The sequence below is a fragment of the Oryctolagus cuniculus genome, chromosome 16 (assembly GCF_051225735.1).
Source record: "Oryctolagus cuniculus isolate XC-2025 breed Fujian yellow rabbit chromosome 16, ASM5122573v1, whole genome shotgun sequence".
NCBI classification, from domain to species: domain Eukaryota; kingdom Metazoa; phylum Chordata; class Mammalia; order Lagomorpha; family Leporidae; genus Oryctolagus; species Oryctolagus cuniculus.
Window position 1 is genome coordinate 27,065,303 of NC_142882.1, and position 72,089 is coordinate 27,137,391.

The window sequence follows — 72,089 nt, forward strand, 5'->3', positions numbered from 1 at the left end:
TACTTATATTTTGCAAGAACTCTCAGTCAAGTCTCAAGCTATATGCATGCCTCTATTTGTTTTAAGAAAATATTATTTGTTGGGTCATTTTAGGAAAGACCAGCAGAATATTGGCCACATTGGGCCCTTTATTCACAAGTTCTTACATCATTACTAGCACCAATTCAGATTTAAGAGGAGGGCAATTGCTAACCTTGAATGTGAATCTTGGGGAAGGGGCTAAGGGGATGTAGTATTTCCTATCTCTTTGCTCATTTTCTAGCTTGCAAACCTCCCTTCCCCTTCTCTAGTAGCCCCAGGTAAGAAATCAGCCTGCTTCACTTGCTCACAGTCCTTCTTGAAAATCCCATGGCCCACTCTCCCTCTGTCAGACCCTCATTCATATCAGGCATGTAGGTGAACGCAGGGGACAGCACCCAACGTTGCACATACGGTTGTCATTATGACCCACAACCTGCATACATTAACCAGAATTTCATCTGGTGGTCTCTCAGCATCACCCACCCAGGTTGTTGCACTCGACTCAGGCTCATCTAAGTTCAGAGGAGCATTAGGGGAAGAACATGTAGTTAGGAGACCACCCTGCCTTGCAGGGCTAACCCTGCCACATCATCCCCTGAAAATATTGTTGCTATGGCAACTTTCCAACCTTGAGGCCAGTGCTTCATACTTCCTCTGACTGTAGGTCTACACACATCCCTTGGCCTCATCAGGCACTCCAGGAACAGATTCGCTTCATGCATACTGCAGTGCTGGTTAAGCTGAGACAGGATTAGTTCAAACCACTGCCACCAGTCATCCCTGATGTGTCAACAACTGCAGGCAGTACCACAAAGCCACAACTCACAAAACGTCTTCAGGCCTTCTGTGATCATCCTACTCTGTGGGCAGATGTGTGATGCAGCAAGCCTCTGAGTCTTCTGCTGTATCCTTTGACCAATGGGCTCTAGTGGGGCAGGGCTTTTCCTCCCCAAATGCTTTCTACACTGTCAAGATAGTGCCTGTCCAATTCTGGTCTTCAGGGATTTGTCATTGTTCCAGGAGCATGTACTCAGGAGGTGGGTGGCTGGGCACTTCTGAAGTGTGCATAGGATTTTCTTTTTCCATCCCTCCCTTCCTGCCTCCCTCCCTTCCTGCCTTCCTTCCTCCCTCCCTCCCTCCCTAGCTCTCTCTCTCTCTTTCTCTCTCTCTCTTTCTTTCTTTCTCATCTTTCTTTCTTTCTTTCTTTCTTTCTCTCTTTCTCCTCTTTCTCTCTTTCTCTTTCTTTCTTTCTTTCTTTCTTTCTTGCTTGCTTGCTTTGTAAGGAGGACTCTGTGGTTGAGCCTGACCAATGTCCCCTGCTTCAGTTTTCTCACCTTCAAGTATACCTATAAGCTGAGAATAGATTCATGAGTCTTCCATTTACATGATACCTCAAGATTCTGTTCATTCAGCCATTCGTTATCATGTGCCCTGTGATGTGGGTCTATGGGAGGTCTGGTGGCATGAGAGGTTTATGCTAAAAAGACAATGCCAGAAAAGTCTTCCTATGAAAGAGGGAATCTCAGGGTTAAAAAGATTCTGGCTTTAAATGTGGGGTGCTCCCATAGTCCTCTCAGCCAAAGCCAGAGATGATTTTCTCTTTCTTGGTTATGCCTCTCTGCCAAGGCATGGGCACTAGGACAGATGTTGGGAGATCCCAGCCTTGTCCAGGTTGATGAGTGGTTTGACAGCCTCCCAGTCAAGATCCATGTTCTGATCCCAGCTTCAGTTACCAAGCTTCTACCTACCATCTGTCTGTTTTCATTTCATACAATGCTGTCATTTCTACGCTCTGATTCCTCTGAGATCTGACTCTTTTTTAAAAAAGATTTATTTATTTATTTGAAATTCAGAATTACACAGAGATAGAAGGAGGGGCAGAGAGAGAAAGAGGTCTTCCATACCCTGTTTCACTCCCCCGTTGGCCACAAAGGCAGGAGCTGCCCTGCTCAGAAGCCAGGAGCCAGGAGATTCCTCCAGGTCCAGGTCTTCCCATGAGAGTTCAGGGGCCCAAGGACTTGTGCCATCTGTTTTCCCAGGCCATAGCAGAGAGCTGGATCAGGAGTGGAGCAGCTGGGAATTGAACTGGTGCCCATATGGGATGCTCACACTGCTGGGGGTGGCTTTGCCCTCCACACCACAATGCCAGCCCTGAAATCTGACCTTAACCTGATGGTTCCTGCCTGATAGGCATGGCATCCAAAAATGATGTAGGAGATTGTATTGTGCACCTACAACTTTTGTCACATTGTTTTTAATTATCTATGTCCTTGTCATCTGTCCACCAGGACTCAAATTGCCTTGAGAGTAATCATGATACTCACATTATTCATGTTGCATCAATTATACCCAGGAGAGTACCAGGCATAATGCATATAAGTCATCCTGTCTGCATTCACCCTCTGCTCCTCATTCCCACAGTGCTAGGGGCTCTTGCTCTTCTCCTCCTCCTCCACCCCTCCCTCTGCACAGCTACCACCACCATGAGACCCACACACCATGCTCCTCTACTCCCTCTGACCCAATACACTCTCCAGTTCCAGTGGATCCTAACAGAATGGCATATCAAGTGTGTGAGGTTTAGTTGTACTCATGAAACAAAGCTACAGTACTCCACTATTACTAAGTGAATTGTGGATGTTGGACTTGAAAGCTCTGATTTTTGTGCTCAGTTCTATGGTCCTAGAACAACTCAGAGCATGGCAGAAATTAAGGAGATGCCTGCCTGCATATTACATTCATTTAGGAGCCACAGAGCTCTACAGCATTGTTGTTGGAGCCCTTTCCATTTATTCACTGCTCAAACCTATTGCTTTCTTTTCTGCCTTATGGCCATCCACTCATATCAGAGTAGCCAAGGCAGAGTGAGTTTTTTATGAGTCATGAAGGTGACCCAGTGGCTAGACACCTTACTTGGACTTTATAATGTACATTTTGGTTATTACAGGAAATTTTTTTAGAGATTTACTTATTTATTTGAAATAGTTCCACAGAGAGCGAAGGAGAGGAAGAAAGAAAGGGAAAGGCCCTCCATCTATTGGTTCATTCCCAACTGGCTGCAATGGCTGGAGCTGTGTCAATCTGAAGTCAGGAGCCATGACCCAGGAGCCAGGAGCCTCTTCTGGGTCTCCCATGTGGGTGCAGGGGACCAAGGCCTTAAACCATCTTCTACTGTTTTCCCAGGTAATAGCAGAGAGCTGTAGCAGAAGTGGAGAAGCTGGGACTCGAACCGATGCTCATATGGGATGCTGGCACTGCAGGTGGCAGCTGTACCCACTGCACCATAGTGCCACCCCCTACCACGGGGAAATTTTTTTTCACTTCTTTCCTGCTTGATTGTGCTTTAGTTATCTAAGGTTGGTGAATATATAAATTGTGAATTACTGAGGTATTCCAAATTTAGCTTTGAATTATATGATTTTGAGGTGTTTTTAATTTAACTTTTTTATAAATATTGACCATTACTATACTTTTAAAAAATATTTATTTATTTATTTATTTGAAAACCAGAGTTACACAGAGAGAGGAGAGGCACGTCGTGTTCTACTACTGGCCAGGGAACCAGATTCTTTCTCGGTTGCCCCTCTTCCAGGCCAGCTCTCAGTTGTGGACTGGGAGTGCAGTGGAGGATGGCCCAAGTCCTTGGGCCCTGCAGCCACGTGGGAGACCAGGAGAAGCACCTGGCTCCTGGCTTCGGATCAGTGCGATGTGCTGGCCACAGCGCACCGGCTGCAGTGGCCATTGGAGGGTGAACCAATGGTAAAGGAAGACCTTTCTCTCTGTCTCTTTCTCACTGTCCACTCTGTCAAAAAAAAAAGTGGAGCATCCAGGTCTCAAACAGGTGCCTGTATGGGATGCCAGCACTTCAGGCCAGGGTGTTAACTTGCTGTGCCACAGCGCTAGCCCCTGAATTTTACTTTTTTATTTAGATTGTTCTTATAGACCCTGACTATATCTTCTAGTTTCTAAGTAACTGCATCATAACAAGGACCATTGTATATTGTAGCAGTTAAAAATATTTGGCATGATGATCAACATAAGGCTTATAGATTGTAGCTACCCATGAGACTGTGTCCTGGATTTAGGGGCAGTTTATAAGTCGGTTGGAGGTAGCCTTTTATTACTGATGAACATTAATGTACTGAGAACTCCTTGCCTATTAAATAATAAAATCTAAATGAAGACTTACACATGAGTTCCCTCCTGCCTTCATCTACCATTAAAATCCTGTTGTTTCTGCATTTTAGATCTCCCTGTAATCTGTTGCTTCTTCTTCATTCCCACTACCACCATACCTTGGTTCAGATCCTACTAAATTACCTTTGATATACTTTGTAATTGACCTCTCTGCTTTTTGTTTTTCTTACCTTTGTGTAAATCCTCTTAGTTCATCCAAACCTTTTTCTGATTGCTCAGGTTCTCTTACTCCAATAACTAGGGAAATCATGTGGCTGGTAGTTCTTTCAACACACCACACAAAAGAATCCTCAGTAAATGCTTACTAAATAATGAATGGAATGCCTTACAAAGCTAGGGTGAACATTTAACCTGCTTGGCCATGGATGGTTTCTGTTTATACATTTCAACCCTGTGTCATTATTAATATGTCTCTTTTATGATCAAATTTATCTCTGAGCAACAAATTGTACAGTCATCTAATTGTGGCAGTTATCAAATAGATATCTATTTCATTGTCTCTTCAACTAGGTAGTTCTTGGGATCAGAAATTGTATTTGTTTAATTTTTATAGCCTCATTTATTCATTCAACTAAAAGAATGACTCTATCAAGATGCTGAATTTTAATGTCAAAGCAAACATGTTTCTTGCCCTCCTGAATTTTCAATCTGGCAAGAAAAAGCAGTCTACACAAATAATATTGCCTGACATGATAAACATTAGTGTGAAATGAATGGATACATTTAAGCATTCCTAATCCAGCAATTCTAATCCCATGAATTATAATTGCCAAAAGTAATCAGAAACAGAACTCCATGTCATCCTGCTTCCATTTACATTCCTACTTAAATCTTAAAAATCAGACACCACACATATACCTAAGAATGCATAATATTTATATGCTATCTTGATGCTAAACATGAGAAAATTAACCATACAGCAATAGCAACTTTGAATCTCCTTTCTTTTTTAGATAAGTTATAATCCTATGTGTTTCTCTATAGTGAAGATTAGCATTGTAGATACTCTTCCTCTCCTTCACTTTTTATTTTAGAGATGAGAAATCTGGGGTTTAGAAACTGAGCCCCAAATTAAAAGAAATATTTCCTTTTAAAGATTTATTTTTTTATTTGAAAGGCAGAGTTACAGAGAGGCAGAGGTAGAGAGAGAGAGAAGTCTTCCATCCACTGGTTCACTCCCCCAAATGGCTGCAATGGCCATAGGTAAGCTGATCCAAAGTCAGGAGCCAGGAAGTGCTGGGTCTCCAGTGTGGATGCAGAGTCCCAAGCATTTGGGCCATCTTCTACTGCTTTCCCAGGCTAGACCAGAAAGCTGGATTGGAAGTGGAGCAGCAGGGACTTGAACCTGCACCCATATAGAATGTCAGTGCTGAAGGCAGAGGCTTAGCCCACCATGCCACAGTGCTGGTCCCAAAATATTTCTTTTTTTTAAATTTTATTTAATAAATATAAGTTTCCAAAGTACAGTTTTTGGATGTTAATAGTTCCCCCCCAATAACTTTCCTCTCACCCGCAACCCTCCCATCTCCCACTCCCTCTCCCATTCCATTCGCATCAAAATTCATTTTCAATTATCTTTATATACAGAAGATTAACTTAGTATATAATAAGTAAATATTTCAACAGTTTGCACCCACACCGAAACACAAAGTGAAAAATACTGTTTGAGTACTAGTTATAGCATTAATTCACCTTGTACAACACATTAAGGATAGAGATCCTACATGAGGAGTAAGTGCACAGTGACTCCTGTTGTTGACTTAACAAATTGACACTCTTGTTCATGGCATCAGAAATCTCCCTAGGCTCTAGTCATGAGTTGCCAAGGCTATGGAAGCCTTTTGAGTTTGCTGACTTCAATCTTATTTAGATAAGGTCATAGTCAAAGTGGACATTCTCTCCTCCCTTCACAGAAAGGTACCCTTCTTTGATGGCCCATTCTTTCCACTGGGATCTCACTCACAGAGATCTTTCATTTAGTTTTTTTTTTTTTTGAGAGTGTCTTGACTTTCCATGCCTAAAATAATTTCATGGGCTCTTCAGCCAGATCGGAATGCCTATAGTTAACTTTGGTTGGCCTTTAACCTAGACTTTTTAACCATATTTCCGTGGGCAAATTCAATTCTGAACTCTTTCCACCTCGGCTTTCTCTTTGTAAATTGATAATGCTGTCTCCAGAATTGACCTAATGTATAAATGATACAAAGTAAGGCATTTACTCTGTTAATCTGGCCCCTAGAAGATACTTGGCAATGTTAGTCCTGTATCCAGCTCTCCTCTTTTTTTTTTTTTTTTTTTTGTACTTGGTGAATTTGAGGGTGGTGTGAAATGCTTTGAAAAGAACAACAAACATCAACAAGACACAAATAAAAATTGTATTCTCACATCTATATGTTAAACTATGCCGTCTACACCTGTGCTAAGAGTTACATTGAAATAATTGCCATTTATTACTTGAGAGAAGCTGCCCAGGAATAAAGCAGCAGGGGGATTTTTCTGAGGGAAACAGCGTGTGTGAGGGAACTGGCATTTGGGACTCAGCTGCAGTGGCTGTCAGTTCTTAAGATTTTGTTCAAGAAAGGAAGAACAGCACCTGACCCTTGAGATTTGGGGTGGGAAGGAAGGGAAGGAGGGATGTAAACAAAAGCAAATGCCCTCTGGTTCCCAGCCTGTCTCCACCTACCCCACACTGAAGCCCTAGGAGAGGGCCAGTAAGTCTATCTAGGAATGCCCTGGCCTGGACTCCATTTCCCAGAGTCACCCGGTGCTCTAACGTTTTCCTCTCTGAATGCCTGTGCGCGTGAATGTGGGAGAACGTGCGCATGCACATGCCTTTCCCTGTGGCTCAGGGTTGGGAACAGATGAAGTTCATTTACTGATCAGAGTGTTCCCTGAGAGGCTGCTTTGCTCTTTCTCCCACATTCACTGGAGCGTCTTGCTCTGCAAGTGCAATTGCAGGCATTTGGGGAGCACACACCCCAGACCTACCACCCGCTGCTTCTGTGCTTCTGCATCTGCCACCCGTGGGTCCCAAATTCCAGTGACTTCTCCTGTCCCACACTCTCCACTTTGCCCTCCAGGTGTCCTGAAGAAAGGGGACGTGCTCCTAAGATTTTCCACGGCAAGTATGGAGAATAGGAAGGGGCATCTATGCATGCGTGGGAGAGGGGTGGGTGTGATGGTGGATGTCGGCTCCCAGACATTGATCACTAGCTTCTCAGTGATTCTGGGAGCTTCTCCGGCAGAGTCAAGGCTGGGGCCCAGGTGTTGTGTCTCCCACCGCCGCTTCCCAGTCTCCCAATGCTCGGCCAGTCCCACAGGTTGCCTCACTCAAATTCTCCTTAAAGTACACAGGACGAGTAACGGCACAAGCAGGGCAGTTGAGAGTAAGGTGAAGGAAGGGGTCCCATTCCCTATATTTAAATAAGCCCAGTTCTCACTTTGGGTGGGTCAAAGAATGTTTTCTGGCTGGGCCTCCTGTTATATCCCATGGTAGTTCCAGCTGGGCGGGCTTGGTGGCCTTCAGCTGGGAGCCTGAGGCAGCAGAGAGGTGGAGATAGAAGATCAGAGTAGGATCTGGCTCATGGCCCCCATGCTGGACCCCGTGGACACATCTGACAGCTGGGGCACCTTGTGTTTGGATGTATTTCCCAGCGGCAATGTGAAGCTTGTGCAGTAGCTTTGTGCATTGATCTCTCCTGTGTGTTTAATTAACAGACCCTTTTTCAATCTGGAGCTTGAGGCCATGGAAACACAGCTGATTTATTTTCCTGCTATTCAATTTCTGTCTTCACCCCTTCTTTCTTATGTTATTCGGGATGTCAACTATTACTACCTGCTGCTAATCTCTTTGCAAAGTGAGAAGTGAACTTTTTTTTTTTTTGCAGGCAGAGTGGACAATGAGAGAGAGAGAGAGAGAGAGACAGAGAGAAATGTCTTTCTTTTCCATTGGTTCACCCTCCAATGGCCGCCGTGGCTGGCGTGCTGAGGCCAGTGCACCGTGCTGATCCAAAGGCAGGAGCCAGGTGCTTATCCTTGTCTCCCATGGGGTGCAGGGCCCAAGCACTTGGGCCATCTTCCACTGCACTCCCTGGCCACAGCAGTGAGCTGGCCTGGAAGACGGGCAACTGGGACAGAATCTGGTGTACCAGTGCAGTGCCGCTAGGTGGAGGATTAACCTATTGAGCCGCAGCACTGGCGTGAACTGAAATTAATGCAAGTCTACCATGTGTGTTAATAATGAGCTACTTTAATATGGATTTTAATAAAGTGGAGAGCTATGAAAACATAAATACAGAAAAGTGCAATTTTTCTCTTCTGGTTCTTTACAGTCACTCAATGCTCCACCAAGCTGGTTATCTTACAGTCCATACAGTTTTAATTAAGAGGGCCAATTACTTTTTAAAAAGAAAACATTTATTTATTTGAAAGGCAGAGTTACAGAAAGGAAAGGCACACAGAGAGAGAGAGAGAGGTCTCCCATCTGCTGGTTCACTCCCCAGATCTTCACAATGGCCAGAACTGCATGGATCTGAAATCAGGAGCCAGGAACTTCTTCCAGGTCTCCTACACAGATGCAGGGGACCAAGCACTTGGGTCATCTTCCACTGTTTTCCTAGGCCATAGGAGAGAGCTGGATCAGATTGGAGCAGCCAGGTCTCGAACTAGCACCCTTATGGTTTTACCCGCTCAGCCAGAACCCCAGCTTCCAATTACTTTTCTTATTCTGGGTTCTGTGTTTAACCCCATGACATTTTCAACATGGGAGGATATTAGTGATAGATTTTCATAATGACTGTGGTCTGTGTAAGCCTTTGTACAAGGTGTTAATGTGAGGAGGAGTAAAGAAGAAAAGAGAAAATATGCCCCTTCCCCCCAAGAGATGCACACACAGTACAGTAAAAGATGTGGCTTTGGGCTGGCACTGTGATTCAGCAGGTTAATCCTCTGCCTGTGGTACCAGCATCCTATATGGGCACTGGTCAAGTACCAGCTGCTCCTCTTCTGATCCAGCTCTCTGCTGTGGCCTGGGAAGGCAGTATAAGATGGCCCAAGGGCTTTGGCCTCTGCACCCATGTGGGAGACACAGAAGAAGCTCCTGGCTCCTGGCTTTAGATCAGTGCAGTTCTTCTGGCCATTTTAGCCAACTGGGGAGTGAACTAGCAGAAGGAAGACCTTTCTCTCTCTCTATCTGTCTCACTATCTGTAATTCTACCTCTCAAATAAATAAATAAATCATCTTTACAAAAAGAGAGATGTGGCCCTAAAAACTATTGCTATAGACTTTCAGTATAATGAAGTTTTCACTTGATTAACTGAGTGATTCATAGATTCTGTTAGAGTCCTGTTGTCACAAGATTAATAATCTGTGAAACTCATTTAGCATAGTAAAAAATAGGAAGTATAAATAGAAAGGGAATCCTGGATAGAGGTTGTTAGGGTAACAGCATTCTTCTTGTCTAACCTAGTGTGTTTTGACCTTTTCCCCCATGTACTCCCTATCACAGTGCTTGTGAGTGGACAAGCAGTCATGTATTTCTGCTGAAAAGAGTTGCTTCACACCCAGGAAACAACTGTAAGACACTTTCTCAGCAACTATGTTGTGCGTACATTAATACAAACTTGAAAACAGCCAAGAACAGGATTCCTAGACTACTCAGGCTGACTGTTCTTAGCACATCATTCCCTGCTCTGCTCTAAGTTTCTGGCAAGTTTTTAAAATTTTAAGGAGAGATATGTTTCACATGAGAGACATCTGTTAATGTAGTAGTGATGTCTTTAAGAAAATGTGCCATGTGAGGAAGCAGTCTGATGGTATCCATTCATCTTCCCATTTTTTTTGACAGGCAGAGTTAGACAGCAAGAGAGAGAGACAGAAAGGTCTTCCTTCCATTGGTTCACCCCTCAAATGGTCGCCACAGCTGGAGTGCTGCACTGATCTGAAGCCAGGAGCCAGGTGCTTCCTCCTGGTCTCCCATGGGGTGCAGGGCCCAAGCACTTGGGCCATCCTCCATTGCCTTCCTGGGCTACAGCAGAGAGCTGGACTGGAAGAGGAGCAACTAGGACAGGACTGGTGGCCCAACTGGGATTAGAACCCAGAGTACCAGTGCTGCAGGTGGAGGATTAGCCTAGGGAGCTATGGCACTGGCCCATTCATCTTCCCATTAATAACTTTCATTGATGTCTACCACAGGGTGGCAGAAGGCAATCATCCTTCTGAATTGCATCAAACCAGGAGAATTCATCTACAGTTTATCCGAGCTTTCTTTGTATGAGGGAATAACCAAAATACTACATTGTGTACAGTGTATTTTTTTAGATTCATTTTATTTACTTGAAAGGCAGATTTACAGAGAGATTGAAAGAGAGGTCTTCCATCTGTTGGTTCACTCCTCAGATGGCCACAATGACTTGGGCTGGGCCAGGTGAACCCAGGAGCTAGGAGCTTCTTCTGGTTCTCACACTTGATTTCAGGGGCCCAAACACTTGGGCCATCACCTTCTGCTTTCCTAGGTGAATTAGTAGGGAGCTATATTGGAAATGGAGCAGCCAGGTCTTGAACTAGTGCCCATGTGGGGTGCTGGCACTGCCAGGGTCTGCTTAACCTACAACACCAGCCCCATGTGCATTTTTTCAAAGTGTGGGAGGGGTTAATTTTTTTCTAATATGACTCAAAGATTATAATTTGTAGTAGATTATTTTGGTTATATTTTGAGTTTCATTAAATTTCTATATTTTTGGAGTTAATGAGTACTAGTAGTTATTTTCTAAAGATTTATTTATTTTACTTGAAAGTCAGAGTTACACACAGAGAGAAGGAGAGGTAGAGAGAGAGAAGTCTTCCATCTGCTGGTTCACTCCCCAATTGGCTACAGTGGTCGGAGCTGTGCCGATCCAAAACCAGGAGCCAGGAGCTTCTTCTGTGTGGTATTATCTTGTTATCCTTGCTTTGGATAAACAAACTCTCTCCCATCCCTCATTTAAAATGCTTTTTAAAATAGGTTTATTTTGAGGGCTGGCACTGTGGCATGGCAGGTGAGGCTGCCACCTATAGTGCTGGCATCCCATATGGGTGCTCTTTTGAGATCCAGCTTTCTGCTGTGGCCTGGAAAAGCAGTGGAAGATGGCTCAAGTTCTTGGGTTCTGCACCTGCATGGGATATCTGACAGAAAATTCTGGCTCCTGGCTTCAGATAGATCCAGCTCTGGCTATTGCAGCCATTTTCAGAATGAATCAGTGCATGGAAGACCACTCTCTGTGCCTCTGCCTCTCTGTAATTCTGCCTTTTAAATAAACAAATAAAATTTTACATGCTGCACCACTGCACTGGACCCAAGACCTAACAGGTTTTCTGGGTGCTTATCCTGGGGTTCACTTTGAGCACTAAGCACAGTTATTCTATGTGCCTGAATATTTCATGTTCCTTCATATGGAAAAGTTTTTCTCATGTTCTGAGTGATTGGGCTACATGTGCCCATAGTGGAAACTAAAACTTAATTTGGCATTTGAACACCCAGAGTGCTGATTCCTGTAATCTTCTGAATTTAATCAGAAAATGGGTTTTGAAACATTTGGTCTATGGATAGGCAGGGCAGTTTTCCTGGATCCCTGTGAGAATTGATGAACTGATGGTGTTTTTCTACTCCACATTATATTCTGAAATTGACTTCATTTTATTTTCTTAAAATAACTATATTTGAAATTTGCTCCCCCCTTCTGAAATGCTTGTGCTTCTGTCCTCCTTATAACCATGCACATGAGTAGCTCTTTTCATTCTCTTTATGATGCTACAAGAGCAATGAGACAATGCAGCTCTCTCCCCTGGCAGCACATCTTCCTCAGTATGTCTCTTTGATTTAGACCCTGGGTTAACTTGGATGCACAAAAGGCTTATATCTAAACCCAGTGTACCTATTGAATGAAAGTTATCATAAAACAAATATGCTTTGTTAACTCTCATCTGTTGTTTTGAAATGTCTTGTGAATGTGTCTTTTATGTCAGTGTCTGTAAGCTGGAGACATCCCACTTAAGGCAGAAGGCTGCTGAGGGACAGCACAACTGTAGCTTTGCTCTATTACTTTACTATGGCTACTCTTTCACCCTTTCCCTTTATTTTATTAAGATTTAAAAATTTTAGTTTAAAGGCAGAGTTACAGAGAAAGAGGCAGAGACAGAAGGATGGGGATCTTGCATCTACTGGTTCATTCAAGAGACTGAAATGAATAATGCTGGCCCAGCCTGGAAGTCCAACCAAGTGTTGCATGTTGGTGCAAGGACCCAAGTACTTGTGCCATCTGTTTCTGCTTCCCCAGTTGCATTAGCAGGGAGCTGGACCAGAAGTGGAACAGCTGTGACTCAAACTGGCACTCATGAGGCTGACATTGTGGCACAATGGGGAAAGCCACCATCTGCAATGCCAGCTTCCCAGATGAGCAGCAGTTCATGTCCCAGTTGCTCCACTTCTAACCTAGCTCCCTTCTGATGGCCTGAGAAAAGCAGCAAAGGATGACTTAAGTGTTTGGGCCATTGTAAGCCATGTGAGAGACCCAGATGAAGTGCCTGGCTCCTGGTTTCTGTGTGGTTCAGCCCTGGCCATGGCAGCCATCTAAGATGGAAGATCTCTCTCTCTCTTTTAGCATTTATTTGCAAGGCAAAGATAGAGAAAGAGAGAGAATGAGAAAGAGATTTTCCATCTGCTGGTCTACTTCCTAGATGGCTGCAATGGCCAGAACTGGGCCAGGCCCAAGCCAGGTGCCAAGAGCTTCATTCAGGTCTCCCACTTGGGTGTCAAGAACCCAGGTATTGGACCATCTTCTACTTTTCCAGGGCCACTAGCAGAGAAGTGGATCAGAAGTGGAGCAGCCAGGACACGAACTGCTGCCTATATGGGATGCCAGCATTGCAGGCAGCAGCTTTACCTGCTAATCCACAATGCCATCCCATCTGACTCTCCCTCCTCTCCATAACTCTGACTATTTTTAAGATTGATTTTATTTATTTGACAGAGTTACCGATAGAGATAGAGACAGATAGAGAGGTCTTCATTCTGCTGGTTCACTCCCCAAATGGCCTCAGTGGCCAGATCTGAGCTAATCTGAAGCCAGGAGCCAGTAGCTTCTTCTGGATCTCCCATGTGGATATAGGGGGCCAAGGACTTGGGACATGCTGTGCCACTTTCCCAAGCACATTAGCAGGCAACTGGATTGTAAGTGGAGCAGCCAAGACCCAAACCGGTGACCATATGGGATGCCAGCCAGGACCTCAACCAGCTGTGCCACAGCACCAGCTCCCACAACTCTGACTTTCAAATAAATCAATCTTTTTTAAAGGGTGGACACACATATTATTTTATTTGGTGGTGGCTTAATCCACTGTGCCACAAAGCCAGCCCCACCCTTTATCCTTCTGATGACTTGTATGTCAAGATCTTGGTAATATCTGCTGAACAAATGTTGGTATTATGTTAGACTGTTCTGTTTTATTTTGGTTCTCATTTGTTGAGTTTATTTTGGCTGTCCCTTTTGGGTAGCAAGCTGTGATGTCAGCAGTGGCTAAAGCTGCCATGTGTTAGGCTGGCACTGATTCTACCTTTCCATTTCTTCAAATGGAAGTGGAATATGAAATCCTCTCAAAACTAACATGCTACAAAGTAACAACTGGAAATCAAGCTTCCTTCCTTCTCACCTAACAGACTCAACTGGTCTCTGTGTTTCTCATTTTAGCCCAAATCTGTATCAGATTTCTAGAGCAGAAGGAAGCTTATTTTTTTAAGGCAGAATTCATAGATGTGGTTGTCCACTCACCTCTGAGAATTAAAGCCATAACTCTGCTTTTTGACTGGTTTTCAGTTTGTGGTGGTGCCATCTCTCACAGGAAGACAGATTCCTCACAGAAGAATACTCCTAGGTGGAGAAAAATTTATGGAGTGGGTTTTCCAAAGTGAAATGGAATTCTGGCCTGGACATCTTTGAGATCATGATCAGCAGAGTGGGGAAATTCTTAGCTATGTCCATTCACACCTTTTCCTTTTGTGTTCAATGTATTCCTCCCTTACATAGTGCTCTGTGCTCTCCTTCTGTTGCACACACACACAAGGCGTGTCTGTGATTGAGGCTGTTTGTGTACCACTGCAGTATCTGGAGTTGCCTTTGTCTCCCTCTCTAATCAGAAACTCAGATGCAAAGTGGGGAAGGGACTGTCACCCTGCCACACAGGGTTTGGGCCCCTTGCTCCTTTACTTTTCCTCAGTGCAGGAGCAGCCTTAAACAGAGCTGTACTGGGTAGTATTATTTCTTTTGGATTTGAATGCTTGGATAGCAAAATAAATAAATATTTTTTTCTTATAGAATGGATTGAGGAGACACTACATAAAGTCAGCAGCAACTTTCTTGGCTCCTGTTACATGTCAAGATGAGTCAGAATATTTAGTGCCATTTGTTAAACTTTTTAAAAAATTAAAAATATTTATTTATTTGAAAGGCAGAGTTACAAAGAGAGAGAGAGAGAGAGAGAGAGAGAGAGAGAGAGAGAGATGTAAATCATTTATCCACTATTTCACACCCCTAATGGCCACAACAGCTGGGGTTGGAGCTGGATTAAAGTCAGGAGCCAGTATCTTCTTCCACATTTCCCATGTGGGAGTAGGAGCACAAGCACCATCCTTTGCAGTTTTCCTAGGCACATGAAGGAGCTGGATCAGAAATAGAGCAACTGGGACATGAACTCATGCACAATATGGAATACCAGCATCACAGGCAATGGCTTTCCCACTATGCTCTACTGTCTGTTTTTAAAATTATTTTTATTTATTATTATTATTATTTATTTTGTTTTGTTTTCTTTGAGTTAGAGAGATGCAGAGGCAGAGAGAGAGGGAGAAAGGTCTTCCATCTTCTGGTTTACTCCCCAGATGGCTGCAATGGCTGGAGCTACCCCAAACTGAAGCCAAGAACTGGGAGCCTCTTCCAGTTATCCCACATGGGTTCAGGGGCCCACGGAATTGGGTCATCTTCTACTGCTTCCCCAGACCTTAGAAGAGAGCTGGATCAGAAATGGAGCAGCCGAGACTCAAAGCAGCACCCATAAGGGATGCCAGCAATGCAGGCAGCAGCTTTTCCTTCCAGGACACAGTACCAGCCCCTCTATTGCCTGTTTTATGGAAATATATATTTAAGGGATATTAGAAGGCCATTCAGGCCCTTCCTACAAAACATTTTGCAATAATGATTGACAGTCTACAAGACTGGTTTGAAAGGGAGAGAACTGCAGGGACAGAGAGGCAGTGATATTGAAAGGGTATGAGGAACAAGGGAAGGCAGGAAGGCCAGAAAATCTTGAAAAGTACTCCAATGAATAAAGTAATAGGACACAGGTCATTTGTGCAGATTGCCAAAATGAACCATTTCTATTTTAGGGTTTTCCTTTTTTTTAAATTAGAGATAATTTCTAACATAATTTGTGATATACTTGACTCACTTTTCAGTTTTCTTCTTACAGATAAGATGTGTTTATAAGATGTAGAGGGGATGGTACTGTGGCACTGGCACCCCATATGGGCACCAGTTCTAGCCCCAGCTGCTCCTCTTCTGATCAAGCTCTCAGCTATGGACTGGGAAAAGATGGCTCAAGTACTTAGGCCCCTTTAACCAAGAGGGGACAAAGAAGAAGCTCCTGGCTCCTGGTTTCAGACCAGTGCAGCTCCATCTGTGAGAGCCATTTGGGGAGTGAACCAGCAGATGGAAGACTTTTATCTCTGTCTCTTCCTCTCACTGTCTATAATTTGACCTCTCAAATAAATAAAATGTGAAAAAATAAGATATAGAAAAGTACTGTAATTCAATGCAATAGAACACTCCTAAATATGCAGTTAGCATTAAATTTTTGTTGAGAAAGGGATGAGCTTGGCTTTATGTGTGTCTTGCTTAGAGCAGAATTTTTATGACTAATGATAGGATTAAGAGTCAAAGGTCTGTACTAGTTGATAGAATTAAAAAGGTGAGAATATTCCAACATGGGAAGTGGGATACACAGCAGACTCATAGAATGGCGGATGCCCTAAACAGCACTCTGGCCTCAGAATCAGCCCTTAAGGCATTCAGATATGGCTGAAAAGCCTGTGAGAGTATTTCAGGCATGGAAAGCCAAGACAGTCTGTGAAAAAAAAAAAAAAGAAAGATCTCCACAAGTGAGATGCCAGTTGAAAGAACAGGTCATGAAAGAAGGAGGTACCTTTCTCTGAAGGGAGGAGAGAACTTCCACTTTGACTATGATCTTGTCTAAATATGATCAGAGTCAGTGAACACAAAAGGGTTCCATAGCCTTGGCAACTCATGACAAGAGCCTAGGGTGATTACTGATGCCATAAACAAGAGTGTCAAATTGTTAAGTTCACAACAGGAGTCACTGTGCACTTACTCCTCATGTAGGATCTCTGTCCTTAATGTGTTGTACGTTGTGATTTATTGCTATAACGAGTACTCAAACAGTATTTTTCACTTTGTGTTTCCATTTGGGTGCAAACTGTTGAAATATTTACTTAATATATGCTAAACTGATCTTCTGTATATAAAGAGAATCGAAAATGAATCTTGATGTGAATGGAAGGGGAGAGGGATCGGGGGATGGGAGGGTTGTGGGTGGGAGGGAAGATATGGGGGGAAGCCATTGTAATCCTTTGGAAATTTATATTCATTAAATAAAAGTTAAAAAAATAAAATAAATAAAAAAAGAAATGAAAATGTCCTTAAGACAGTAAAAGTCATCATGACTGAGCACTGAGGAATCTATTGAAATGATTACATTTTAAAAGATTTATTTATATATTTGAAAGGTAGTGTTAGAGTGAGAAAGGGAGAGACTAATCTCTCTGCTTTGTTCTCCTCCAGAATGGCTACAATGACTGGGGCTAGACCAGGCTGATCTCGTAAGATAGGAGCTTCTTCCAGATATCACATGGGTTCAGGGGCCTAGGCATATGGGCAAGCCTTTGCTGTTTTCCCAGACACATTAGCAGGGAGCTGGATAAGTTTGAAACATCAATATCTATGACATATTCCTTGCAGTACAAAGATATAGAACCCATCTGGCACAATTAACATCCTATTTATGGATGGGCCAAGTATAACAGCTTCCAACTCTCAACACGTGGACTAGATGGGTTCTGAGAAATTGTGTTATAATAGATATTAATCCATAACTCTTGGTTTAAGCTTTTGTTAGCAGATAATGGCTGTGACTACTTTGGGTCTCTGCTTTGTCACAAGTGAAGGCATTCCGATTAACAGTAATGAGATCAACAGTCAGCAGAATGGTGTCCAGCTGAACTTAAATGGTTTTTCTATTTTATTGTTAGAATAGTGACCTCCTGCAGTACCCTGGCATCTCGATGTAGACAGTAGAAATTGGAAGCCATCCCCTTTGCCAAATGCAGTATGTCAAGTTTGGGTCCATCATATATTAAGGAGGCCATAGTAGCCATTCTCATGTTTTACTGTTCTATATCCATGGCCAAAGTCCTACTAGACAACAAGGTTTGGAGAATCACAGGCTCAAGGTGTGTGGGTGACTGTTTTTCCAGTATAGCACAGTTAATAGCCATCTAATTTAATTTTACTGGCACATAGCAAGGTTCCAAGAGAGGCTATTCCTTGCATCACAGCCCTTGAGAAGTAATGGATATCATAACTGATCCAAAGAATTTAGAAGGCGTATGAGCTCCACAAGTGAAGAAGTCGCTGAGAGCACTAATGAGAGTGCCTACAGAATTCAATTTGACTGATTTTAGCACTTTTCATTGGAAGGGGGGCCATATAAGCTGGGCTGATTTGTAGCATCCATGACAAATAATTTTTTAAAGGAGGCATGCATTGCACCAAAACCCAGGAAGGACTAAAAGGCATTAGCATTGTATGTTCTTCAAAGGCAGGTCAAATAGTCTCATTCAGGGAGGAAGTCATCAATGTGATGACTTCTTGCTCTCCTGATAAAAGCTGGGTACAGTTAAATTCTTTGCAAAAATTATGTTTGATGGCAAAGTCAATGAAATGCTCATGTATACCCTAGAAAAAGTATCTTTTCAAAGTGAAGGCAAACTAGACTGAGGAGCTGTTGGAAAAGCTTTGAGAAAAACACATTTTCCACTTTTGTAATAATTAAGACGGGTCCTGAAATCTGGTATTGTGATGTCCCCGGCTTTGTGTTGTTGTACAAGATTGCTTTAGCTATTCGAGGTCTCCTGTCTCTCCATATGAATTTCAGCATAATTTTTCCAAATCTGAGAAGAATGGCTTCAGTATTTTGATTGGTATTGCATTGAATCTATAAATTGCTTTTGGAAGTATGGACATTTTGATGATATTCTTCCAATCCATGAGCATGGAAGATTTTTCCATTTTTTGGTATCCTCTTCTATTCCTTTCTTTAAGGTTTTGTAATCCTCATCGTAGAGATCTTTAATGTCCTTGGTTAAGTTTATTCCAAGGTATTTGATTGTTTTGGTGGCTATTTTGAATGGGATTGATCTTACCAGTTCATTCTCAGCCGTGGCATTGCCTGTGTATACAAAGGGTGTTGAATTTTGTGCATTGATTTTATATCATGCTACTTTGCCAAACTCTTCTATGAGTTCCAATAGTCTCTCAGTAGAGTTCTTTGGATCCCCTTAATAAAGAACCATATCATCTGCCAAGAGGGATCGTTTGACTTCTTCCTTCCCAATTTGTATCCCTTTAATTTCTTTTTCTTGCCTAATGGCTCTGGATAAAACTTTCAAACTATATTGAATAGCAGTGGTGAGAGTGGGCATCACTGTCTGGTGCCAGATCTCAGTGGAAATGCTTTCAACTTTTCCCCATTCAATAGGATGCTGGCCATGGGTTTTTCATAAATTGCTTTGATTGTATTGAGGAATTTTCCTTATATGACCAGTTTTCTTGGAGTTTTCATCATAAAAGAGTATTGTATTTATCAAATGCTTACTCTGCATCTTTTGAGATAATCGTATGGTTTTTCTTCGGCAATCTGTTAATGTGGTGTATCACACTGATTGATTTGCAAACACTGAATCATCCCTGCATACCAGGGCAGAATCCCACCTGGTATGCGTGGATGATCTTTCTGATGTGTTGTTGCACTCTATTGGCCAGAATTTTATTGAGGATTTTTGTGTCTATGTTGATCAGGGATATTGGTCTATAATTGTCTTTCAGTGCTGCATCTTTTTCCGGCTTAGGAATTAAGGCGATGCTGGCTTCATAGAAAGAATTTGGGAGGATTCCCTCTTTTTCTATTGTTCTGAGTAGTTTGAGAAGAATTGGAGTCAGTTCTTCTTTAAATGTCTGGTAGAATTCAGCAGTGAATCCATCTGGTCCTGGGCTTTTCTTTGTTGGGAGGGCCTTTATTACTGTTTCAATTTCTGTCTCAGTTATGGGTCTGTTTAGGTTTTCTATGTCTTCCTGGTTCAATTTAGGTAGGTTACATGTGTCCAGGAATCTATCCATTTCTGATAGATTTTCCTGTTTGCTGGCATACCAGTCCTTGTAGTAATTTCTGATGATTCTTTTTATTTCTGTGGTGTCTGTAGTTATGTTTCCCTTTTCATTTCTGATTTTATTGATTTGGGTCTTTTCCCTTCATTTTTAGTTAGTTGGGCCAATGGGGTGTCAATTTGGTTTATTTTTTCAAAAAACAAGCTCCTCCTCGTTTGGCTGATTTTTTGTAATTTTTTTTAGATTCAATGCTATTCATTTCTTCTCTGATTTTAATGATTTCTCTTCTCCTACTAGATTTGGGTCTGGTTTGCTTCAGTTTTTCTAGATCCTGGAGATGCATTGAAAGCTCATTTATTTGGTGCCTTTCCAATTTCTTGATGTAGGCACCTATTGCTATAAACTTCCTCTTAACACTGCTTTTGCTGTATCCCATAAGTTTTGGTATGTTGTGTTGTTATCCTCATTTACTTCCAGAAAGTTCCTGATTTCTCTTTTGATTTATTCTATGACCCATTGTTCATTCAGGAGCGTGTTGTTCATTCTCCATGTTTTTGCATATGCTCTAGGGATTCCTGAGTTGCTAATTTCCAACTTCATTCCTTTATGGTGTGAGAAGCTGCATGGTATGATTCTAATTCTTTTGAATTTGCTGAGACTTGCTTTATGGCCTAGTATGTGGTCAGTCCTAGAGTAGGTTCCATGCACTGCTGAGAAAAATGTGTATTCTGGAACTGTAGGATGAAAAGTTCTGTAGATATCTGTTAGATCCATTTGGGCTATAGTGCCAATTAAATATGCTGTTTCCTTTTTGATCTTCTGTACAGTTTATCTGTCTATTTCTGAGAGTGGAGTATTGAAGTCCCCTGTACTATTGTATTGGGGTCTAAGTCTCCCTTTAAGTCGCATAAAAATTTTTAAATAAACCAGTCCCCTGTAATAAGGTGCATACATATTTATAATAGTTACATCTTCCTGTTGAATTGATCCCTTCTCATTATATAAAGCCCCTCTTTGTCTCTCTTAACAGTTTTTTGTTAAAGTTTATTTTATCTGATATTACAATGGCTACACCAGCTCTTTTTTCATTTCTGTTAGCATGGAATAACTTTTTCAAACCTTCCACTTTCAGTCTGCATGCATCTTTGTTGGAAAGATGTGTTTCTTTTAAGCAGCAAATAGATGGGTTTGGTTCCTTAATCCACTCAGTCAGTCTGTCTTTTAACTTGACAGTTGAGGCCATTAATGTTCAATGTGACTACGGATAAGTAGTAACTTTGCCCTGCCATTTGCCAAAGATATTTTCTAATATGTGCTTTGAACGTCCTATGATCTTTTACTGTGAGGTTTTCTTCCTTTACCTTCTTTCATATTGATGGCTGTTTCTGTGTTTCTGTGTGTATCACATCTTAAACATCTTTTGCAGGGCTGGACGAGTGATGACAATTTCTTTCAATTTCTGTTTGCTATGAAAGGTCTTTATTTCACCTTCATTCACAAATGTGAGCTTTGCAGGATATAATATTATGGGCTGGCAGTTTTCCTCTCTTAGTAGTTGCGCTATATCTTGCCATTCCCTGCTATCCTGTAGGGTTTCTGATGAGAAGTCTGCTGTGAGTCTAATTGGAGATCCTCTGAGAGTAATCTGACGTTTCTCTTTTGCACATTTTAGGATCTTTTCTTTGTATTTCACTGTGGTGAGTTTGATTACAACGTGTTGTGATGAGGATCTCTTCTGGTCATATTTACTAGGAGTTCTATGAGCTTCCTGTACTAGGATGTCTGTGTTCTTCTCCAAACCTGGGAAGTTTTCTGCTAGTATCTCACTGAAAAGGCCTTCTAATCCTTTCTCTCCATGCCTTCAGGAACTCCTAGAACCCAAATGTTGTTTTTTTTTTTAATAGTATCCTGTAGATTCCCAACAATATTTGTTAGATTTCTAATTTCCTCTTCTTTTCTTTGGTTTGACTGTATACATTCTTGTGCTCTGTCTTCGAAGTCCAATATTTTCTCTTCTGCTTCACTCATTCTGCTTTTAAGGCTCTCTAATGTGTTTGTCATTTGATCTATTGAATTCTTCATTTCATTATGATTTCTCATCACTATCACAGTTTCATCTTCTACTAGTTTTTCATTTCATTTGCTCCTTAAGATTTCATTTTCATGAGAGAGAAAATGTCAATTAAGGATTTCTGTAGTTCAAGAATTTGTTTTTGAGAACTTCTAAATGTTGTTTTCATAAATTTTTTGAATCCGTATCTTGCGTTTCTTCTATCTCATCATCTTCATAGTCTTGAATTAGGGTGTCTTGTTCATTCAGGGGTGTTATGATATCTTCTTTTTTCTTTTTTCCTCAGTTTCCTCATTCATTGCTTGGCATTGTGAATATATTCTTTGGTTTCTATCTCTATTTTTTTTTGCTGTGGTGGTTTTTCTCTTATACATTGACTCTAGATTAAGTGGACTGTCTGCTTTTGATGGATTCTTAGAGGCTTGTGATGGGTGTGGCCACAGAGCTCTGTTCGGTTCTTCAGGGTTAATGGTGACACACCCAGGTTAGGCATGCTAAATATTCTCTTTCTCTCCTTTTTTTTTCAATTCAGAAGGGAAGTAATTCCACACAGCTGAGTGTAATTGAAGGCAGTCATTGTCTGAGCTCTGGCCCCTGTGGGTATAATATTCATCTGCTCTGTCACAAGGACCACCCAAAGGATCTGTGCAGTCCTCAGTGTAAGCTCACATTTCCCTGCAATCTCTCATAAGGTTGCCAAGTTTACCAAGTTTGTGGCAACTCCCGAGAGTACTCACGTCTCAGGCACTCCATGAGTTCTCTCACACACCTTCAGCTTTTTTTTTTTTCACAGTCTCAGTTCATAAGCTCCACACATTCACTAGGTCCTAACCTCCTGTTATTTCTCCCCACCAGAGTCAGGTTTTTCTGTTTGGCTTAGGGCAGGCACAGCCCTGAGGTGGCATAGCTTTTATGTATATCCAGAATGGTGCCTGCTCTTTGTCTTGCTCACCTTTGTAAGGTGAGTGAGAAAAAGAATCGTGTCCGTACTGGTCCCTTTTATTTTATTTTATTTTATTTTATTTTATTTATTTTTTTCTCTCCTCTAGTTAGACTGGTGGACTTTCCCCCATGGGGCTTCAAGCCTCATTCCCTCTAGGCTCTTCCTGCTGCTTCCCCACCAGTGTCAGGCTACTGAGGTTTCACCTCACCTCCCTTTCCAGAGCTGGTGCATAGACTTGGCAGCTGGGGTCCTGAGCCGTGGGCACCTGTGTCCTCCACATAGGTTCACCGTGTCCCACTACTTCTGGAAGAGTTTCCTCTGAAGTTTTTTCTGTAACTCTTCCCTGAAACTACAGTATCTCCACTTTTATTAAACTATCTTTTCCTGGATTATCAGTGTGCTCCCTCCCTATTCCACCATCTTGGAGGACTCCTTCCCCCTGTATTCTAATAGTCCTCCCTGGTAGCTCAAGGAAGTTTTGCCAGGATCTTTGTAAAAAAGATGAAACATATTGTATTTCAGGAGAAAAGTGCTTTGTGTAGTGTCACATGATTTGTAAATGCCTGGCACCCTAACTTCTGTCTAATGTGCTCCACTTTGCCACACTTAATTAAAAAACATTTATTTTTCAGATCCATTTCAGAAATTGTCACCAGTTCACATAGTATTGCTTTAGAAAATTTTCCTGAGCATGTCTTCCCTTTTGCTACTAATGCTATGTTTAGAGTGTGTGACTTCAAAAAGCATATCATGAGGCCGGTGCTGTGGCACAGTGGGATAATGCCCTGTCCTGAAGCACCCACATCCCATATGGGCATGGGCTCAGGACTTGGCTGTTCCACTTCTGCTATGGCCTGGGAAAGCAGTAGAATATGGCTGAAATACTTGGGTCCTTGTACCCATGTGGGAGACCTGGAAGAAGCTCCTGGCTTTGGATTGGTGCAGCTCTGGCCATTGCAGCCATTTGCGGAGTGAGCCATTGGATGGGAGACCTCTCTCTCTCTCTCTCTCTCTGTGCCTCTCCTCTCTCTGTGTAACTTTGACTTTCAAATAAATAAATAAATCTTTAAAAAAAGCATATCATAAAAATTTCCCCCTTTCAGTAATTTCTTCTTGAACAATATGCAGTATACATGCAGCTACAGAAAACTACTCTGAACCTTTATCCTGCTTTCTGAAATAGTAAAATTATATTAAACTAGATTTCATGCAATAATAAGCTTATTAAAATATAAACCAAAAGAACACAATGACCATATATAAGCTGAAATGTGAAGCACAACCATATGATCTCCAGATAATTTATTTGTATGAATCCCAGGAATTTTTTTTTTAGTGTCAGCAGCTTTCCTAAGTTCTAACTGATAGGCAAAGATTGTGTTTATAGGAGCTTTTTTCTAAGCTTTTAAAAAATTTATTTGAAAATATTGTATATAGAGGAGAGACCCAGAGAGATCTTCCTTCTGCTTTTTCACGTCACAGATGGCCTCATTGAGCAGGGCTGGGACAGAATGAGGCCAGGAACCAAGATCTTCATCTGAATTTCCCACATTGGTAGCATTTGCCCAAGTATTTGGATCATCTTTCATTGCTTTGCTCAGGCCATCAGCAGGAAGCTAGATCAAAAGCAGAACAGCCAGAACATGAACCAGTGCTCATATGGGGGGCTTGCATTGCAGACAGCAGGTTTACTTGCTATGTGACAATGCTGGCCTTGTTTTAATGCAACTTCTAAATGAAATTTTGAAGTTGTATGCATTGTAGTTTGCATGTAACTCAACTTTCTGCCATACTTAATGATATGTATCAGCATTTGAAGTAAGACAAATCAGAAAACACAATGGCTTAACAAATAGCCATTTGATTTGCAGTTCTTTTATTTATTTTTTGACAGGCAGAGTGGACAGTGAGAGAGAGAGAAAGGTCTTCCTTTTCCGTTGGTTCACTCCCCAGTGGCCGCTGTGGCAGGCGTGCTGTGGCCGGCGCACCACGCTGATCTGAAGCCAGGAACCAAGTGCTTCTCCTGGTCTCCCATGTGGGTGCAGGGCTCAAGGACTTGGGCCATTCTCCACTGCACTCCTGGGCCACAGCAGAGAGCTGGACTGGAAGAGGAGCAACTGGGACAGAATCTGGCACCCCAACTGGGACTAGAACCTGGGGTGCCAGCACCTCAGGCAGAGGATTAGCCTATTGAGCCATGGTGCCAGCCCTGATTTGCAGTTCTGACCCAATGTTATGGGCTGCACTCAGCTGGGCAGTTCCTGTGATCACTCCAGGAGCAGAAATGAGAGTTTAGTCACTTGGAGAACTTATTGAGGCTTCACTTAAGTGTCTTGGGTTTGTGGTGAATCTTGGCTACATATTATCATTTTTTTGACAGGCAGAGTTAGTGAGAGAGAAAGGTCTTCCTTCTGTTGGTTCACCCCTAAATGGCCACTATGGCTAGCATGCTGCGCCAATCCAAAGCCAGGGCCACATGCTTCCTCCTGATCTCCCATGTGTGTGCAGAGGCCCAAGCACTTGGGTCATCCTCCACTCTGCCTTCCCAGGCCACAGCAGAGAGCTGGACTGGAAGAGGAGCAACCAGGACAGAACCAGCACCCCAACTGGGACTAGAACCTGGAGTACTGGTGCCACAAGCGGAGGATTAGCCTAGTGAGCTGCAACGCCAGCCTACATACTATCTCTTCAACAGGCAGGCCCCAGGGTTTTTCAGAAGATAACAACTGTCAGAAAAAGAAAATCTGAAAAGGCAAATACTTTACAAATTGTCTATTTCTGGTGCTGGTTCTGTGGCATAGCAGGTAAGGCCACCACCTGCAGTGCCAGCATCCCATATGGGTGTCAGTTCGAGACTCGGCTGCTCCACTTCTGATCCAGCTCTTTGCTATGGCCTGGGAAAACAGTAGAAGATGGACAAAGTCCTTGGGCCCCTGCTCCCATGTGGGAGACCTTGAAGAAGCTCCTGGCTCCTATCTTTGTATCTACACAGCTCCAGCCTTTCACTGCCATCTCAGGAGTGAACCTGTGGTTCGAAGACCTCTCTCCCTCCCTCCCTCCCTCCCTCCCTCCCTTTCTGTGTCTCTCTCCCTCTCTCTGTATAGCTCTTTCAAATAAATAAATTTTTTATCAAATTGTCTATTTGTATCACATTTTCACATTTACTGGTATCTCATGGGGTAAATGAAGTGAAATGGTGAAATTCAGGGTCTTTTTAAAAAAGATTTATTTATTTATTTGAAAGAGTTTCACACACAGAGAGTGAGAGGCAGAGAGAGAAAGGTCTTCCATCTGCTGGTTCACTCCCAGTTCGCTGCAATGGATAGAGTTGTGCCAATCCAAAGCCAGGATCCAGGAGCTTCCTCTGGGTCTCCCACATGGGTGCAGGGGCCCAAGGACTTGGGCCATCTTCTACTGCTTTCCCAGGCCATAGCAGAAAGCTGGATCAGAAGTGGAGCAGCTGGGAATTGAACCAGTGCCCATATGGGATGCCAGCGCTACAGGTGGCAGCTTTTCCCACTAGGTCACAGTGCCAGCCCCAATCCAGGGTTTTGTGAAGGGATGAATACAGGGAAAGGTTCTATTTAGAATCATTACTGGTAAAGTGTACTGCATGAAATATACAGTATGTGTATTTGTTAACTTTCTTTAGTATAAACGTTGATAACAACATAATGTTTATCTATGATAACCTCATTTATTTCAACACTCTGAATATTTCTCTTTACTTTTACATTATTATTTTACAAAATTTGTACATAATGCTTTTATTAAACCAATGATACCTTCTGTTTAATCTCTGCCACTTAATATAGGTGGGTGCATTTTCCTATATACATGTATATTCCTCCACAGTGAAGCTGATGTTTTCTTGGTTATTGTATTTATTATTCTTTATTCATTCCATCATATTCTTTTTTTCCCACTGTTCAGTGCATAAGGAAACCAGAGGGTTTTTTTTAAGTTTCATTTATTTATTGAAAGAGTTGCAGAGAGAGAGAGAGAAAGAAAGCCTTCTATCTGCTGTCTCACCCTCCAAATTACTGCAAAGGCCAAAAGCTGAGCTGATCCAAAGCCAAGACCCAAGAGCTTCTGGGTCTCCCATGCAGGTGTAGTGTCCCAAGGACTTGGGCCATGTTCCACTGCTTTCTCAGGACATAGCAGGGAGCTAGATTGTACATTCAGCAGGAAGGATTTGAACCAGCCCCCATATGGAATGCTGGCACTGCAGGCAGCAACTTTACCTGTTATGCCACAGTGTTGGCCTCCAGAGTTTTCTTTGAACTCCTGCCATTCACCTTCTCTCCCAGGTATGATTCTAGGCCCTCCACATGATTCTAGGAGGAAGGAAAATCAATATATCACTTGTAAGTGTTTTTTTTTTTTCTCAAATTATTCCCCAGCTTGTCAGTACTCATTTTAGGAGTTTAATGATAGTTTTTTTTTTTTTAGATTTTTTTTATTTATTTGAAAGTCAGAGTTACAGAGAAGCAGAGGGAGAGAGAGAGTCTTCCATCCACTGGTTCACCCCCCAGTTTGCCACAATGGCTGGAGTTGCACTGATCCAAAGCTAGAACTGAAGAGCTTCTTCTGGGTCTCCCACATGGGTACAGGGGCCCAAGGATGTAGGTCATCTTCTACTGCTTTTCCAGGCCATAGCAGAGAACTGGATTGGAAGCAAAGCCACTGGGACTTGAACTGGCACCAATATGGGATGCCAGCACTGCAGGTAGTGGCTTTACCTGCTATGTCACAGTGCTGGTCCCAGTACACTAGTTAATTAAAATGGAAAAATACAGGGCTGGCTCTGTGGCTCAGTGGGTTAATGCCCTGGTCTGAAGTATCGGCATAAAATTTGTCCTCATGAAATATGCAGAAATGAATGATGAATTTGGCATTATTGTGAAACATTATCGTCATCTTTAATAATGCAGTTTGGTCTCTTGTTTTTCTGTTGCTATAGCAAAATATATATTTGTTACATGAATTGAGTTGAAACTAAGCACAATGTGCTACATTTTGGGGGTCATGTTGTGTGAATCAGTCTTTGTTGTCACATAGATGATGTACTGAGCAGTGTTTTAGTGCTATCTATGAAGTTAACACAGCATTCTGCAAGAGGAAGAGTTACCGAGTGCTAAAGCACAAATCAGTTAAGTTTGTTTTTGAATTTTTAGAGTAATGGAGTCCTTAATACCTTTGAGAAGCTTAATTGGATTCGGGAATAGGATAAGGAATGTGTGGAGAAGAGAATCTACTAGAGGCTCATTTATTTTTTAAGATTATTTCGTTGAAAGGCAGACTTACAGAGATTGGGAGAGACAGGGAGACAAAAGGAGATATCTTCTATCTACTGTTTCCTTCCCCAAATGCCTGAAATGGCTGGGACTGGACCAGGCCAAAGCCAGCAGCCTGGAACTCCATCTAGGTCTCCCATATTGGTGGAAGGGTCCAAATACTCAGGACATTTTCACTTCTCTTTCAGTCAGATTAGCAGGGAACTGGATTGGAAGTGGAGCAGCCAGGACTCAAATCCTCTGTTTACATGGGATGCCAGCAGTGATGGTGGAGGCTTAGGTTGCTGCATCACAATTCTGGTGACTATTGCAGGTTCTTAAACAAATCTCTAAGCATTTTTCTCAGTGAGTCACAAGTGCAGATTGTACTGCAGACATTCCCAGGTTCTCTTTTTGGGCAAATAATTCCATTGCTTTCACCTTAATTATGTATAATGTTATTTCAAATGTTTATCATTTGAATGTTTTGGGCAAGTAATTCCATTGCTTTCTTTTTTTTTTTTTTTTTTTTTTTTTTTTTTTTTTTGGACAGGCAGAGTGGACAGTGAGAGAGAGAGACAGAAATGTTTTCCTTTTGCCATTGGTTCACCCTCCAATGGCTGCCATGTCTGGCACACTGTGGCAGGCGCACCACGCTGATCCAAAGGCAGGAGCCACGTGCTTCTCCTGGTCTCCCATGGAGTGCTGGGCCCAAGTACTTGGGCCATCCTCCACTGCTCTCCCGGGCCACAGCAGAGAGCTGGCCTGGAAGAGGGGTAACCGGGAAAGAATCCGGCACCTCGACCGGGACTAGAACCTGGTGTGCCAGCGCCGCAAGGCAGAGGATTAAGCTAGTGAGCCATGGAGCTGGCCACCATTGCTTTCACTTTAATTAGGTATAATGTTATTTCAATTGTTTATCAGTAGAATAATCATAGACTAGGGCAAAAACTAATTTGTATTCTTTGTCTTACCTGTATTTTCTCTCTTACTTAAAAATATTTATTAGCTTGATAGAGAAAGAAGTTGATGGACTGAGAGATAGAGAGCTTTGACACATTAATTCACTCCCTAGATAACCATACCAAACAAAGTTGGGGCAGGACTGAAGCCAGAATTAAGAAATGGAATCTAGGCCTCCTTCATTGGTGACATCACAACTGTTTCCCCAGGTCTGCATTATCTGTGAGCTAAAAACTGCAGCTGGCATTGGAAATCAAACATAGACACTCTGAGGTGGCACCAGAAACACTAAGCTTAATGCCTGTCCTGTCTTTTAATGTATTTTTTCTCTGACATATTGGAAATGATAGGCATGGTGTTTTCCTGAAAATTATCTTCTGTTCATTCCCATCATAGTTTCACTGATGCTTTCTTGCCTTTTTTCCTCAATGCTTCTACATACTTCTCCTTAACCCTGCCCATTCAAGAGTCAATATTGCCCCTCTGTTAGCCTGCTGTGCAATTCCCCTTGACAGATGTGGCCTTTGTGATTTGAACCTCCTGTTTCCCTCCAGGTTAGGCATTTCTCACTGCCTGTAGATCATGGTTTTGACTCTGTTGAATGCTTCTGTGTGGATTTCTAAACACTCAACAAGTCTAATGAGAAACCATATCCTTTCTTTTTTCCTTTGTATCCACACACAACTGTCAGTGTTTATTTTGTGACAGAATTAATATGTTGACTGGAAGTGTAATATTACAGGTGATGATAGCATTTGAAGACCTGGCTGTGTACTTTACTTGGGAGGAATGGCAGAAAATGAACAATGCTCAGAAAATCCTGTACAGAGATGTGATGCTGGAGACCTACAGCAGCCTGTTCTCCTCGGGTGAGTAACACCCATCACATACCCAGTGATAACATTTTCTTGCTATTTGACAAATAAGGGAACACATTATAATGTTTAATATTGGGCTGGTGTAGAATTTGAGTCCAGGAATGATCTGAATATCTACCCTCTAATAAAAGATTCAAATTGGAACATTTGTTACATAGCTCCTGGACCAAGCTGCAGTCCTTTAAATAACCCAAGATAGTGATTTCACAAAGTCTTACATGTTTCCATGAATAGGGCACTGCATTACCAAACCTGACTTGATCTTCAAGTTGGAGCAAGGAACAGAGCCATGGATAGTGGAAGAATGCCTGAATCAGAGCCTTCCAGGTCAGTCTGCACATAAGAGAGAGGGAGACCAAGGCAGAAATTCTGCAGATGGTGACTGGTGTTCTTTCCATGAATTTTTCTCAAGCCTTACTCCTGATGACAGCTGGTTTTGTGCATCAGACACAGGCATTCTAGAGTATTTAGTGATACCAGTGTCTTTCTAACTTCTGTTCTTAGTGAAGATGTTCTTTGAATAAAAAAAATCCAATCATTTTCTGATGTTACTAAGGCTTTTATCTAGGTTTGATAATTCCCCAAATTCTAACTTGTCCTTCTCTAAACTTTCATACCTTTTCCTTCATGCACTTATTAGTTCCTTCAGTGCTTGTTAATTAGGCAATGTACAGAAACATTTTTTTTTAAGATTAATGTTTCTGTTTTTTTTTTAAAGATTTATTTATTTATTTGAAAGTCAGAGAGAGGAGAAGGAGAGGGAGAGAGAGAGATTTTCCATCCACTGGTTCACTTCCCAATTGGCTGTCATGGCTGGAGCTGCACTGATCCAAAGCCAGGAGCCAGGAGCTTCTTCCAGGTCTCCCACATGGGTACAGGGGTCCAAGGACTTGGGCCATTTTCTACTGCTTTCCCAGGCCATAGCAGAGTGCTGGATCAGAAGTGCATCAGCTAGGACTTGAACTGGTGCCCATAAGTGATGTTGGCACTGCAGGTGGTGGCTTTACCTGCTATGCTACAATGCTGGCCCCCAGAAACATATTTCTAACTCATTGCTCAAATTGAGTACCCACTCATGATTTTGCGCAGGCATAGAACTTTCTCAGGACGGAATCAATAAATGTGAACTCTCTCTCTCTTAGTCTCTTTCCTTTTTTTTCCTCTGTGCCTCTCAAATAAATAAGAAAATTATAGTTTGTTGGAAACATTTGAGGAGTGAGCCTATAGCTGGCAAACCTCTGTTCAGTCTTTCTTTATCTCTCATTCTGTGTCTCTGACTCTCAAGTAAGTAAATGAGTAAATGCTAAAATATGGTCACGGGGCTGGTGCTGTGGTGCAACAAGTTAACACCCTGGCCTGAAGTGCCGGCATCCCATATGGCCACCAGTTCAAGACCCAGTTGTTCCACTTCCAATTCAGCTCTCTGCTATGACCTGGGAAAGCAGTAGAAGATGGTCCAAGTCCTTGGACCCCTGCACCCAAGGGAGACCCAGAAGAAGCTACTGGCTCCTGGCTTCAGATCAGCACAATTCTGGCCATTGAGGCCAATTGGGGAGTGAACCATTGGATGGAAGACCGTACTCTCTCTTTGCCTCTCCTCTCTCTGTGTAACTCTGACTTTCAAATAAATAAATAAATCTTTCAAAAAAGATGGTCATGAGTAAGCCTCTGTGCTGTAACATCAGAAATTAGGAAGCTAGGAATGACACTGTGGTGCAGTGTGTTAAAGCTCCAGCCTGCAGCACTAGCATTGCATATGGGTGCCAGCTCAAGTCCCAGCTGGTCCTCTTCTAATCCAGCTCTCTGCTAATGCACCTGAGAAAGGAGCAGAGGTTGGCCCAAGTCCTTGGTTCCCTGTACCCATGTGGGAGACAAGAAAGACACTCCTGGCTCCTAACTTCATCTTGGCCCAGTATTGGTTGTTGTGTCCATATAGGGAGTGAACCACTTCTCTCTGTCTCTCCCTCTCTCTATAATTCTAGCTTTCAAATAAATAAAGTAAATCTTTGAAAAAAGAAATCATAAACTAAGCATGAATTTATATAAAACATGATAATAAGTGATCCTAGACTAACCAAGAAAGTAATGAGATTTTGAGACCCAGGTCAAGTAGCCTCGTGGGTTTATGTTGAGTGGTTCAGATTTCTTTAAGGGTGGAGTTTGAAGTATGATTTCTCTCCTATTTTTCAGTATCATTGAAAAATAAGCAAACAAAAAGATGAGAAATGCATAGGAAATGAATCTTTCTGTGCAAATAGGAGGCAATTGATCAAAAGCCTCCAGAAATTCAAATTATCACACAGGAATGTTTATAGAAAGAATTTAGAGGAGGTAACCAGCACTGATGATTTCAGAATGAGCTAGAAAACACTTTTAAAGAAGATGAGCACATCCCAGTTTGCAGAAACACATTCTTCAAACTGATTGGAAGTGTTTAACTACAGTGGTATATTCTGACTTTTCTCTACCTGTTGCACTTCTGAGAAGCTGAAGGTATTGGGTGTCCTTAGGAATTTGGGGGAGCTGTCCTAGAGTAGAGGCAAAGTATTTTTTCATTTGAAAAATCCCACAAATGATGTTTACCTGGGAAGACTGAATGTAAGACAATCATAGATTCCAATCATACTCTTTAAATGTTGTCTTGCTTAAAGTACAGGAACATTTCACTCTTCTCCACCTACAAGTAAGTGATCAGTAAAACTTTTTCATGTTTATATTTGAAATATCAGAGAAGCACAAAACACACAGTTTTTATAAAAATAAACTGGAGAAAAAGGACAGGGAAAATGGTTGCTAGATAGTGGGTGAATATTTTTATTAAACATTTGTCCATTCTTTAGAATACTTTATAGTTATTTCATCTTTGTGAAAGGCAGAGTGATAGTGAGAGGAGAAAGAGAGAGAAAGAGGTCCTCTCTTAGCTCACTTCCCAGATGCCTGCAACACTTAGGTCTAACTAGTCTGAAGCCAAAACTCTAGAATTCATCTAGTCTTCCCTGGTGTCTCACAGGTTCCCAGGCACATGAACCATTATCTACTTCCTCCCTGTTTACATGGGTAGAGAGCTGTACTGAAAGCAGAGTAGCCAGGGCTGAAACTGACACTGTTTTGAGATGCAGGGATCACACACATCATAGCACAAATGAAATTCTACCATCCTTGAAAAATTCTCATAGTAAAAAGAATCATGTTTCAACTTTGGGAAATCTCACGGTACAATTTAATATATGAATGTATTAAGGAGAAAAGCCATATAATGGTCATAAATAAGTACCTCATACTGATTTTGTGAAAATATTATGCCACTTGGATAACAAGTGACTTCATTCCCTTTACATGAGTATGCCAGGAGAAATAGTTACATGTGATTCAGTAACATGATTGCTTTTTCCTCATTTCAGTGGTCATGGAAAGGGATAACCTGATTAGGATCAACCAGGAAAGTCATGACAAAAATCTGAATCAGGATTTTATGAAAAATAATAAGACATCAGCTCTCAAGAGAGTTGAATTAAGAAAAACACTTAGTTTAAATTCAAGCCATATTCCAACACTGATTATTAAAAAAGGAACCTATACAGGATTGAAGCCTGAGGAATGCAGTAAATGTCACAATGTGTATCCCCCCAGTGGGCCTGATCAACTACAGGCTGGAGAGAAATTTGATAACACCAAGATACCTGGAAATTCTCTCCAGTTCTGTGAGCCTCTTGGTCAGTATGACAATATTCACATCATGAAGCAGCCATTTGGACCCACTGGACAAGCAAACGTCTGCACAAGAAAGATGTTTTATAAATCCGAGAGGATTCATATGGCAGAAAACTATAATAAATCAACTGTCACTTTTGGAAAAGCAACTCAAATAGAAAAAGCTAAACATGAAAATTTTAGCCTCAATATGCACCAACAAACCCACACAAGAGAGAAACTTTATAAGTACCTTAGGTATGTTGAACCTGTCATTCACCAGTCACATCCTGCAATAAATCAGAGATTAAATACAAGGGAAAAACTCTACACATGTAAACCTTGTGGAAAATCAATCAGTTTTAATTCACCTTATGAATGTAATGACTGCGGAAAAGCTTTTGGACAAAAGTCAGTCCTCAGGAAACATCAGCAGATTCACACAGGGGAGAAGTCTCATGAATGTAATGACAGTGGAAAAGCCTTTACACAAAAGTCACACTACATGAATCATCAACAAATTCACACAGGAAAGAAACTTCCTGAATTTAATGACTGCAGAAAAGCCTTTGCACAAAAGTCACAAGTCATAAACCATCAGCGAATTCACAGAGGGGAGAAACTTTATAAATGCCTTCATTGTGGAAAAGGCTTTCTGTGGAAGTCAGTCCTCATAGTACACCAGAGAATTCACACAGGGGAGAGACCCTATGAATGTAATGACTGTGGAAAAGCCTTTGGACAAAAGTCAAACCTCATAATGCACCAGAGAATTCACACAGGAGAGAAACCTCATAAATGTAATGACTGTGGAAAAGCCTTTGCACGAAAGTCAGCCCTCCTTGTACATCAGCGAATTCACACAGGGGAGAAACGTCATAAATGTAATGATTGTGGAAAAGCCTTTGGACGAAAGTCAAACCTCATCATACATCAGCGAATTCACAGAGGGGAGAAATCTCATCAATGTAATGACTGTGGAAAAGCCTTTGGACAAAAGTCAAACCTCATAATGCACCAGCGAATTCACACAGGGGAGAAACCTCATAAATGTAATGACTGTGGAAAAGCCTTTGGGCAAAAGTCAGCCCTCCTCATACACCAGCAAATTCACACAGGGGAGAAACCTCATAAATGTAATGACTGTGGAAAAGCCTTTGGGCGAAAGTCAGTCCTCATCATACACCAGCGAATTCATACAGGGGAGAAACCTCATAAATGTAATGACTGCGGAAAAGCCTTTGTGCGAATGTCAGACCTCATCATACACCAGCGAATTCACACAGGGGAGAAACCTCATAAATGTAATGACTGTGGAAAAGCCTTTGGGCAAAAGTCAGCCTTCATCAAACACCAGCAAATTCACACAGGGGAGAAACCTCATAAATGTAATGAGTGTGGAAAAGCCTTTGCACGAAAGTCAGCCCTCCTCGTACATCAGCGAATTCACACAGGGGAGAAACCTCATAAATGTAATGACTGTGGAAAAGGCTTTGGACGAAAGTCAAACCTCATCATACATCAGCGAATTCACACAGGGGAGAAACCTCATAAATGTAACGACTGTGGAAAAGCCTTTGGACAAAAGTCAAACCTCATAATGCACCAGCGAATTCACACAGGGGAGAAACCTCATAAATGTAATGACTGTGGAAAAGGCTTTGGACGAAAGTCAAACCTCATCATACATCAGCGAATTCACACAGGGCAGAAACCTCATGAATGTAATGACTGTGGAAAAGCCTTTGGGCAAAAGTCAGACCTCCGTCATACACCAGCGAATTCACACAGGGGAGAAACCTCATAAATGTAATGACTGTGGAAAAGCCTTTGGGCAAAAGTCAGCCCTCCTCATACACCAGCAAATTCACACAGGGGAGAAACCTCATAAATGTAATGACTGTGGAAAAGCCTTTGGACAAAAGTCAAACCCCATCATACACCAGCGAATTCACACAGGGGAGAAACCTCATGAATGTAATGACTGTGGAAAAGCCTTTGTGCGAATGTCAGACCTCATCATACACCAGCGAATTCACACAGGGGAGAAACCTCATAAATGTAATGAGTGTGGAAAAGCCTTTGGACGAAAATCAGCCCTCTTCAAAATCCAGCAAATTCACATGGGACAGAAACCTCATGAATGTAATGACTGTGGAAAAGCCTTTGGATGAAATTCAGCCCTCATCATACACCAGCGAATTCACACAGGGGAGAAACCTCATGAATGTAATGACTGTGGAAAAGCCTTTACACAAAAGTCACACCTCATAAACCACTAGCAAATTCACACAGATGAGAAGCCCTATGAGTATAATGACTATGGGAAAGCTGTTGGATGAAAGTCAGACCTCCTCATACATCAGTGAATTCACACAGGGCAGAAACCTCATAAATGTAATGACTGTGGCAAAACCTTTTTATGAATGTCACACCTCATATCACACTGAATAATTCACACAGAGGAGACCCATGAATGTAATGACCAGGGGAAAGCCTCTTGATAAAAGTCAGTCCTTTGGAAACATCAGAGAATTCACACAGGTGAGAAACCTCATGAGTGTAATTACTGTGGAAAAGCCTTTGGACAAAAGACAAACCTCATATCATAGAAGAGAATTAACACAGGGTAGAAAACTCATGAATGGAATAACTGTGGAAAAGCATTTAGCCATAAGTCAACCCTCATCGTGCATCAGAGAATTCACACAGGGCAGAAACCTTATGAATTTAATGACTGGAAAACCCTTTGGACAAATGTCAAACCTCATAATGCACCAGAGAATGCACACAGTGTTGAAACTTCATGAGTATAATGACTGTGGAAAAACTTTTGGTTCCAACTCCAAATGCATCAGAGGATTCACCCAGGGAAATAATCTTATAAATGTAATGACTGCAGAAAAGCATTTTTCTATAAATTATACCTCATATCAAACAGAATTCACACAGGGCATAAACCTTATGAATCTAATGAGTGTGGAAAAGCCTTTAGAAATCATATGTTATAAATCATAGCTCATATCACACCAGAGACTTCACACCAGGGAGAAACTTCATGAATGCAATGACTGTAGAAAATTTCTAGGGAATAAGTCACATCTCAGAATGCATCAGAAAATTCACATGAAGAGAAGCCTTTTGAACATAATGACTTGGAAAGCTTTTTCCCATAATTCAGCCCTCATTGCACATCATCTAATTCATATGAGGGAAAACACTTTGGATATAATGCATATGGAAAAGCTTTTATCCTCAAGTAACACCTCATAAAACATCAGAATTCACATCGGGGTGAAACCTTATGAATGGAATGAGTGTTGAAAACTGCCAAAATCACACAATATAACAGCAGAGAATTTAGTACATGGTGGAAATCTTGTAATAAATGTGAGAAAGACTTTTTTCAGAAGGAATAACTCATAACACATGCAGTTCAAACAAGGGAGAGAACTTGAATATAATGAATAAGAAGGACTTTTTCCAAAATCAACATAACCATGTGACAGAGCCTTTTAATGGAAATCCCATAAGGAAGAAAGTTGGGGACCAGCGCTGTGGCACAGTAGGTTAAACCCTGGCCTGAAGTGCCAGCATGCCATGTGGGCACTGGTTCTAGTCCCAACTGCTCCTCTTCTGACCCAGCTCTCTGCTATGGCCTGGGAAAGCAGTAGAAGATGGCCCTGCACCCAGGTGGGAAACCTAGAAGAAGCTCCTGACTCCTGGCTTTGGATCTCTGTAGCTCCAGCCATTGCATCCATCTGGGGAGTGAACCAGTGGATGGAAGACCTCTTTATGCTTCCCTGTCTCTCTGTAACTATCTTTCAAATAAATAAAGTAAACCATTAAAAAATGAAGAAGTTCAGAAATATTATTAGTGTGACAAAAAGCCATTTGTCAGAAATCGATCATTATACATCAGAGAATTCACATAAGGGGTTTCTTAGGAGTGTAATGAATGTGGAAGTATATTTTCATGGAATTCAGGCTTGAATAAATATGCAACGCAATAAAGGTGATGTCCTTCAAGTGCAGTAGATTTGAACAAACCATAGCCAGAAATTAAACATCAGGCTGGCACCGTAGAGCAGTAGGTTAATCCTCCCCCCGCAATGCTGACATCCCATATGGGTGCCAGTTCTTATCCCAGCTGCCCCTCTTCCAGTCCAGCTGTATGCTGTGCCCTGAGAAAGCAGTAGAAGATGGCCTAAGTGCTTGGGCCTCTGCACCCACATGGGAGACCAGGAAGAAGCACCTGGCTCCTGGCTTTGGATTAGTGCAGCTCTGGCCATTGCAGCCATTTGAGGAGTGAACCCACAGAAGGAAGACCTTTCTCTCTGTCTCTCTCACTGTCTGTAACTCTACCTGTCAAATAAATAAATAAAAATCTTAAAAAACAAGAAATTAAACATCAACAAACAAGAGAATTCAAATAGTAAAATGTCAATTTAATGAATGTGAAAAATTCTTCTGCCATTAATCAATTCACATGAAGAGACTCAGAAATGAGAAAACATACATGCATAGGAAAGTCATGTATCATACATCATCTCTCAATGGTTACCTGACAACTCACAGAAAGAAAAAATCCTATGATTGTATTGTAATGGGAAATACCTTTATTATTAGGTGAACTTCCACAAAACATAGCAAGATTACAGAGAAGTCCCTGAAATATAATTTGTCTGGAAGAATTCTTTGGTGGAATCACACCTTAGTAGGTATTGGGCAGTTTTCATGATGAATTGTGACAGAGTGGTTAACCGTTCTTCAGACATTTTTCTCTTATACAACCTACAGTTTTGGTTTCTCATTGAGAGTGGGATCAAGTATATGAATTGAACTGTGCTCTCTGATGTAAATTTTGTTAATAAATATTTCAAAGTTGAGTAACAGTTATTGCAACAGTTATTTGGAATACCATCTTCATCAATTACAAAGTTATTTGTTTATAGCTGCTTTGTTGGCCACCCAGGATTCTTTCCCCACATTATTGTAGTGCAAATCATAGGCATATGAAGTGACACATGTTCCAGCCATAATAGTGTACCCTGACCCTGGATAATAAGTGTTGTGTGCAGCACAAAGGAATGCGTTTGTGGTGACCTATATACCCATGAGAAATTTCAACTTATCTGTGTGCACATCTGGATTAGACTCCACTATCCAAGGTCTATTTGAATATGCAAGTAGATGTTGTCCCACACATCACCCTCATTCTTTAAAGGGACAACCTCAAACACTATAAGTTGCAATACTCATCTGAATTTTCCTGTATTACTGAGTGCATAATACCTTTTTCATTCATGATCCCCCTATTCTACATGTCTTCATTCTATTCCTAATTGCCTTGAGACAAGAACATGCAATGAAGTCTGTCCAGGTGGTACCCATTGCAACAGAGAAGCAGGAGCATAAATGTAGTACACTTTTTTTTAAAAAAAAGATTTATTTATTTATTTGAAAGAGTTACACAGAAAGAGCAGAGGAAGTGAGAGAGGGAGATCTTCCATCCAATGGTTCACTCTCCAATTGGCCACAATGGCCAGAACTGTGCTGATACAAAGCCAGGAGCTTCCTCCGGATCTCCCATGTGAGGCGCAGGGGCCCAAGGACTTGGGCCTTCTACTATTTCCCAGACCATAGCAGAGAGCTTGATTGGAAGTGGAGCAGCCGGGTCTCGAGCCAGCACCCATATGGGATGCCGGTACTTCAGGTCAGGGCGATAACCTGCTGTGACACAGCACTGGCCCCTGTAGTGTACTTTTGTATTAATTTAACTTTACTATAATTTTTATAAACTTTTACTGTTGTATTATTTCCTGCTCCTACAGGTGGCTCTCATTTTTACAGAAAATGTGTGTTTTTATCCCTTCCAATTTACAATGTCATTTCTTGATTTATATAAACCTGATTTACATTCAGGTAATTCCTCAGGATCCCCTCAGTAGGAACACTTTTCCTAGGTTGCATGGCTATCCCATGATAACAGGGCTACAAATGCTATGATGCATCTAGTTGCAGTAGCTCTTTTATTTCCTATCTAGAGAATAGCTGTGCAAGTCATCCATTCCACCTCCATTACTACCCATTAGAAACAGCTCTTCATCCCTGTTTAAGTCCCCATGGCTTCTTACAAGTGTTCATCAAATTAAGTCTTATATAAACAGATTTAATAGAAAATGAATGGTGTGTCTGCTGGTAGTTTCAGTGAGGTTGAATGATTTGCTGGACTGCTGTTTTGTCTGGGTTATCTTTCATATTACTTAGAACTAATTTTTCACAATATTGCTTGCCTGAGCACTTTTTCTAGGCTCCCAGCTAAACAGGTGTTTGAAGACTAGATTTACTATTAATTCTCATAGTACAACTCATTAAGTACAGAGGTCTCAATGGGGAGCATAGATCTTTATGTGGTACTTGGGACAGAGTAAATATTATACACACTTGATTTAATGCTCAGGCACTGGGCTCCATCAAGGAGAAGAGCTCAGCTGAACAGAATATAACTCCCTTCTGATTAAAAAAAGAGAGATTTACCATGCCAAACCTGGATGTGTCACCTTAGGCATACCCTTTACCCTTGAGAACTGAACAGAGCTCTCTGGCCATACCCACTATAAGCCTCTAGAGATTCACTGAAAGCAGAAAGTCCATTTCTAGCCCCAGTGATTATATTTGTCTGCTCTTTCCAAAGAACCACACAAAGGATCTATGTAGTCCTCAGTATAAGTTCAGATTCTCTAGAAATGTCTCTCATCTGGTAACCAGGAACCCCCAAGCTTGTGGCATCTCCCATTGAGAGTGCTCAAAGTCCCAGCCACACCATGAGTCTTCCCACACATGCTGAGTTTTTTTTTTTTCATTTTTTTCTCATTCCTGCTTCAGAAGCTTCACACAGTCACAAGTTCCTAATTCCATGTTATTTCTCCCCACCAGAGACAGGAGTCTCCTCTCAGCTACTTGCCAGGTGCAGACACAAGCTGGCATAGTTGTTATGCATGTCCATCATGGCTCTTGCTCTATCAGCTTGCACACCTTTCTGAGGTGACTGGAGAGAGAGAAACATGTCTGTACTGTCCCTTTTTTTCTCTCCTCTAGTTTGGCTGGCACACTTTCTCCCATGGAGATTTAAGCCTCATTCCCTCTAGGTTCCTGCCACTATCCTTTCCTTGTTTAGAGCAGTAAGCTCCCTGCCTACTCCACCATCCAACTATTGGCTCATCTCTATATGATTATGACTCTGTTTCTGCCAAATTACTAATTTATACACCATATAATCAAAATTAAATGCCTTCCATGGAATGCATATTTATTTTGTCATTTACTACTCTCACCTGCATGTGTAATGAGTAACCTGATTTGTGACAGTCCTAACACAGGGACATGATGGGTACCATGGTTTGGTTCATAATTGTGTGGGCATCAACTCACTCTAAATGCTTGGAGTTGTCCCAGCAACTGTCATGTGTATAGGATTTGAGTATATTGCAGTGCCAGCATCATCATGGTCATCAGCATGGTGTACATTCTTAATGTTTCTAGATGCTCCTGGAACTTTAAATTATTTTCTGATTGTGGAAATTTTCTGAACTATAAGTCTGTATCATACTTTAACTTTTCCAGTTTATTCTGGACTGTTTTTCACCAAATATTCCTCCACATATTTGTTTTTAAATTATGGCTCACATTAAAATACACATTGTTACCAAGGGCAAAGCAAAGTTTTAACTTCCATGTGCATCAGGTTTCTATTTTTTATTTTGCCTTTCATTTTATTAATTTCAACTGAGTATGTCAATATCCACATGGAAACCAATCTTAGCACTGCCAAGGTATGATGATTCTTTTGGGCACTTACATTTTCATGTCATGAATGCACTAAATAATGTTCAAGTTGTCTTAGCAACCTCCATCTTTATGGCCTATCAAATAATTTTAGAACGTTAGCATTCTTTTACACTTTCAAGGACACTTTTATATAGCTTCTTTATATTTAGAGAATCAAAATTGTCATTCTCTTTAAAATTTCCATGCATTAGATTGAGACAATTTTATCTTGGTTTTAAAATTACTGAATTCAATGGCATAAGCTTTCTTTGATTTAAGAGAGCACACATTTTCTGTATTTAAATGTGTACTTAGGGCTATTTTTGTTAATATCTGTTACATCTCCTTGTAATCTTATTCCTGCTTCTACTAAATTTACCATTTGTACACACAACTGTCAATATACAACATATATTGAACTGAAAACATCTCTTTTTCATGTTGATTCAAATTTATTATTACCACCTCAATAAATAGTCAATAACCTAATTTGTGCCAATTCTAGTGCAGGGAACTTCAGGCTACCATGATTTACTTTATCATTGTAAGGCCATCAACTATCTAAATTCTGGAAGATGTCCAAATTTCATTTTCACAGTATATGAGAACAATTTAGGGCCAGTTCCATCACTCATTAGCAGATTTAATTTTAGCCTTAGAGACATTCATGGAACTTGAAGTTAACCTTTAATTATGAAAATTTAAGTTAATTTTTAAATTCACTGGAGTCACTCTTTTGCACAAATATTTTAGGCTAGGCCAATCCCAGCACTGTGAATCTGTAGCCAGGGTGATTTAACATTTATTGTAAGATCATCACCCCCAACATTCTGTAAATTGCCCTGGAAACTGTCAGGTACACAGTGTCTCAGGGCCATTTTAGCCAAGGGTAATATTTTTTTCTCCTCAGTGTAAAATATATATGAATATATGTAACATATATAACATACATATATTATATATATATATATATATATAAATTTACCACTGTGTGTAGATACTAGTATATTTCCTGAAAATTATGCAGGAAAATAGTGAGATCTTAATGTTATTTTTATCCTAAAATTATGTATGTTTATTTAATTTTAGAGGTTGGTAGACTTGGAGACACAGAGAAACAGATTATGAGCTACAACTTGGTAGCTTACTCTTCATTCTTGTAATGATCAGAAACTGGTTTATTACAGAAATCTGAGCTATTCTTTGCTGATGATAAATACATTATAAAAATTTCAAAGTGTTGCTCTATATACATTTATATTACAAATTATATATATGTACATTTACATTATAATGTCATAAATCACACACACACATATGATTATATATAAACACCTTTAAAATTCTCCTGGTTATTGGTATAATTTTTTTGAATTTTAAATGTTTACTTCTTTTTAAAATTTTATTTAAGTAATATAAATTTGATATATTTCATATATACAGATTAATGAATGTGACACTTCCCCCAATACCCTCCCTCCCACACACACTCCAACCCTTTCTCCTCTTCCCTCTCACATTCCCACTTAACTTTTACAAAATATGTTTTCAGTTTATTTAATGATTGTATAGTTAACCTTACACTAAGTAAGAGTTCAGCAAGTCAGCAAATAGTATGAAGAAAAAATAAATTAAAAAAATCACTGTTCCTCAATGGAAGAGACAAGGGCTGTAAACAATCATCAAATCTCAAAATGTGTATCTAACTCCAATACATTACATTTGAGGTACTCTGTTAGGTACCTCAGATCAGGGAAAACATATGATATCTGTCTTTTGGGGTCTGGCTTATTTCACTAAGTATAATGGATTCCAGTTGCATCTATCTTGTTGCAAAAGACAGGGTTTCCTTTTCTTTCTTTCTTTTTTATAACTGAGTAGTATGCCATAGTGTGCATATCCCATAATTTTCTTATCAAGTCAACCATTGATTGATATCTGGATTGTTCCCAGATCTCAGCTATTGTGAATTGTGCTGCGATGAACATGGGGTTATAGATAACTCTTTCATATGCTAATTTCTTTTGGTTTGGGTAAATTCCAAGGAGTGGGATGGCTGGATCATATGATAGGTCTATAATCAGATTTGTAAGATATCTCCATACGGTCTTTCACAGTGGCTTGCACCAGTTTACATTCCCACCAGTAGTGGACCAGGGTAACTTTTTCCCCACATCCTCATCAGTTTTGTCACTGTTGATTTTTTTTTTGGACAGAGAGTTAGTGAGAGAGAGAGACAGAGAGAAAGGTCTTCCTTCCATTGGTTCACCCCCAAATGGCCACTATGGCTGCTGCGCTGCAGCTGGCACACTGCAGCCAGCACACTGCGCAGATGTGAAGCCAGGAGCCAGAACTTAAGAGGCATTACGAGAACATAATATATTACTTTAAAATAACACAGAATCTGTCTCTCTGGTTGTTAAAAAGTCAGAAATAAAACCTTAAATTTAAGACCTGGTGCATTGAATCAAATCCCATAATTTGGAACAGCTTTAACAGAGTCAGAACTAGGGAAGAAAGAATAGCACCCACATGGGAGACCAGGAGGAAGCACCTGGCTCCTGGCTTCGCATCTGCGCAGTGTGCTGGGCTCCAGTTCAAGTCCCAGCTGCTACACTTCTGATCCAGCTCTCTGCTTTGGCCTGGGAAAGCAGTGAAAGATGCCCCAAGGTGTTAGGCCCTTGCACCCATGTGAGAGACTTGGAATGAGGCTCATGGCTTTGGATTGGTCCAGCTCCAGCCATTTGGGGAGTGACCAGCAGATAGAAGATCTTTTTGTCTGTCTCTCTCTTTGTCTATAAATCTGTCCAATAAATAAATAAAATCTTTGAAAAGAAAAGATAAAGTCGGCCTGATTTTGTATCACTGTTTTCTGTTGTTGCTGAGGCCTGAGGCAGCTTTCCTAGTTTATTTCTGCCTGCATAGGGGGGTTCATTCCCTATACTTTTTCAGTGGATAGGGGTGTTTGACAAATTTAACATGGTCTCCTGACTTAAAAAATCTCAGGAAATTGAAAATACAATAATACTCCATCAATATGAAAAAGAGTATATACAATAAAACTCCAAAACATATTTAATGACAAAAAATAAAATACTTTACTGTTAATATCAGGAACAAGATAGTAATTTGTTTGCACTACTTTTATTCAACTTTGTAGTGAAGATTCTAGCAATAAAAATAAATAAAAGTAGTGAAATTGAAAGGAAGAAGGAAAGATGTCTATTCACAAATATGATCACAACATAGGGGTGAGAATTCTCCACCCTCAAACTCTCACTTGTAGGCAGCTTCAGGTTTTAGTGATAAAGTTTTATTGGAACACAGCTATGCTCATGGATTTATTTATCTATGACTACTGTCACACTAAAATGACAAAAAGTTGTCACAGAAAATGTATTGGTACAAATAAAAAATATTTACTCTCATTAGTAAGAGAGTAGTTTGAGAAAGAAAACAACTGACAAGAATTGGTCTAGAGAAAAATTCTGATGGCATAAACCAAAAACATAATGCAGCAATAAGTGAGTTTAGTAAAATGAGAAGAAACAAAATCAATACAGAAGAATAAAATGCATTTAATGTAACACCAATGAAAATCAAAATTTTAGAATCACCACTAGTTCACTTAAAATATGAAATGCACATCTGATGAAATACTGACAGACCTACAAAAACAACTTAATATTAAATGAAATTAAGTATTCCTCTCTAAGTGGAAACATTTTATTCAAGAATCTCAGGATTCATCAATGTTAAAATATTAATTATCCTAACATTATATTACAGACTCAACACAATTTCAATCTTTTTTCCAACAAGCTACCTGGTTATTTTTAAAGTAACAAGCTGATATAAGCTCATATGAAAATGCAAAGAATCTATGATAGCCAAAATAACTCTGTAAAAATTATAAAATCAAAGGGATGATTTTAAGTGTTATAAATGTTTACTAACTAAAGTGTGCTGTTGACATACAGAAAGCCAAACAGATTAATGGAACACAAGAGGTTGCATAGAAGATCTGAACACAAACAGTAAACAGGTTTTCTACAGAGTCTCAATTGCAATGCAGTGGAGAAAGTATAGCCTTTTCAACACATAGTGTTAGCACAATAAGATATTTCCAATAAAATAGCTTCTACTTACAAAATTGAAAAAAAAATGTGCCACAGATATAACTATAGTACTGAAAACTGCAATACTTCCAGAAAAATTCATAGAAGAAAATTTTCTTTTAAGTTAGGGAAAGATTTACTAGATATGAGAAAAACTTAAGAGAACATCCATTCACTGGTTCCCTCCCCAGATGGCCACAATGGCCAGAGCTGGGGTGATCTGAAGTCAGAAGCCAATAGCTTCTTCTGGATTTCCCAAGCAGTTGGGCCATCTTCTACTGCTTTCCCAGGCCATAACAGTGAGTTGGATCAGACGTGGAGCAGCCAGGACTCAAATTGGTACCCAGGCAACAGTTTTATGCACTATGCCACAGCACTGGCCCCAAAAACTTCTTTTCAAAACACTGTTTAAAGAATGAAAGTCAAAGCAAAAAAAAATCCTTGAAAAATATATCATGGGACCAGCTCTGTGGCATAGTGGGTAAAGCTTCTGCCTAGAGCGCCAGTATCTCATATGTGCTCCAGTTTGAGTCCCAGCTGCTCCACTTCTGATCCAGCTCTCTGCTATGGCATGGGAAAACAGTAGTAGATGGCCTGAGTCCTTGGGCCCTGAAGTCCTCATGGGAGATTTGGAGGAAGTGCCTGCCTCCTGGCTTTGGATCGGCACAGTTCCAGGCATTATGGCCAACTGGGAATGAACCAACAGATGGATGACCTCTCTCTCCTGCCTCTCCTTCTCGCTCTGTGTAACTCTGACTTTCAAGTAAATAAATAAATCTTTAAAAAAAAAGGAAAAGGAAAAATATACCTGATAAATTAATGGTATCCATAATATATGAAGAAATTTTATAGTGCAACACATAAGATGCCAACAAAACAACCCTTAATTCTAAAATAGTAAGCATGTGAGATATAGTTCACCACAGAAGATGTGAGAGGGTGCTGTTGTTTAATAATGGGTTGAACCACCCCCTACAATACTAGCATTCTATAAGAGTGCTGATTTGAATTCTGTCTGCTATACTTCCAAACCAGTCATGTTGTTAATGCTCCTGGGAAAGCAGCAGTAGATTCTATATATATTCTGACCCCTGGCACATATGTGGGAGACCTATATTCAGTGATCCTCACCAGGTAATCAGTGAGCCCTGAGTATGTGTAACTTCCCACAGTGACCGCCCAAAGTACCAGCCATACCCTGAGCCCTCCCATGCAACCTCAGTGTTTTCACAGTCCCAGCACACAAGCTTCCCACAGTCATGAGCACCAAGTCCCCTATTAGTCCTCCCCACCAAATTCAGGTTTCTCTGCTCTGCTGGTTGCTGGGTGTGCAGATACGAACTGGCGCATCTGTTACATATGTCCAAAATGGTGCCTGCCCTCCATCAGCTTGTTACAGGATGCCAGTATCAGGGTGGTCATGGAGAGAGAAACAAGCCTAGTTTGGCATGTACACTGTCCCACCTAGGGCTCCTAGCTGGATTCCCACCAGGATCTTTCTGCAACTTTATTACCAGTGGCTTGGGCTGCTCCAGTCTGGTCTCACCTCCTGAGCTACTGTTGAGGTTCTTGGCTGCTGGGTTTCTGAGTTGTACATGTCCACACCCTGCATATGGTCCACAGTGTCCCTCTAATTTGTGTGGAGTTTCCTCTGACATTTTTTCCCTAACTCTTCCTTGAGACTGTACTCTCCATTTTTTCATACTATCTTCTCCTAGATTACAACAGTAAGCTTCCTCTCTACTCCTCTATTTTAACACAATCCCTGATTTATTTTTCTCAAGAAATTCATCAATAGGCTTTTTTATACTCATCTGTTCAATTGTTTATTATTGTGTTCAACAAATACTTATTGAACAACCAAGGCATGTCCGTGATAGCCACAGTGGAAAGAAGCATGGCTTTAAAATTTTATAATAAAAATAATAATCTGTGATAGATTACCAATATTTTATTTTCTAGAGTATGTATACCAAGTCCTCTTATTTTCCCTAGAGTTTAAACCACTATTATATAGCATGTTGAAAAATCATAGCCATTTGGCCAGCGCCACAGCTCACTAGGCTAATCCTCTGCCTTGCGGCACCATTACACCGGGTTCTAGTCCCCATCAGGGCTCCGGATTATGTCCCGGTTGACCCTCTTCCAGGCCAGCTCTCTGCTGTAGAAAGGGAGTACAGTGGAGGATGGCCCTAGTGCTAGGGCCCTGCACCCCATGGGAGACCAGGATAAGTACCTGGCTCCTGCCATTGGATCAGCGTGGTGTGCCGGCTGCAGCGTGCTGGCCGCGGTGGCCATTGGAGGGTGAACCAACAGCAAAAGAAAGACCTTTCTCTCTCTGTCTCTCTCTTTCACTGTCCACCTGCCTGTCAAAAAAAAAAGAAAAATCATAGCCATTTATGATGATAGTGTCAATGACACTGTCATATATATAATGCTAAGGAATGGCTAAATTTCATCTTTCAAATTGCTTTTATTGGATGCATGATTGTGAGAACATTATTAGAAAGGCTTCACCCTAAGCTCATTTTCCCAACCTCACCTCCCTCCCTACAAACTACCCTCTCTAACTTGGATTCTGTATCATCTTCACTCTCTCTCTTTTTTTTTTTTGACCGTCAGAGTGGACAGTGAGAGAGAGAGAGACAGAGAGAAAGGTCTTCCTTTGCCGTTGGTTCACCCTCCAATGGCCGCCGTGGCTGGAGTGCAGTGTCCTGCGCACCGCACTGATCTGATGGCAGGAGCCAGGTACTTATCCTGGTCTACCATGGGGTGCAGGGCCCAAGGACTTGGGCCATTCTCCACTGCACTCCCGGGCCACAGCAGAGAGCTGGCCTGGAAGAGGGGCAACCAGGACAGAATCTGGCACCCTGACCGGGACTAGAACCCGGTGTGGTGGTGCCACAAGACGGAGGATTTGCCTAATGAGCTGCAGCACCAGCCCATCTTCACTCTCTAACAGAGAATGCACCTGCCAACTAATGTGAAGAGCAAATCACTTCATCTCCTGTTTAGATGTTGCTTTGTGGATACTTGTGTGCTTCTACCTCCAAAAGCAGCCACTCTGTCATTCAACGGTCACTGTTACCTCCTTCAACAAACAGGCACTAAAAAAAGACAAGAGAAATCTCATACTTCGTGGAGTTTGTGTCTTCACAGAGCCTGTAGTTACAATTTTCATTGCTAAGGTCACCAAGGAGTTAGATCAAGACAGAATGGAGTTCCCTGTTAAAAAAAAATCTTCCTCTAACATATTTGTGTTAGCCCATTAATATTTATTAGATTATTATATAAGGTAGTTACTATGTTAGGACAAAGAGATAACAGCATCATGGAATGCACAAGAAAAATAAACCTAGGGTGCAGCTATTTTTTCCTTTTTTCATGGAGGTAGCTGGCAGTTTGAGAAAGGAAAGAGTTTGGGCAAGAGTGCAGGCTCTGGAGCAGCAAAAGTCAATTTTAGCTGAAGGAGTGATGATCCACACTAAAAAGTTCTTGCTTTCCAAAATTCAGATACAAGCTTCCCAAATAACTAGCAAGTAACTGAGATGCCCCAGGAAGAAAAGGCAGCTAAAGGATTCAGCTAGGTTGACTCCAATGAGACAAGAAGAGAAATCCATTTTTCAACATGATTCTTGAAGGATACTCTTTACCTCATGAAGCATCTGTCCAGGGTCTGGTGTCCTCTTGGTAATGTCAGCCATCAAACAGACATCATAATTCCCAGCTAGCTGCACTGTACCCATCATCATTCATTGGCTGGCCCCTACCCTGGTCAGCAGCACTGAAGCCTATACCCTCTCCCAAGCCCTACTTCAACATCCCCAGCTTCCGCAGGACCAGAGACTGGTAAACCAAACTCAAGTGAAGACAAGGCACAATAAAAAGAAATATGGGGAAATGTGTGATTCAAGTTTGAGTAGTAGAGGCAATATGTGCTTAACTAACCAGTTTTGGTTCTAACCCAGGTCCTGCAACATGTTAGTCTGTGACAAGACTGAGCCAATTATCTTGCTCCTCAGCATCTGTCTCCTCATCTGCAAAGATAAAACACCTACTCTGCAGAGCTGATATGAAACTTAAATATATATGAAGTGGCCTTCAAAAAACAGTAATTAAAATTCTTATTTCTTTATTAAAGGACAATCCCAAATGGAAGTGAGGCAACAATCAGATTTTACTAGACATAAATCCTACAGTATAACTCTAAGAATATAAAAAATCAAACCTGAATAACATATAGCAGCTACTTTGATGCAGCAAAATATACATGCACATGCAACAGGTCTACAAATTCCCAGCTTGTGAAATCAGAATTATCTAAACAAAACAGATGTTAATAACCAAAGTGTCTGATGACTTCTGCTCATTTCTTTACCACAAATGAAAACCTTCCAGGATGAAGTCAATGTCCTAATTTGCTTTCTCTAAGTTTGGGGATGGTTAGGATCACTTCATTGACCTTATGGGGTTTCCAAGGCAACTGTTAGGGTAATTCTCAAAAGGAAAAGAACACCAATTCTGTGGCAACTGTTCTAAAGACACTCATACAGTAATAGACATTATTACTAGAAATGCAGTGCTCTCAACAGCAGCTATCTCCTTTGGATAATTTACTACATTCAACGCTCTAAGTAGGTAAACTTACACTTCTGCATAAAGAGTAATAATTATTACTACAAGAAATAATCAGAACTCTAAATGGAAAATAAAATTAATTTCATAAAAATAAATTATGAAACCTAAAGCCCAAATTTGCAGCATAACCCAGTATTGTCTTTCTAATAAAAATGTTAATTCTCAAGTGTCTACACCTAAGAGATTCCCACAGCTGCCTCATGCCATCCTTTTCTAGGTGTCCTAGGGAGGGAAAGAAATGGATAAATTATATTCAGCATCCTGAGTGTTTCTGTTTATTATCTCATAAATTTATGAGAGGTCAACTTTCAGTTCAGCATTTCAATGTTCAGTTATGCTAGAATATTTTATTTGTGGAGCAGGTATGTAACCTAGCAGTTAAAATGCTTGCATACCATGTAAGAGTCCCTGGGTTTCATTTCTGGCTCTAGAACCTGACTCAAGCTTCCTGATAATCCAGATCCTGGGAGACAGATAACTGCTCTTGCTACCGACCTAGGAGACCTTGACTGAGTGCCATTTCTGCTGACTCAACCCCAAGTGGACATGAAGAATTTAGCTCTTTCATTACATCCCTATATCTTTGTCTCTATGCCTTCCAAATTTAAAAAAATGAAACTAATTCTATTTCTGAGCCATTTAATAATGAACCACATCTAACCCTAAACTATAAAGCAACTGAAGTTCTAAACAGAATTTTTTTTAATTTTTCATTTACATAAGGTGAACAAATTCCATGCATTTCATATGTACTGATTTAGGAGCATAGTAATACTTCCCACCAACCCTCTCTCTCGCTCTTGCTCCCATCTTCCCTTTTCCTTCTTTTCTTGATTTTTCTTTTAATTTTTACAATGACATACTTTTAAAACACCACTAAGTAAAGAATTCAATAGATATCAAGAAAACCACTGTTCTTAAAGAGTATAGACAAGGACAGTAAACAATATTGACATTTTAAAGTCTCAATTTTGCTAACATACATTATATTTTGTCACAGTAAATTTATAAAATATGTTTCAAGATTTGTACTACCTACACAAACAAAAGTATATAGAATAAACACAGCCTTCTCTACCAGATCACTTAAAGCACTGTAAAAACATATTGTAGTTGATTTATTTTTAAAAGAAAACTTCTTAGAATTCCACATTCCTCAATTATCACCAGTTTTTCTATTGCCTTTCTTAGTAAAAATTCTTTAAATTCTCTGAACTTATCCATACCAGTCAAAATTCCATAGCAACCATGTATTGAAATGGTCCCTTAACAAACTTAATTATTATCTACTTATAAACAATTCAAGGTCATTGATATAATGAAATATTTTCTTGCTATGCCCCAGGGAAGATACAATCCTATTTTATTTCCAGCAAACGTTATCACTGCTAAAATTTTTGCAAAAGAAAATGAAGAATTTATAGTTTATCTTTTTTATCCTGATCACATAAACAGTTTTCATCATTCACTTGTAGCAGACTCCTGCATTAAAATCAATTAACTGAGTATTTTATTAAAAAATGAAGAAAAGCAATTAGCCTACTAATATAGACTGCAGCTGTTGGTGAATTAAAGGTAGATATTTCTAGCCTCTGGACACATCTTTGAAGTAAACTTGATAGGATTTCTTTACAGACAAGAGAGGAATTGTGAAAGAGATATCAATCAAGAATTGTACTGTGGATCTCAGCAGAGCAACTGCAGAAGCTGCCATTAACTCAAGTAGAGAAGACTACCCAAGGGACAGGTATGAGAAAGAAATTGGCAAGAAAAAGAAACTAAAGGGATACAAAATGGGAAGGAAGAAGTCAAACGATCCCTCTTTGCAGATGATATGGTTCTTTATTAAGGGGATCCAAAGAACTCTACTAAGAGACTATTGGAACTCAGAAGAGTTTGGCAAAGTAGCATGATATAAAATCAGTTTACAAAAATCAATAGCCTTTGTATACACAGGCAATGCCACAGCTGAGAAAGAACTTCTAAGATCAATCCCATTCACAATAGCCACAAAATCAATCAAATACCTTGGAATAAACTTGACCAAGGTCGTTAAAGATCTCTACAATGAGAATTAGAAAACATTAAAGAAAGGAATAGAAGAGGATACCAAAAAATGGAAAAATCTTCCATGCTCATGGATTGGAAGAATCAACATCATCAAAATGCCCATTCTCCCAAAAGCAATTTACTGATTCAAGGCAATACCAATCAATATACCAAAGACATTCTTCACAGATCTGGAAATTGATCATGAAATGCATATAGAGATACAGGAGACCTCGGATAGCTAAAGCAATCTTGTACAACAAAAACAAAGCCGGAGGCATCACAATACCAGATTTCAGGACATACTACAGGGCAGTTGTTATCCAAACAGCATGGGACTGGTACAGAAACAGATGGATAGACCAATAGAACAGAATAGAAACACCAGAAATCAATCCAAACATCTACAGCCAACTTATATTTGATCAAGGATCTAAAACCAATTCCTGGAGCAAGGACAGTCTATTCAATAAATGGTGCTGGGAAAATTGGATTTCCACATGCAGAAGCATGAAGAAAGACCCCTACCTTACACCTTACACAAAAATGCACTCAACATGGATTAAAGACCTAAATCTATGACCCAACACGATCAAATTATTAGAGAACATTGGTGAAACCCTTCAAGATATTGGCACTGGCAATGACTTCTTGGAAAAGACCCCAGAGGCACAGGCAGTCAAAGCCAAAATTGACATTTGGGATTGCATCAAATTGAGAAGTTTCTGTACTGCAAAAGAAACAGGCAGGAAAGTGAAGAGGCAACTGACCTAATGGGAAAAATATTTGAAACTATGCTACAGATAAATGGTTAATAACCAGATTCTCAAAGAGATCAAGGAACTCCACAACAAGAAAACAACCAACCAACTCAGGAGATGGGCCAAGGATCTCAATAGACATTTTTCAAAAGAGGAAATCCAAAGGGCCTACAGACACATGAAAAATGTTCAAGATCACTAGCAATCAGGGAAATGCCATTCAAAACCACAATGAAGATTCACCTCACCCCGGTGAATGGCTCACATTCAGAAATGTACCAACAATAGATGCTGAAGAGGATGTGGGGAAAAAGGAACACTAACCCACTGTTGGTGGGAATGCAAACTGGTGAAGCCACTATGGAAGTCAGTCTGGAGATTCCTCAGAAGCCTGAATATAACCCTACCATACAAGCCAGCCATCCCACTCCTTGGAATTTACCCAAAGGAAATTAAATTGGCAAAGAAAAGAGCAGTCTGAACCTTAATGTTTATTGCAGCTCGATTCACAATATCTAAGACCTGGAACCAACTCAAATGCCCATCAACAGTAGACTGGATAAAGAAATTATGGGACATGTACTCTATAGAATACTATACAGCAGTCAAAAACAATGAAACCCGGTCATTTGCAACAAGATGGAGGAATCTGGAAAACATTATGCTGAGTGAAGCAAGCCAGTCCCAAAGGGGGAAATATCATATGTTCTCCCTGATCAGTGACAACTAACTGAGCACCAAAAAGGAAACGTGTTGAAGTGAAATGGACACTTTGAGAAACAGTGACTTGATCAGACCTTTTACTGACTGGTGATGTACAATTTAATATTTTATCCCTTTTAGTATTTTTTGTTCTAGTTAATACTATTGGTTGAACTCTATAATCAACACACATTTATTCTTCGGTGTTGAAATTTAACTGCAAAATAATTCCTGTTAAATATAAGAGTGGGAACAAGAGAGGGAGCAGATGTACACTTTGGGACATGCTCAAACGGTCTTGCCCCAAATGGTTGAGTTAGAAATGTGCCAGGGGATTTCAACTCAATCCCATCAAGGTGGCATGTAGCAATGCCATCTCACTAGTCCAAATGATCAATTTCAGTTAAGAATTGATCACACTGATAGGTCTCAGAGTCAAAGGGATCACACAAACAAGACTAGCATCCGTGAATACTAATAGAATAAAAAAGGGAGAGAACGATCTAAAATGGGAAGCAGGATACACAGCAGACTCATAGAATGGCAGATGTCCTAAACAGCACTCTGGCCTCAGAATCAGCCCTTAAGGCATTCAGATCTGGCTGAAGAGCCCATGAGAGTATTTTAGGCATGGAAAGCCAAGAGACTCTGGAAAAAATGACCCAAATGAAAGATCTCTGTGAGTGAGATCCCAGTAGAAAGAACAGGCCATCAAAGAAGGAGGTACCTTTCTCTGAAGGGAGGAGAGAAATTCCACTTTGACTATGACCTTTTCTTAATAAGATCTAAGTCAGCGAACTCAAGAGGCTTCCATAGCCTCAGAAACTCATGACTAGAGACTAAGGAGATTCTGATGCCATAAACAAGAGTGTCAAATTGTTAATCAACAACAGGAGTCACTCTGTACTTACTCCTCATGTGGGATCTCTGTCCTTAATGTGTTGTCCAATGTGAAGTAATGCTATAACTAGTACTCAAAAAGTATTTTTCACTTTGTGTTTCTATGCGGGTGCAAACTCTTGAAATCTTTACTTAACATATGCTAAGCTGATCTTCTTTATAGAAAGAGAATTGAAAATGAATCTTGATGTGAATGGAATGGGAGAGGGAGTGTGAGATGGGAGGGGTGTGAGTGGGAGGGAAGTTATGGCGGGGGAAGCCATTGTAATCCATAAACTGTATTTGGAAAATTATATTTACTAAATAAAAGTTTAAAAAACATAGAGCTGCTGAAAATCCAGTGAAAGCATTTTGGGCATGGAATGCCAAGACACTGTGGCAAAAAAATGATCTACATGAAGCATCCCTGTGAGATCGAAGTGGAAAGAAGGGGCCACCAAAGAAGGATGTACTTTTCTCTGAAGGGAGGAGAGAACTTCCACTTTGACTATGGCCCTATCTAAATACTGACAGAGTTTTTGGGCTCAAAAGGCTTCCATAGCCTTGCCAGCTCATGACAAGAGCCTCGGGTGATCATTGACATCATAAATAAGAGTGTCAGTTGTTCAATCAACAACAGGAGTCACTGCGCCCTTGCTCCACATGTAGAACCTCTGTCTTTCATAAATTGTTCTATGAGAGTTAATGGGAAAACTTGCTTCAAACAGTACTTTATACTTTGTGTGTCTGTGTAGGTGCAAACTGTTAAAATCTTTACTTAGTATAGAGTTGATCTTCTGTATATAAAGATAATTAAAAATTAATCTTAATGATGAATGGGATGGGAGAGGCAGTAAGAGATGTGATGACTTGGGGGTGGGAGGGTGGGTATGGGGGATGAATTACTATATTCCAAAAGTTGTAACTATGAAATTTATATTTATTAAATAAAAGCTTTCTTAAAAAAAGATATAGGGTGTGTTCCCTAAGAAGCTAAAAGTGCTGATATCTTTCAGACTAACCTTAGCATTTAAAGCTCTGGCTTTGTTTGAGATTGAATGATGACTATTTGTGCTTGAAGATCCTCCCTGTTAGTTCCTTTTCAGTACGTGTGGCTCAGGTAATCCTTGAGTGGGAAAAAAAGAATTCTAAATTCTGACTTCTGCAAGTTGGATTGTGGAAATGAGGGTTGCCACTGATCTGAAAATAACTGCAGTGGAGCTGTCATCCTACCACTGATTATTCAGTATCAGTCTAATCCTGCACTTGGAGACTACATGTATCTGACGTTCTCCCTTTGTGTATCTATTCCTTCGGGTATGTGCAGTCATCTCTGTCCATCCTTTTTCTAAAGATTGGTTTACTTATTTAATTGAAAGGCAGAGTTACAAAGAGGGAGGGGGAAGAAGACAGATCTTAAATTAAAAAAAAAAACATAAAGCCACAATGAAATAGATCCGCTATGGCCTTTTTTATGAAGTGCATTTTTCATTCTCATAAACTCCATAGTTTTCAAGATTTTTGCAACTGTTAACCTGTTTATATTTTCATAGTATTAAAATCATTGGTGTTCAATTATTTTCTTTGCTTGAGTTCAGATCCAAATATTTGAAGAAAGAAACTATTATGGCAAATTAGGTACAGATTTTATGGTTGAGAGATTTCAGTATGTTGTGCATATTCAAACTTCTACAGCTTCATGCCTCCTGCTTTTGAAGCAGTGTATGCTGAGCACTTGAGAGACTGTTATGCATTTGCATGTATATTTTTAATATAAATATGTAATTTCCTTTTTGCTCTATATTGCTAAGTCATAATTCACATGTGTGGTTATCCTATTAATAATGGGCTTTGTAAGCTTTGAACCATTTGAAAATAATAAATATGTACTGCTGCATATTAGTAATGCTTTCTTTTCTTGTATTTACTTCTCTTTTTTAAAGATCATTTTACATTCTTATCTAATATTTGATGCATACAAAATAATATAATTGCTATGCTGAGATAACAAACACAACAAACTAGCACTCCAAACCACTTAAGATTAGCACTGTATTTGTTTTTGGCAAGTGCTTGTTCTTTTATTATATATATAATAAAAGAAATAACATAAATATTATATAATGCATTAATATAATAATATAATGAATATTATATAATACATAAATATAATAAAATATATTATATATATATATAAAACCTGGTACATTTGGGAAAAATTCCTTAAATGACCTCTGATTTCCTGTTTATTCTACTTTACTGAACTGGCATGGAAAGGGATCTCAGCATTTCTTCAATCTTTCCATTACAGGCCCTTGCCAAGAGCATTGTGGTTGTAAAATGAAAGCAGCATTCCCACCTAAAAACATAAAACATAGCAAAAAAGGAATCTTATCTGTAATGGAAGCAAGTCTGGGAGACATCTGCTGGAAAGGAATGAAAAGCAAAAGTGAGCTCCATCTCTTACTGAATTGGCAGATTTTGCTATTGAGTTCCTCAGGTTTCATGAACTTACAGTGTCAGCAGCAAATGATAACATCAGTCACAACACCCATTTTATATTATATGAATTTATGGTTGAAAGAAATTTCTACAAATATTTTTGTCAAAATATTGTGGTTGCTACCAAAAGTAAGCATCTAAAAATGAAACCATCTAAACCTTGAATTGTGTATTTAAAATAAATACTCAGGTGAATTTTTACAAACAGCACTTCAGTTATTCTGGGTAAATATAATAAATCTCTGTAATTCCATAGCATCTGGCTTCAGAGTCAACACAAAGTCAGAAAATTAAACTGCCATGTACACAATAGTGAATCCATTAAAGAAACCAGCACTGCTTGCTATGAGGCAAGTGGTGGGAATAGGCTGGGAGTGGGGGGCAGGGAGGCATCAGCATCCTGTCCTGTAGCACAGACTTTGGCACCTGGGGAAATCTGGCAGAGCCTGGCAAGATGAGACACCCCAGCCTCCAGGACCTGCTAGGAAGCTGAGATACCTCAGCCAGCCCCCAGAGTCCTCAGGTCTAACTTCAGAACTGGACCCCATTGCTGATCTTGGTGCCTTCAGTTCCTGCATCTAAGGCAGCCCACAAGGTGGCAGTGGTCCAGGTGACTTCCTGTGCCCCCATGCCAACCTACTTCCCAAAGCCAATGCACCACAAGAAGATAAAAAGACAAAGTTAATTTAAAATGGGCAGTTTTTTTATTTTTATTTTTATTTTTGATAGGCAGAGTTAGTGAGAGAGACAGAGAAAGGTCTTCCTTCCATTGGTTCACCCCCAAATGGCCAATCCGAAGCCAAGAGCCAGGTGCTTCCTTCTGGTCTCCTATGTGGATGCAGGTCCCAAGCACTTGAGCCATCCTGCACTGCCATTCCAGGTCACAGCAGAAAGCTGGACTGGAAGAGGAGCAACCAGGACAGAACTGGCACTCCAACCAGCACTAGAACCTGGAGTATAAGCGCCGCAGGCAGAGGATTAGCCTAGTGAGCCATGGTACCTGCAAAATGGACAGTTTTGAGGTCAGGTGCAAAGCCACAGCACCATTAAATCACAAACAGATTTAAGTTCGCTCAGTTTCTCAGTCCTCCACTTCCTCTCTGCTCTGATGATTGCATATTTTGCTGCTATTCTGATGGGGAAAATGTAAAATGCCATTTTCTCTTTTGTGTTTTGAAGAGTTATCTAGAGCTGGACTTGGGATCAAATCCAAGGTTTTCTTTTTCTGTGGAGTGTTTTAGCCATTACATCTACATGCTTGACTGTGAGCATCACTTTTCCAGGCCTTCCTGAGAGGGTGCAGTTTATTTTCACAAGTACTACTCAGATATTATCTTTCATCATAAAACACAGCCACTGTTGGCATTCAGCTCATTTCTTCATTTGTAGACAATACAATTCATTTGATCTGCCTTCTATATTTGATATTTCCACTTAATATCTTTCAAATGATACATTTTCGGTATTTTGTCTGTTTTCCTCCTGTTACAAACTTTACACTAGGACTGGAGGGCCAATCCGTGGCAGTTACTCACAAAGCCTCTATTAGACTTCAATAACTGACTGATGTTTCCTGAAATTTTTTTGCCAAGTTGCAGTTTTTTTCATCCTAACCCACAAGTTTTCCCATATGTATCACCACAGTGACACCTAGAAGTTTAACAACAATTTGTTTGAAAATGGGGCGTTTTCAGAATTGATGACTAATGATGGCACTATTTGTACACAGATGGGCTTGGGCTCTCTTTCTGTTTCTCTAACCATTTCAGTTACTCAAGTGCACATAAACTCTGACAGCTCATGTGAATGCAAATTCTGTCATTTAGGGTTAGAAGTAAGTTTAGGGCTAGGTATAGGATGAGTGTTAGTGTTAGTATTAGGATTAGGATGAGAGCTAGTATTGGTGTTAAGGTTTAGAATGAGTGTTATTATTAAGGCTATTATTAGGATTGGGGTTAGGGTAAGATTTAGAGCTAGGTTTATGTTTAGTGTCGGTGTTAGTATTAGGCTTATGGCAAGAGTTAGGGCTAGTTTTAGGATTAGGGTTCTGTTAAGTTTAGGCTTAGGTCTAGGGTTAGATTAAAAGCCATGGTTAGGGTTATGGTTAGGGCTAGGCTTAAGGTTAGGGCTACACATAGAGCTATGTTTAGCTTTAGGGTCAGAATAAGGATTAGGTCTAGGACTAGGGTTATATTTAGGATTAGATTTGTGATTAGAGTTATAGATAGGGTTAAGGCTATTGTGAGGCCTAGGGATAGAGCTAGGGTTATGGATAAGTTTAGGTGTAGGGTTAGGTATAGAGTTAGAGATGTGGTTATATATATATATATACATACATACATATATAATATGGTTACATATATATATAATATATGGAGAGAGCTGTGATTATATTATATATATATACATATATATATAATATACAGTTATAGTTGAAGTTATGGTCATCATCACCAGGATGAGGCTTAGTCTTTGGGTTAGCATGATGGTTAGTTTAAGGCTAGTGTTAGATACAGCATTAAAGTTATCATCAGGAGTATGGTCAAATTAATGCTGAAATCTGGTTTGTTTTAGGGTTAGGCCTAAGCAGAAAGATAAGATTAGTGTTGGGGTGAGATTCAAAATTAGTTTAAAATTAAGGTTAGATTTAGTTCTGTGGTAAATTTTAGAGTTAGAACCAGAGTTAGGACTAAGGTTAGAGCTAGTTAACATTAAAAAAATGTTAACTAAATATTTTCAAGATTTATGTATCTATTTACTTGAAGGCAATGTGATGGAGAGGCAGAGAGAGAGAAAGGGGTGGAGAGAGAGGAGTGAGAAAAGAGAACTTCCATACCTTGTTTGACTCACCAAATTGCTGCAACAGCCAGGCCAGGGCTGGGCAAGACCAATGCCAGGAGCCAGGAACCACATCTGGGTCCCCCACATGTGTTAGGAACCCAGAAAACCAGATCTTGGGCCATCTTTCACTACCTTCCCAGGTGCATTAGCAAGAAAGTTGTACTGGAACTGGAGCATAAAGGACTTAGATCTACTCTGATAAATGAAATTTGGGCATAAGTGCAGTGGCATAGCCTGATGTGGCATACAACAGTTCCAAGGGGAAATTATTTTTTACAGTCTGGAGGCTGGATAGTCTAAGGGGCTGTATCTTTCAGGGGTGATATTTTTGCTTCATAACATGGCATATGGCATTTCATAGTGAGAGAAAGCAACAGGTGGCACCCACAAACTCAGGCCCTTTTTATTTATTGCTTAAAAAGGTTTATTTTATGTGTAAGGCTTAATTACAGAGAATGAGGGTGAGACAGAAATCTCCCATCCATTGGTTCATTCCCCAACTGGCCACAACAGCCTAGGCTGCACCAGTCTGAAGCCCAGAGCCAGTAGCGTCACCTAGGTGTTCCATGTAGGTGGCAGCAGCCCAAGTACTTGGCCCATCCTGTGCTGCCTTCTCAGTCTCATCACCAGAGAGCTGGATCAGAGATGAATTATCTGGAACTCAAACTTGTGCGCTTATGAGATGCTGGCATCACAGGTAGAGGCATAACAATGTTTCCTCCAGTACTGGCCGCTCAGGCACTTAAAAAGTTGTGTGAATCTATTCCTAAGCACAGAAAATATCACCCTGGAAAATTTGTTTCCCACACATCATTGTTGGGTGATATGAAAATTCTGTAATATTTCAAATTTGATAGTGTGATTCTTTTCTTTTTCTAGTGTTTGTTTAACACCCTATTCTGTTCATTGGTTTATGTGTCTAATTTTTTTTTGCCAGTACCAGGCTGTTTGTAACTGCCCTGTATTATGTCTTGAAATCTGGTGTTGTGGAGAGGAGGCAAGATGGCGGAATAGGAAGGGAGCACACTGATAGTCCGGGGAGAGACAGTTTAATAACAGTGGAGCTACTGCAGATTCAAGGAAGAGTAGGGGAGGAAACAGCAGAAGAAACTCTTCCAGAACGTGTGATTCACAGTGGACCTGCGTGGAGAGTATGGGAGCCCACAGTTCGGGACACCAGCGGCAGACTAAACACACCAGCGCTGGAATGCGAGGTGAGCCGAACCTCAATAGCCCGAGACATCGGCAGGCAAGCAGAGAGAGGAGACTAGAGGGAATGACCCCCGGGGGGGGAAAGTTCACCAGGCTAACTGGAAGAGAGAGAGAGAGAGAGAAAAAAAAAGGTGACTGGTACGGACACGGGTTTCTCTCTCCCCGCTCACCTCTCAAGGGCAAGCAAGACAAAGAGCAGGTGCCATCTTGGACATACATCATAAGCAGAGCGACCTCAGGTCTGCACCGGCCCTGAGCCTAGCAGAAAAACCTGACTCTGGGCGGGGTGAATTAACAGGAGATTAGGACCTAGTAAATTTGTGGTGCTACTGAACTGAGACTGTGAAAAAAAAAGATGGGGGGGAAGAGAACTCATGGAATTCACGTGAGTACTCTCCAGAGATGCTATAATTCCGTAACTTTGGCAACTGAGTGGGAGACTGAATGAGAATCTGAGCCCACCCTGAGGGCAGAACAGATTCCCTGTGTGGTCCTTGGAAAAGAGCTTCTGATCTCTAGCTCCTGTGGGTATATAATTTGCCTGCTAACTATGTCCAACTTCGTTCAGCTGTGTGGAATTACTTCCCTTTTGAATCAAAAAAAGAGAGAGAGAGAGATCTACCACGCTTAACCTGGGAGTGTCACCTTTGGCACACCAAACAGAGCTCTCAGGCCACACCCATCTCAAGCCTCTAAGGCTCCATCAAAAACAGACAGTCCACTTAATCTAGAGTCATAGTATAACAAGAAAAAGCACCACAGTGAAGAAACCAAATATCTCCAATATTCCAAATAACAAACGCAAAAACCGAGGTAATAAAAACAAGGAAGTCACCATGATGCCCCCAAATGAAAAAGACACCCCAATTCAAGATTATGAAGATGATGAGTTAGAAGAAATGCATGAAGCAGATCTCAAAAAATTGATAAGAACATTAAGAAGTTCTCCAAAACAAATTCTTGAACTACAGAAATCCTTAATGGACAAGGTGAAAATGAAATATTAAGGAGGAATCAAAATGAAACGAAACAACTAGTACAACAGGAAACTGTGATAGTGATGAGAAATCATAATGAAGTGAAGAATTCAATAGATCAAATGAAAAACACAATAGAGAGAGCCTTACGAACAGAATGGGTGAAGCAGAAGAGAGAATATCGGACTTAGAAGACAGAGAACATGAAAGCATTCAGTCAGACCAAAGAAAAGAAGAGGAAACTAGAAATCTAAAACATATTGTCAGGAATCTGCAGGATACTATTAAAAAACCCAACATTCGGGTTCTAGGAGTTCCTGAAGGAATGGAGAGGGAGAAAGGATTAGAAGGCCTTTTTAGTGAGCTATTAGCAGAAAATTTCCCAGGTTTGGAGAAGGACAGAGAAATCCTAGTACAGGAAGCTCACAGAACCCCTAAGAAACACGACCAAAAGAGATCCTCACCACGACACATTGTAATTAAACTCTCCACAGTGAAACATAAAGAAAAGATCCTAAAATGTGCAAGAGAGAAACGTCAGATTACTCTCAGAGGATCTCCAATCAGACTCACAGCTGACTTCTCATCAGAAACCCTACAAGCTAGGAGGGAATGGCAAGATATAGCCCAGGTACTAAGAGAGAAAAACTGCCAGCCCAGAAAATTATATCCTGCTAAGCTATCATTTGTGAATGAAGGTGAAATAAAGACTTTTCATAGCAAACAGAAATTGAAAGAATTTGTTGCCACTCGTCCAGCCCTGCAAAAGATGCTTAAAGATGTGTTACACACAGAAACACAGAAACATGATCATCAATATGAAAGAAGGTAAAGGAAGGAAAGCTCACAGCAAAAGATCACAGGGAATTCAAAGCATATATTAGAACTTATCTTTGGCAAATCGCAGGGCTAAGTTACCACTTATCATTAGTCACATTGAACGTGAATGGCCTGAACTGTCCAGTTAAAAAACACCAATTGTCTGATTGGGTTAAGAAACAAAACCCATCTATTTGCTGCTTACAAGAAACACATCTTGCCAACAAAGATGCATACAGACTGAAAGTGAAAGGCTGGAAAAAGATATACCATGCCAACAGAAATGAAAAAAGAGCAGGCATAGCCATCTTAATATCGGACAACATAAACTTTACCATAAAAACTGTTAAGAGAGACAAAGAGGGACACTATATAATGATTAAGGGATCAATACAACAAGAACATAAAACAATTATCAATGTATATGCACCTAACTACATAGCAACGGTTTATCTAAAAGATTTGTTAAGGGAATTAAAGGGAGACTTAGACCCCAATCCGATAGTCTTGGGGGACTTCAATACTCAATCCAGAAATAGATCAACAGGACAGAAGCTCAACAAGGATACAGTAGATTTAAACAACACCATAGCCCAAATGGATCTAACAGATTTATACAGAACTTTCAATCCTACAGCTAAAGATTTTACATTCTTCTCAGCAGTACATGGAACCTTCTCTAGGATTGACCACATACTAGGCCATAAAGCAAGTCTCAGCAAATTCAAAAGAATTAGAATCATACCATGCATCTTCTCACACCATAAAGGAATGAAGTTGGAAATTAGCAACTCAGGAATCCCTAGAGCATACGCAAACACATGGAGATTGAACAACATGCTCCTGAATGAACAATGGGTCATAGAAGAAATTAAACGAGAAATCAAAAATGTTCTGGAAGTAAATGAGGATAACACCAAAACATACCAAAATTTATGGGACGCAGCAAAAGCAGTGTTAAGAGGAAAGTTTATATCAATAGGTGCATACATCAAGAAATTGGAAAGGCATCAAATAGATGAGCTTTCAACACATCTCAAGGATCTAGAAAAACTGCAGCAAACCAGACCCAAATCCAGTAGGAGAAGAGAAATAATTAAAATCAGAGAAGAAATCAACAGGATTGAATCCAAAAAAAAAAAATTACAAAAAATCAGCAAAGCGAACACCTGGTGTTTTGAAAAAAGAAACAAAATTGACACCCCATTGGCCCAACTAACTAAAAAAAGAAAAGATCCAAATCAATAAAATCAGAGATGAAAAAGGAAATGTAACAACAGACACCACAGAAATAAAAAGAATCATCAGAAATTACTACAAGGACTTGTATGCCAGCAAACAGGGAAACCTATCAGAAATGGATAGATTCCTGGACACATGCAACCTACCTAAATTGAACCAGGAAGATGTAGAAAATCTAAACAGACCCATAACTGAAACAGAAATTGAAACAGTAATAAAGGCCCTCCCAACAAAGAAAAGCCCAGGACCAGATGGATTCACTACTGAATTCTACCAGACATTTAAAGAAGAACTAACTCCAATTCTTCTCAAACTATTCAGAACAATTGAAAAGGAGAGAATCCTCCCAAATTCTTTCTATGAAGCCAGCATCACCTTAATCCCTAAGCCGGAAAAAGATGCAGCACTGAAAGAGAATTACAGACCAATATCCCTGAAGAACATAGATGCAAAAATCCTCAATAAAATTCTTGCCAATAGAATGCAACAACACATCAGAAAGATCATCCACCCAGACCAAGTGGGATTTATCCCTGGTATGCAGGGATGGTTTAACGTGCACAAGACAGTCAATGTGATACACCACATAAACAGACTGCAGAAGAAAAATAATATGATTATCTCAATAGAAGCCGAGAAAGCATTTGATAAAATATAACACCCGTTCATGATGAAAACTCTAAGCAAACTGGGTTTGGAGGGAACATTTTTCAACATAATCAAAGCAATCTATGAAAAACCCACAGCCAACATCCTATTGAATGGGGAAAAGTTGGAAGCATTTCTACTGAGATCGGGTACCAGACAGGGATGCCCACTCTCACCATTGCTATTCAATATAGTTCTGGAAGTTCTAGCCAGAGCTATTAGGCAAGAAAAAGAAATTAAAGGGATACAAATTGGGAAGGAAGAACTCAAACTATCCCTCTTTGCAGATGATATGATTCTTTACTTAGGGGACCCAAAGAACTCTACTAAGAGACTATTGGAACTCATAGAAGATTTTGGCAAAGTAGCAGGGTATAAAATCAATGCACAAAAATCAACAGCCTTTGTATACACAGACAATGCCATGGCTGAGGAAGAACTTCTAAGATCAATCCCATTCACAATAGCTACAAAAACAATCAAATACCTTGGAATAAACTTAACCAAGGACAGTCAAGATCTCTATGATGAAAATTACAAAACCTTAAAGAAAGAAATAGAAGAGGATACCAAGAAATGGAAAAATCTTCCATGCTCATGGATTGGAAGAATCAATATCATCAAAATGTCCATTCTCCCAAAAGCAATTTATAGATTCAATGCAATACCAATCAAGATACCGAAGACCTTCTCAGATCTAGAAAAAATGATGCTGAAATTTATATGGAGACACAGGAGACCTCGAATAGCTAAAGCAATCTTGTGCATAAAACACGAAGCTGGAGTCATCACAATACCAGATTTCAGGACATACTACTGGGCAGTTGTAATCAAAACAGCATGGTACTGGTACAGAAACAGATGTATAGACCAATGGAGCAGAATTGAAACTCCAGAAATCAATGCAAACATCTATAGCCAACTCATATTTGATCAAGGGTCCAAAACCAATTCTGGAGTAAGGACAGTCTATTCAATAAATGGTGCTGGGAAAATTGGATTTCCACTTGCAGAATCATGAAGCAAAACCCCTACCTTTCACCTTACAAAAAAATCCACTCATCATGGATTAAAGACTTAAATCTACGACCTGACACCATCAAATTATTAGAGAGCATTGGTGAAACCCTTCAAGATATTGGCATCGGCAATGACTTCTTGCAAAACACCCCAGAAGCACAGGCAGTCAAAGCAAAATTAACTTTTGGGATTGCATCAAATTGAGAAGTTTCTGTACTGCAAAAGAAACAGTCAGGAAAGTGAAGAGACAACCGACAGAATGGGAAAATATATTTGCAAACTATGCAACTGATAAAGGGTTGATAACCAGAATCTACAAAAAAATCAAGAAACTCCACAAGATCAAAACAAACAACCCACTCAAGAGATGGGCCAAGGACCTCAATAGACATTTTTCAAAAGAGGAAATCCAAATGGCCAACAGACACATGAAAAAATGTTCAAGATCACTAGCAATCAGGGAAATGCAAATCAAAACCACAATGAGGTTTCACCTCACCCCGGTTAGAATGGCTCAAATTCAGAAATCTACAAACAATAGATGCTGGCGAGGATGTGGGGAAAAAGGGACACTAACCCACTGTTGGTGGGAATGCAAACTGGTCAAGCCACTATGGAAGTCAGTCTGGAGATTCCTCAGAAACCTGAATATAACCCTACCATTCAACCCAGCCATCAACTCCTTGGAATTTACCCAAAGGAAATTAAATTGGCAAAGAAAAAAGCAGTCTGCACATTAATGTTTATTGCAGCTCAATTCATAATATCTAAGACCTGGAATCAACCCAAATGACCATCAACAGTAGACTGGATAAAGAAATTATGGGACATGTACTCTATTGAATACTATACAGCAGTCAAAAACAATGAAACCCAGTCATTTGCAACAAGAAGGAGGAATTTGGAAAACATCATGCTGAGTGAATTAAGCCAGTCCCAAAGGGACAAATATCATATATTCTCCCTGACTGGCAACAACCAACTGAGCACCAAAGGGGAAACTTGTTGAAGTGAAATGGACACTATGAGAAACAATGACTTGATCAGCTCTTGTCCTGACGGTTGATGTACAATGTAATACTTTATCCATTTTAGTATTTTTTTTTTGTTCTAGTTCCATTGGTTGAACTCTGTAATTAACCCACAATTATTCTTAGGTGTTTAAATTTTAACTGAAAAGTGATCCCTGTTAGGAATTTGGAAAACATTATGTTGAGTGAAATCAGCCAATCCCAAAGGGACAAATACCACTTGTTCTCCTTGATAGGTGACAACTAACTGAGCACCAAAAAGGAAACCTGTTAAAGTGAAATGAATATTATGAGAAACAGTGACTTGATCAGCCCTCCCCCTGACTGTTGATCAGCAGCTTAATATGTTATCCCTCTTAGAATTTTTTTCTGTTTGTTCTACTTAATACTTTTGGTTGAATACTGTAATCAATACACAATTCTTCTTAAGTGCTGAAACTTAACTGAAAAGTGACCGCTGTTAAATATAAGAGTGGGAATAAGAGAGGGAAGAGATGTGCAATTCGGGACATGCTCAAGCTGACTTACCTCAAACAGTAGAGTTAGAAACATACCAGGGGATTCGAATTCAATCCCATCGAGGTGGCATGTACCAATGCCATCTCACTAGTCCCAGTGATCAATTTCTGTTCACAATTGATCGTAATGATAGGACTAAAAACCAAAGGGATCACATAAACAAGAATAGTGTCTGCAAATACTAGCTGATAGAATCAAAAAGGGAGAGAATGATCCAACATGGGAAGTGAAATACACAGCAGACCCATAGAATGGCAAATGTCCTAACAGCACTGTGGCCTCATAATCAGCCCTTAAGCCATGCGAATCCGGCTGAAATGCCCATGAGAGTATTTCAGGCATGGAAAGCCAAGACAAGACACTCTGGGGGAAAAAAACCTAAATGAAAGATCTCCACGAGTGAGATCCCAGTGGAAAGAATGGGTCATCAAGGAAGGAGGTACATTTCTCTGAAGGGAGGAGAGAACTTCCACTTTGACCATGGCCTTGTCTAAAATGATCAGAGTCAGTGAACTCAGGGGGCTTCCATAGCCTTGGCAACTCACGATAAGAGCCTAGGGTTATTACTGATGCCATAAACAAGAGTGTCAATTTGTTAAGTCCACAACAGGAGTGACTGTGCACTTACTCCTCATGTAGGATCTTTGTCCTTAGTGTGCTGTACCTTGAGATTTAATGCTATAACTAGTACTCAAACAGTATTTTTCACTTTATGTTTCTGTATGGGAGCAAACTGTTGAAATCTTTACTTAATGTATGCTAAACTGATCTTCTGTATATAAAGATAATCAAAAATGAATCTTGATATGAAAGGAAGGGGAGATGGAGTGAATAAGGGGAGGGTTGCGGGTTGGAGGGACGTTATGGGGGGGAAGCAATTGTAATCAATATTCTGTACTTTGGCAATTTATATTCATTAATGAAAAGTTAAAAAAAAGAAATCTGGTGTTGTGATGACTCCAGCTTTGTTTTTGATGCATAAGATTGCTTTAGGTATTTGAAGTCTCTTGTTTCCATATGCATTTCAGCCTTCTTTTTTCTTGATCTGAGAGGAATGTCATTGGTATTTTGCTTAGGATTGCATTGAATCTGTAAGTTACTTTCAGTAGTATGAACATTTTGATTATATTCATTCTTCAAGTCCATGAACTTGGGGGATTTTTCCATTTTTTGGTGTTTTCTTCTATTTATTTCTTTAATGTGTTGTAATTTTCATTGTGGAGATCTATGACATCCATGGTTAAATTTATTCCATGGTATCTAATTACTTTCTTTAGCTAACATGGATGGGATTGATCTTCTAAGTTTTTCCTAGACATGGCATTGTCTGTACACAAAGGCTGTTGATTTTTGTGTTAATTGTATATACTGCCACTTTACCAAACTCTTGCATGAGTTCCAGTAGTCTATCAGTGGAATCTTTTGGTTCCTATATGTATAGAAGCATGGCATTTGCAATTAGGGATAAGTTTGATTTTCTTCTTCCCAATTTGTATGCCTTTGATTTCTCTTTCTTGCCTGATGGCCCTAGATAAAACTTCCAGGACTATATTGAATAGTAATGGTGAGAAAAAAATTAGTAATGGGGAGAGTGGGCCTCTTGGGTTCCAAATCTCAGGGGGAAGGCATCCAACTTTTCCCCATTCAATAACATACTCGCTGTGGGTTTGTCATAAATCACCTTGATTATGTTGAAGCATGTTCCTTCTATACCCAATTTCTTTAAGGTTTTTGTCATGATAGGATGTTGCATTTTATCAAATGCTTTTTCTTCATCTACTGAAATAATCAAGTGGTTTTTGTTCAGTTTGTTAATGTCTTAACACTGCTTTTGCTGCATCCCATAAGTTTGGATAATGTTGTATTGTCACCTTCATTCATTTCCAGAGACAGTTTTGCTTTCTCTTTCAGTTTCTTCTTTGTTCATTCAGCAGCATGTTGTTCAGTCTCCATGTGTTTGTATATGTTCTTGAGACTATTGAGTTGTTAACTCCAGCTTCATTTCATTGTGGTCAGAAAAGAGGCATAGTGTGATTTTGATTGTTTGAATTTGCTGAGACTTGCTTTATGACCTAGCATGTGGTCTGTCCTAGAGAAACTTCCATGCACTGATGAAAAGAATGTGTATTCTGCTTCTGTGAGATGAAAGGTTGTGTACATATCAGTTAGATCTATTGGGTCCATAGTGTAGATTAGCTCAATTGCTTCTTTGTTGAATTTCTATCTGGTTGATCTGTCCATTGATGAAACTAGGGTCTTGAAATCTCCCATTACTATTGTTTTGGAATCTGTCCCCCTTGAGTTTTTTTTAAAGATTTATTAATTTATTTGTAAGGCAGAGTTACAGAGACAGAGGCATATACACACAGAGGTCTTCCATCTGCTAATTTACTCCCTAAATGGCCACAACAGCCAAAGCTGGCCTGACCAGAAGCCAGGAGCCAAGATTTGTACCATCTTCGACTGCTTTCCCATGCCATAGCAAGGACCTGAAGTGGAAGTGGAGCAGCTAGGACTTGAACTGGTGCCCATATGGGATGCCAGCACTGCAGGCAGTGGGCATACCTGCTATATCACAGCACCAGCCCTCTGTCTCACTTTAGAGACATAAACATTTTTTTAAATAGCCAGGCACCCTGTGATTGGATTCATATACATTTATTATAGTCACTTCTTCCTGTTGAATCGAACCCTTCATCATTACATAGTGTCTTTTCTTTCTCTTTTTAACAATTTTTGTCTTAAAGTCTATTTTGTCTGATATCAGGATGGCTACAGAAGCTAATTTCTACTTTCTGTTAGCATAGAATATCTCTTTTTCCATCATTTCACTTTTAGTTTGCATATATCTTTGTTGGTGAGATTTTTTTTTAACTTTTATTTAATGAATATAGATTTCCAAAGTACAGCTTATGGACTACATTTGCTCTCCCCCCGATGACTTCCCTCCCACCCACAACCCTCCCCTTTCCCACTCTCTCTCCCCTTCGATTTATATCACGATTCATTTTCAATTTACTATATATTCAGAAGATCAGTTTAGTATACATAAGTAAATATTTCAACAGTTTGCACCCACATAGAAACACAAAGTGAAATATACTGTTTGAGTACTCGTTATAGCATCAAATCTCAATGTACAGCACATTAAGGACAGAGATCCTACATGAGGAGTAAGTGCACAGTGACTCCTGTTGTTGACTTTACCAATTGACACTCCTGTTTATGACATCAGTAATCTCCCTATGCTCCAGTCATGATTTTCCAAGGCTATGGAAGCTTTTGAGTTCTCCGACTCTTATCTTATTTAGAAAATGTCATAGTCAAAGTGGAAGTTCTCTCCTCCCTTCAGAGAAAGGTACCTCCTTCTTTGAAGACCTGTTCTTTCCACTGGGATCTCACTCACAGAGATCTTTCATTTAGGTGTTTTTTTTTTTTTTTGGTTTTTTTTTTTTTTTTTTTTTTTTTTTGCCAGAGAGTCTTGGCTTTCCATGCCTGAAATACTCTCATGAGCTTTTCAGCCAGATCCGAATGCCTTTAGTGCTGATTCTGAGGCCAGAGTGCTGTTTAGGACATCTGCCATTCTATGAGTCTGCTGTGTATCCCGCTTCCCATGTTGGATCGCTCTCCCCTTTATTTATTCTATTGGTTAGTATTAGCAGGCACTAGACTTGTTTATGTGATCCCTTTGACTCTTAGTCCTTTCATTATGATCAATTGTGAACTGAAATTGAACACTTGGACTAGTGAGATGGCATTGGTACATGCCACCTTGATGGGATTGAATTTGAATCCCCTGGTATCTTTCTAACTCCACCATTTGGGGCAAGTCAGCTTGAGCATGTCCCAAATTATACATCTCTTCCCTCTCTTATTCCCACTCTTATATTTAACAGGGATCACATTTCAGTTAATTTTCAACACTTAAGAATAACTGTGTATTAATTACAGAATTAAACCAGTAGTATTAAGTAGAACAGACAAAAAGAAAAAAATACTAAGAGGGATAATGTGTTAAGTTGTTCATTAACAGTCAGTGCTTTGCTGATCAAGTCACGATTTTTCATAGTGTCCATTTCACTTCAACAGGTTTCCTTTTTGGTGTTCAGTCAGTTGTCACTGATCAGGGAGAACATAAGATATTTGTCCCTTTGGGACAGGCTTAATTCACTCAGCATGATGTGTTCCAGATTCCTCCATTTTGTTGCAAATGACGGAATTTCATTGTTTCTTACTGTGGTATAGTATTCTAAAGAGTACATATCCCATAATTTCTTTATCCAGTCTACCGTTGATGGGCATTTAGGTTGGTTCCAGGTCTTGGCTATTGTGAATTGTGCTGTGATAAACATTAGGGTGCAGACCGCTTTTTTGTTTGCCAATTTAAATTCCTTTGGGTAAATTCCAAGGAGTGGGATGGCTGGGTCGAACGGTAGGGTTATATTCAGGTTTCTGAGGAATCTCCAGACTGACTTCCATAGTGGCTTGACCAGTTTGCATTCCCACCAACAGTGGGTTAGTGTCCCTTTTTCCCCATATCCTCGCCAGAATCTGTTGTTGGTAGATTTCTGAATTTGAGCCATTCTAACCGGGGTGAGGTGAAACCTCATTGTGCTTTTGATTTGCATTTCCCTGATTGCTAGTGACCTTGAACATTTTTTATTGTGTCTTTTGGCCATTTGGATTTCCTCTTTTGAAAAATGTCTATTGAGGTCCTTGGCCCATCACCTGAGTTGGATGTTTGTTTTGTTGTTGTGGAGTTTCTTGATCTCTTTT

At 40.2% G+C, this 72,089-nt stretch overlaps 1 protein-coding gene across 1 annotated transcript; it reads left to right on the forward strand.

The window, feature by feature from the left end:
* Nucleotides 1–6,895: 6,895 nt before the first annotated feature.
* LOC149121635 (uncharacterized) lies at nt 6,896–38,314 on the forward strand. The gene is made up of 4 exons (XM_089315064.1): nt 6,896–7,339; nt 29,700–29,826; nt 30,070–30,162; nt 33,237–38,314. The coding sequence occupies exons 1-4, from the start codon at nt 7,007–7,009 to the stop codon at nt 35,330–35,332; spliced, it is 2,649 nt and encodes an 882-aa protein (XP_089171190.1). The 5' UTR covers nt 6,896–7,006; the 3' UTR covers nt 35,333–38,314.
* The last annotated feature ends 33,775 nt before the right edge of the window (nt 38,315–72,089 follow it).

What these genes read in the sequence shown, in the direction of transcription:
- LOC149121635 (XM_089315064.1), top strand. Translation starts at nt 7,007, where the DNA reads ATGCCTGTGCGCGTGAATGTGGGAGAACGTGCGCATGCACATGCCTTT. An exon ending in TGCTCCTAAGATTTTCCACG is followed by an intron (nt 7,340 to 29,699) that starts GCAAGTATGGAG and finishes GTAATATTACAG; the next exon opens with GTGATGATAGCATTTGAAGA. An exon ending in CCTGAATCAGAGCCTTCCAG is followed by an intron (nt 30,163 to 33,236) that starts GTCAGTCTGCAC and finishes TCCTCATTTCAG; the next exon opens with TGGTCATGGAAAGGGATAAC.